General features: G+C 44.7%; 1 protein-coding gene across 1 annotated transcript; it reads right to left on the bottom strand.

Annotated features, from left to right (window-relative positions):
- Positions 1–15,182: 15,182 nt before the first annotated feature.
- On the bottom strand, positions 15,183–70,979 carry LOC141163746 (nicotinamide N-methyltransferase-like). The gene is made up of 4 exons (XM_073649175.1): positions 70,830–70,979; positions 44,425–44,600; positions 18,872–19,082; positions 15,183–16,420 (listed from the first exon to the last, which is right to left on the bottom strand). Exons 2-4 carry the CDS (start codon positions 44,582–44,584, stop codon positions 15,997–15,999), a joined length of 795 nt encoding a protein of 264 aa, XP_073505276.1. The 5' UTR covers positions 44,585–44,600; positions 70,830–70,979; the 3' UTR covers positions 15,183–15,996.
- Between the last annotated feature and the right edge of the window lie 1,110 nt (positions 70,980–72,089).

Below are 72,089 nucleotides of genomic sequence, written 5' to 3'. Positions count from 1 at the left end.
TTCAGAAGTAGATGCAGAAAAAAATGATATTCAATTTGCAACCTGATGGAGGTCAGTATAGATGGACTAATAGAACAAGTCCCACACACTGCTAGAAGGCCAAATATTTTTTCAGAGGTAGATGCAGATAAAAATTATTTTTAATTTGCAGCCTGATGGAGGTCAGTATAGATTGACTAATAGAGAAAGTCCCACACACTGCTAGAAGGCCAAATATTTTTTCAGAGCTAGATGCAGACAAAAAAATATTTTTAATTTGCAACCTGATGGAGGTCAGTATAGATGGACTAATAGAGAAAGTCCCACACACTGCTAGAAGGCCAAATATTTTTTCAGAGCTAGATGCAGATATAAATTATTTTTAATTTGCAACCTGATGGAGGTCAGTATAGATGGACTAATAGAGAAAGTCCCACACACTGCTAGAAGGCCAAATATTTTTTCAGAGCTAGATGCAGAAAAAAATTATATTCAATTTGCAACCTGATGGAGGTCAGTATAGATGGACTAATAGACCAAGTCCCACACAATGCTAGAAGCCCAAATACTTTTTCAGAGCTAGATGCAGATAAAAATTATTTTTAATTTGCAACCTGATGGAGATCAGTATAGATGGACTAATAGACCAAGTCCCACACACTGCTAGAAGCCCAAATATTTTTTCAGAGCTAGATGCAGATAAAAATTATTTTTAATTTGCAACCTGATGGAGGTCAGTGTAGATGGACTAATAGACCAAGTCCCACACACTGCTAGATGCCCAAATATTTTTTCAGAAGTAGATGCAGAAAAAAATTATATTCAATTTGCAACCTGATGGAGGTCAGTATAGATGGACTAATAGAACAAGTCCCACACACAGCTAGAAACCCCAATATTTTTTCAGAGCTAGATGCAGATAAAAATTATTTTTAATTTGCAACCTGATGGAGATCAGTATAGATGGACTAATAGACCAAGTTCCACACACTGCTAGACGCCCAAATATTTTTTCAGAAGTAGATGCAGAAAAAAATGATATTCAGTTTGCAACCTGATGGAGGTCAGTATAGATGGACTAATAGAACAAGTCCCACACACTGCTAGAAGCCCAAATATTTTTTCAGAGCTAGATGCAGAATAAAATTATATTGAATTTGCAACCTGGTGTAGGTTAGTATAGATGGACTAATAGAACAAGTACCACACACTGCTAGAAGCCCAAATATTTTTTCAGAGCTAGATGCAGAAAAAAATTATATTCAATTTGCAACCTGATGGAGGTCAGTATAGATGGACTAATAGACCAAGTCCCACATACTGCTAGAAGCCCAAATACTTTTTCAGAGCTAGATGCAGATAAAAATTATTTTTAATTTGCAACCTGATGGAGATCAGTATAGATGGACTAATAGACCAAGTCCCACACACAGCTAGAAGCCCAATATTTTTTTAGAGCTAGATGCAGATAAAAATTATTTTTAATTTGCAACCTGATGGAGGTCAGTGTGGATGGACTAATAGACCAAGTCCCACACACTTCTAGAAGCCCAAATATTTTTTTCAGAAGTAGATGCAGAAAAAAATTATATTCAATTTGCAACCTGATGGAGGTCAGTATAGATGGACTAATAGAACAAGTCCCACACACTGCTAGAAGCCCAAATTTTTTTTCTGAGGTAGATGCAGAAAAAAATGATATTCAGTTTGCAACCTGATGGAGGTCAGTATAGATGGTCTAATAGAACAAGTCCCACACACAGCTAGAAGCCCAAATACTTTTTCAGAGCTAGATGCAGATAAAAATTATTTTTAATTTGCAACCTGATGGAGATCAGTATAGATGGACTAATAGACCAAGTCCCACACACTGCTAGAAGCCCAAACATTTTTTCAGAAGTAGATGCAGAAAAAAATGATATTCAATTTGCAACCTGATGGAGGTCAGTATAGATGGACTAATAGACCAAGTCCCACACACAGCTAGAAGCCCAATATTTTTTCAGAGCTAGATGCAGATAAAAATTATTTTTAATTTGCAACCTGATGGAGGTCAGTGTGGATGGACTAATAGACCAAGTCCCACACACTTCTAGAAGCCCAAATATTTTTTTCAGAAGTAGATGCAGAAAAAAATTATATTCAATTTGCAACCTGATGGAGGTCAGTATAGATGGACTAATAGAACAAGTCCCACACACTGCTAGAAGCCCAAATTTTTTTTCTGAGGTAGATGCAGAAAAAAATGATATTCAGTTTGCAACCTGATGGAGGTCAGTATAGATGGACTAATAGAACAAGTCCCACACACAGCTAGAAGCCCAAATACTTTTTCAGAGCTAGATGCAGATAAAAATTATTTTTAATTTGCAACCTGATGGAGATCAGTATAGATGGACTAATAGACCAAGTCCCACACACTGCTAGAAGCCCAAACATTTTTTCAGAAGTAGATGCAGAAAAAAATGATATTCAATTTGCAACCTGATGGAGGTCAGTATAGATGGACTAATAGAACAAGTCCCACACACTGCTAGAAGGCCAAATATTTTTTCAGAGCTAGATGCAGATAAAAATAATTTTTAATTTGCAACCTGATGGAGATCAGTATAGATGGACTAATAGACCAAGTCCCACACAATGCTAGAAGCCCAAACATTTTTTCAGAAGTAGATGCAGAAAAAAATGATATTCAATTTGCAACCTGATGGAGGTCAGTATAGATGGACTAATAGAACAAGTCCCACACACTGCTAGAAGGCCAAATATTTTTTCAGAGGTAGATGCAGATAAAAATTATTTTTAATTTGCAGCCTGATGGATGTCAGTATAGATGGACTAATAGAGAAAGTCCCACACACTGCTAGAAGGCCAAATATTTTTTCAGAGCTAGATGCAGACAAAAAATTATTTTTAATTTGCAACCTGATGGAGGTCAGTATAGATGGACTAATAGAGAAAGTCCCACACACTGCTAGAAGGCCAAATATTTTTTCAGAGATAGATGCAGATATAAATTATTTTTAATTTGCAACCTGATGGAGGTCAGTATAGATGGACTAATAGAGAAAGTCCCACACACTGCTAGAAGCCCAAATATTTTTTCAGAGCTAGATGCAGAAAAAAATTATATTCAGTTTGCAACCTGATGGAGGTCAGTGTAGATGGACTAATAGAACAAGTCCCACACACAGCTAGAAGCCCAAATATTTTTTCAGAGCTAGATGCAGATAAAAATTATTTTTAATTTGCAACCTGGTGGAGATCAGTATAGATGGACTAATAGACCAAGTCCCACACACTGCTAGAAGCCCAAACATTTTTTCAGAAGTAGATGCAGAAAAAAATGATATTCAATTTGCAACCTGATGGAGGTCAGTATAGATGGACTAATAGAACAAGTCCCACACACTGCTAGAAGGCCAAATATTTTTTCAGAGGTAGATGCAGATAAAAATTATTTTTAATTTGCAGCCTGATGGAGGTCAGTATAGATTGACTAATAGAGAAAGTCCCACACACTGCTAGAAGGCCAAATATTTTTTCAGAGCTAGATGCAGACAAAAAAATATTTTTAATTTGCAACCTGATGGAGGTCAGTATAGATGGACTAATAGAGAAAGTCCCACACACTGCTAGAAGGCCAAATATTTTTTCAGAGCTAGATGCAGATATAAATTATTTTTAATTTGCAACCTGATGGAGGTCAGTATAGATGGACTAATAGAGAAAGTCCCACACACTGCTAGAAGGCCAAATATTTTTTCAGAGCTAGATGCAGAAAAAAATTATATTCAGTTTGTAACCTGATGGAGGTCAGTATAGATGGACTAATAGAACAAGTCCCACACACAGCTAGAAGCCCAAATATTTTTTCAGAGGTAGATGCAGATAAAAATTATTTTTAATTTGCAACCTGATGGAGATCAGTATAGATGGACTAATAGACCAAGTCCCACACACTGCTAGAAGCCCAAACATTTTTTCAGAAGTAGATGCAGAAAAAAATGATATTCAATTTGCAACCTGATGGAGGTCAGTATAGATGGACTAATAGAACAAGTCCCACACACTGCTAGAAGGCCAAATATTTTTTCAGAGGTAGATGCAGATAAAAATTATTTTTAATTTGCAGCCTAATGGAGGTCAGTATAGATGGACTAATAGAGAAAGTCCCACACACTGCTAGAAGGCCAAATATTTTTTCAGAGCTAGATGCAGACAAAAAATTATTTTTAATTTGCAACCTGATGGAGGTCAGTATAGATGGACTAATAGAGAAAGTCCCACACACTGCTAGAAGGCCAAATATTTTTTCAGAGCTAGATGCAGATATCAATTATTTTTAATTTGCAACCTGATGGAGGTCAGTATAGATGGACTAATAGAGAAAGTCCCACACACTGCTAGAAGGCCAAATATTTTTTCAGAGCTAGATGCAGAAAAAAATTATATTCAGTTTGCAACCTGATGGAGGTCAGTATAGATGGACTAATAGAACAAGTCCCACACACAGCTAGAAGCCCAAATATTTTTTCAGAGGTAGATGCAGATAAAAATTATTTTTAATTTGCAGCCTGATGGAGGTCAGTATAGATGGACTAATAGAGAAAATCCCACACACTGCTAGAAGGCCAAATATTTTTTCAGAGCTAGATGTAGACAAAAAATTATTTTGAATTTGCAACGTGATGGAGGTCAGTATATATGGACTTATAGAACAAGTCCCACACACTGCTAGAAGCCCAAATATTTTTTCAGAGCTAGATGCAGAAAAAAATTATATTCAGTTTGCAACCTGATGGAGGTCAGTATAGATGGACTAATAGAATGATGCTATGCCCAAAAGATTTTACTTCACTAGGTGCAGTAAAAAAATTGGTATTCTATACACAGGTGGTATATCTTGCAACACAGATAGGCTACTCCACTGACTAACACACTCTGCAATAGGCCAAAAAGGATTAGCTTTGCTAGATTCAGCCAAATGCTGTGAAAAAAACTTGCACAGCACTGGCACAGACCTGCCTGGCAAAAACTGATAGGAACTGATGTAACCTAGTCCTGAAAAGGACTACAATAACAATTAGTCTTTACTCCCACAATCTATCTATTTAAGAGCACAGACCTGCCTGATAAAAGTCGTAGGAAATGCTGTAACCTAGTCCTTAAACGGACTGCAATCACAACTATTCCCTACTCCCAAGCTATCTGTAGATTTGTGCGAAAATTGGCTTGAAATTAACAAGGTATAGCGCACACAGCAACAGCGGTGCCGTCTAACACGCAGCTGCAGCAGTGAGAAAACGGTGGCGACAGGGAAAATGGCTGGGTCTTATAGGGCAAGGACATGTGACATACACTGCCAATCACACATGCCCTTGCTTGTGTGAAAAAAAGCACTTCGCTCTGTGTGTGCGCTGCTGATAGGCTGACAGATTGCACCTCCCCACTGTAAATGCGGGAAAGAGAAAAAAAAATGGAGATCTTCATTATTCCTGCAGAGATCCATCCCCTGCCCCTCCCCCCGCCCCACTGTACACTCAAACTGCGTATTAACATTAATTTTCATCATTACTGAGAAAAAATCCAGTTATGATTTTGGTGCACGAACAGTTATCGAACATAACCTCGAACAGCCGAATTTTTCTCAAATCGTTCGTGTTCGCCGAACTGCTCGAACACCGCCCAAAACAGCTCGAATTTGAGATTGGCGAACAGTTCGAGTAGAACAACGCTCATCTCTAGTCCTGAGGACTGTATCATCTGTGTATTAATCTGCTGTTTTGTATCAATAGCCAGAAGTGGAGAGATTGTGATGACCCAGACTCCGGGTTATATCTCCGCATCCCCAGGAGATACAGTCACCATCTCATGTACATCCAGTTCCAGCCCTTATTATAGTGCCATTTCTCAATACGAAGTGAACTGGTACCAGATAAAAGAAGGACAGCCAAAGCTTCTCCTGTATTACGCCACCACTCGCCCGTCCGGGATCCCAGAGAGGTTCAGTGGGACGGGGTCAGGAAATGATTTCACTCTTAAAATCAAGGGAGTAATGGAGGACAATGCAGCAGAATATTACTGTCAGAACGATTATGGGCATCCCCTCACACAGTGATACAGAGCCGCACAAAAACCTGCTTCCTCTTGTATTTACACCTTGTCATTGATTTTCACATAAACGAAAACTCTTAAAGGTGTTGTCTATTTTTTGTAAAGGGAGGCAATGCTTTCAAATAACAGAATCAGCTCCTCGCCGGACCTTGCTTGCAGAACTGCAGTGGTAACGTCACACGACCTCTGTCACCGAGCATTGGGCTTAGGGAGGAACAGAACTCAAACGCAAACCTAAACCTTACAGACTCATTACAAATAATTAGGTCAATCCACTAAGGAGATTATATCAGATCTAGTCACTGGTGGTCTTGTGTTACAGAGTGAAGGTGTTGTTCCCTGAATTACTCCTGTGACTTGTTAATAAGCCATGTCTTATCGGTCAGGCCCAGCAGCTGGGATGTCACTAATAGTTCAGAATCGCAATTCTGCACTTGTTTCAGTATCTCTGATTCACTGTAATTGAGATTTGAATAAGAACTTGTAGAAGCCTTCTTTACATGGACAAGATTTCTCCTTTTTTTCAGTTGTTATCTTTGCACCAACATAAACATGAAGATTTAGCACAGAAGATGGAGTCACCACTTCTTTATCCAGATGAAGTTTTAGAATTGTTAAATATCCAAGTATAAAGTGAATTTTTCTCATTTTACAGTAGAGCAAAACTAATGCCACTCTTCATTAAAGCCCCACTCCAGTTTTTTATTTATTTTTCCACTGACTGGAGTGGTGCTTCAAATCTAAAGTCCCCATCACACTAAGCGAGATCGCTAGCGAGATCGCTGCTGAGTCACAAGTTTTGAGACACAACAGCGACCTCAGTAGCGATCTCGTTACGTTTGACACTTAGCACCGACCAGGCCCCTGCTGTGAGATCGCTGGTCGCGTCGAAATGGTCTGGACATTTCTTTGATCGTTGTGGTCACGCTGGGCAGCATGCTTCAGTGTGTTTGACACCTTACCAACGACCTTGTTGACGACTCAGACACAGAAACACATAGGAATGCATAGTTATACAGATCGTTAGGGGTCGCCGCATCATTGCTGCGTCGTTAGGAAGATCTGACTGTTTGACATCTCACCAGCGACCACATAGCGACGCAGCAACGATCCCTGACAGATCGTATCGTTGTCGGGATCGCTGTAGTGTCGCTCAGTTTGACGGGGACTTAAGTCCCCTGCCTTATACTCACCTTCCGGTATCTTCATCTGTTATCACCACCCCTCCCTTCGGTCTCCTGCAGATTGTGACCTGCTGGCTGTTCCAATGTTTCATGGAGCGAGATGGAGATCACAGCTCAATACAAGTCTATGAGTGCCTCATTCTGGCTCTCATTGACTTACATTGAGGGCTCATAACGTAGCTTCTGCCTTCCGGACAGTCAGAACCTGTGGTCACAAGTTATGTGCAATAATGAGAAATGACACAGGGAAAAGATATTGAACACATGAATTAAGAAAGGTGCAAAAATCCATAGGAAGTCATGACACCAGCTGAAATCTATCAGGAATTAGAAAGCAATCCTGCCACTTAGTGAAAAATAATATAAGCTGGTTCAACTGATTGCCTATAAAAATGTGTCTCGTTACCAAGGTACCATACAAGGAACATCTCATGATGGGTAAAACCAATGAGCTGTCTCAAGACCATAACAACTTTATTTTTGCAAAACATTCCAATGGAAATAGGTCACAGAAGAATTTCTAAACTACTGAAGGTTCCAGTGAGCACTGGTGGGGCCATAATCTGGAAGTGGAAAGAACATAATTTCACCATAAAACGACCACGACCAGGTGCTGCCCGCAAGATTTCAGACAGAGGATTGAAAAGAATTATCAGAATAGATTTCCAAGAGCCAAGGACTACCTGTTGAGAGAGACAGAAAGATCTGGAATCAGCAGGTACAATTGTTTCGAATAAAACAACAAGTAATGGACTCAATCTCCGTGGCCTGTATGCATGCTCACCATGCAAGACTCCATGACAAAAAGCATGTTTAAGTGTCTTTAAAGTTTGCTCAACAACACTTACAAGTCTGTGAAATACTGGGAGAATATACTCTGGTCAAAGGAGACCAATCTTGAACTCTTTGGATGCCATAACACAAACCTTGTTTGGAGGCCAAAAGACACTTCAAATCACCCCAAACTTCATGTAATTGATGGAAGGATAAATGGAAAAATGTACTGAGACTTTCTTGATAAAATATCTGCTGTTATCTATCAGGATAATGAAAATGAAACACTTGTGGACGTTTCAGAAAGACATTGATCCTAAACACAAAGGCAAGGAAACTCTCAATTGGTTTCAGAGAAAGAAAAAAAAGCTGCTAGAATGGCCCAGCCAATTACCTGACCTGAATCCAATAGAAAATTTATGGAAGGAATTAAAGCTCAGTGTTCATAAAAGGAGCCCACAGAACCTTCAGGATTTGAAGAGTGTTCGTGTGGAAAAATGGGCCAAAATCCCACCTGAGCAATACATGCGACTAATTTCTTAATACAGGAGGCATTTGAAGCTGTCATCACCAACAAAGGCTTTTTGTACAAAGTATTAATTCACTTCTAGTAAGTGTGTTCAATATTTTTTTCCTGTGTCATTTCTCATTATTACACATAACTTCATTTATGAACATATACAGTATGGTTTGATTTATTTGGCTGTGTGGATATACAGTGGGGAAAATAAGTATTTGATACTTTGCCGATTTTGCAAGTTTTCCCACCTACAAAGAATGGCGAGGTCTGTAATTGTTATCGTAGGTACACTTCAACTGTGAGAGACAGAATCTAAAAATAAAAACCAGAAATACACATTGTATGATTTTTAAATAATTAAAATGCATTTTATTGCATAAAATAAGTATTTGATTACCTACCAACCATTAAGACCTTTTAGCTCTCATGCCAGTACATGTCCAGCTCTGTTTGAAGTTTTGACCATCTGGATGATCCAGAGGAGGCATGGAAGAAGGTCATATGGTCATATGAGACCAAAATAGAACTTCTTGGTATCAATTCCACTCGTCGTGTTTGAAAGAAGAAAAGGATGAGTACAACCCCAAGAACACTGTCCCAACTGTGAAGCATGGTGGGGGAAACAACATACTTTGGGGGGTCTTTTCTGTGAATGGGACAGGAGAACTGCACCATATTGAAGGGAGGATAGACTGGGTCATGTATCGTAAGATTTTGGATAGCAACCTCCTTTCCGCAGAAAGAACATTGAAGATGGGTCGTGGCTGGGACTTGCAGCATGACAATGACCCGAAACACACAACCAGGGAAACTAAGGAGTGGCTCTGTATGAAGCATTTCAAGGTCCTGGAGTGGCCTAGCCAGTCTCCAGACCTGAACCCAAAAGAAAATCTATAGAGTGAGCTGAAACTGAATGTTGCTCACCGACAGCCCCAAAACCTGAAAGATCTGGAGAAGATCTGTATGGAGGAGTGCGCCAAAATCCCTGCTGCAGTGTGTGCAAACTTGGTCAAAAACTACAGGAAACGTCTGACCTCTGTAATTACAAACAAAGGTTTCTATAGCAAATATTAAGTTCTGTCTTTCTATTGTATCAAATACTTATTTCATGCAATATAATACAAATTAATTATGTAAAAATCATACAATGTGATTTTCTGGATTTTATTCTTAGATTATGCCTCTCTCAGTTGAAGTACACCTACGATAAACATTACAGACCTCTCCATTCTTTGTAGGTGGGAAAACTTGCAAAATCGGCAGAGTATCAAATACTTATTTTCCCACTGTGTATATATATATATATATATATATATATATATACTGTATATATATATACAGTACAGATCAAAAGTTTGGACACACCTTCCCATTTAAAGATTTTTCTGTATTTTTGAAAATTGTACATTCACACTGAAGGCATCAAAACTATGAATTAACACATGTGGAATTATATAGTTAACAAAAAAGTGTGAAACAACTGAAAATATGTCTTATATTCTAGGTTCTTCAAAGTAGCCACCTTTTGCTTTGATGACTGCTTTGCACACTCTTGGCATTCTCTTGATGAGCTTCAAGAGGTAGTCACCGGAAATGGTTTTCACTTCACTGGTGTGCCCTGTCAGGTTTAATAAGTGGGATTTCTTGCCTTATAAATGGGGTTGGGACCATCAGTTGTGTTGTGCAGAAGTCAAGTGGACACACAGCTGATAGTCCTACTGATGAGACTGTCAGAATTTGTATTATGGCAAGAAAAAAGCAGCTAAGTAAAGAAAAACGAGTGGCCATCATTACTTTAAGAGATGAAGGTCAGTCAGTCCGAAAAATTGGGCAAACTTTGAATGTGTCCCCAAGTGCAGTTGCAAAAACCATCAAGCGCTACAAAGAAACTGTCTCACATGAGAACCGCCCCAGGAAAGGAAGAGCAAGAGTCACCTCTGCTTCTGAGGATAAGTTTATCCGAGTCACCAGCCTCAAAAATCGGAGGTTAACAGCAGCTCAGATTAGAGACCAGGTCAATGCTACACAGAGTTCTAGCAGCAGACACATCTCTACAACCACTGTTAAGAGGAGACTTTGTGCAGCAGGCCTTCATGGTAATATAGCTGCTAGGAAACCACTGCTAAGCACAGGCAACAAGCAGAAGAGACTTGTTTGGGCTAAAGAACACAATGAATGGACATTAGACCAGTGGACATCTGTGCTTTGGTCTGATAAGTCCAAATTTGAGATCTTTGGTTCCAACCACCGTGTCTTTGTGCGATGCAGAAAAGGTGAACGGATGGACTCTACATGCCTGGTTCCCACCGTGAAGCATGGAGGAGGAGGTGTGATGGTGTGGGGGTGCTTTGCTGGTGACACTGTTGGGGATTTATTCAAAATTGAAGGCATACTGAACCAGCATGGCTACCACAGCATTTTGCAGCGGCATGCTATTCCATCCGGTTTGCGTTTAGTTGGACCATCATTTATTTTTCAACAGGACAATGACCACAAACACACCTCCAGGCTGTGTAAGGGCTATTTGACCAAGAAGGAGAGTGATGGGGTGCTACGCCAGATAACCTGGCCTCCACAGTCACCAGACCTGAACCCAATCGAGATGGTTTGGGGTGAGCTGGACCGCAGAGTGAAGGCAAAAGAGCCAACAAGTGCTAAGCATCTCTGTGAACTCCTTCAAGATTGTTGAAATACCATTTCCGGTGACTACCTCTTGAAGCTCATCAAGAGAATGCCAAGAGTGTGCAAAGCAGTCATCAAAGCAAAAGGTGGCTACTTTGAAGAACCTAGAATATAAGACATATTTTCAGTTGTTTCACACTTTTTTGTTAAGTATATAATTCCACATGTGTTAATTCATAGTTTTGATGCCTTCAGTGTGAATGTACAATTTTCAAAGTCATGAAAATACAGAAAAATCTTTAAATGAGAAGGTGTCTCCAAACTTTTGGTCTGTACTGTATATATATTGTGACAGTGTGACTGGTTTTATATGTGAGGGGAGGTATGTGTCACTCAGGATGCTCTCCTCTGCGAACTAAGTCCTACTCTATTTTACTGCCAGCCTGTTATATGCTGATAGGTTTACTCTGTTAAAGGGTGTGCGGTTTTATGGGAATGGCAAAGAGGGCGGGACGCCATTCCCCCTACCTCCCCTCAGGGTGTGGCTGAGCAATGTGTAAAAGCTCAGTCCTCTTTTTTCTTTCCTGTGGAGTGTGGTCTGGAGAGGGCAGTCTCCAGACAGTATTGTGGAAGCTGCAGAGCTTGTTAGCTGTGCAGTTTATGCTACTGAGAGCAGGCGGAACCCGCTCACCTATGGACTGAGCTATATTTTGTTTTGTTTTCCCGTTTAACCCAGAGGGGTCTTGTTTATTTTCCTGCGGAACCCTGCATGAGTTTATGCCAGATAATAAACCAGCAGAAAGGTAACCTGAGAACGTGTGTCCTGAGTCTGCCTCCGGGAGAGCCGAGCGAGTCGTCCTGCCACAATATATATATATACAGTGCAGACCAAAAGTTTGGACACACCTTCTCGTTTAAAGATTTTTCTGTATTTTCATGACAATGAAAATTGTACATTCACACTGAAGACATCAAAACTATGAATTACCACATGTGGAATTATATACTTAACAAAAAAGTGTGAAACAACTGAAAATATGTCTTATATTCTAGGTTCTTCAAAGTAGCCACCTTTTGCTTTGATGACTGCTTTGCACACTCTTGGCATTCTCTTGATGAGCTTAAAGTGTTCTCTTTATTTTTTTGAGTAGTGAATAAGATAAATACATTACATGAGGTATTGGTCGATATTTTGGCCATAATACACAAGCTTTTTTACCCATTTACCCACGTTTTTTACCCATTGAAACAATCTGGCAAATTTACCTTAGGCTCAGAAGGGGGTTTTACGCATTGTAGAACCTGCGTAGTGGTGGTTAATACATGCGGATATTGCTGCTTTATATCTGCCACCTCCAACAACAATGACAATAATTACGCTGTCAAGGCTTCCACAGCATTCATGATGGCTACTGAGCACAAAAAATATGAAGTGGGCTGGTGATAATGTTATGACTGCACAAGCACACAGGTAATGTACACTGCTCAAAAAAATAAAGGGAACACTTAAGCAACAGAATATAACTCCAAGTAATCAAACTTCTGTGAAATCAAACTGTCCACTTAGGAAGCAACACTGATTGACAATCAATTTCACATGCTGTTGTGCAAATGGAATAGACAATAGATGGAAATTATTGGCAATTATCAAGACACCCTCAATAAAGGAGTGGTTCTGCAGGTGGGGACCACAGACCACATTTCATTACCAATGCTTTCTGGCTGATCTTTTGGTCACTTTTGAATGTTGGTTGTGCTTTCACACTCGTGGTAGCATGAGACGGACTCTACAACCCACAGAAGTTGCTTGGGTAGTGCAGCTCATCCAGGATGGCCACAAATGTGCATGTGTCTGCACAAACGGTTAGAAGCCGACTTCATGAGGGTGATATGAGGGCCTGACGTCCACAGATGGGGGTTGTGCTCACAGCCCAATATCGTGCAGGACACTTGGCATTTGCCACAGAACACCAGGATTGGCAAAGTCGCCACTGGCACCCTGTGCTCTTCACAGATGAAAGCAGGTTCACACTGAGCACATATGACAGACGTGACAGAGTCTGGAGACGCCATGGAGAGCAATCTGCTGCCTGCAACATCCTTCAGCATGACCGGTTTTAGCAGTGGGTCAGTAATGGTGTGGGGTGGCATTTCTTTGGAGGGCCGCACAGCCCTCCATGTGCTCGCCAGAGGTAGCCTGACTGCCATTAGGTACCAAGATGAGATCCTCAGACCCCTTGTGAGACCATATGCTGGTGCGATTGGCCCTGGGTTCCTCCTAATGCAGGACAATGCCAGAACTCATGTGGCTGGAGTGTGCCAGCAGTACCTGCAAGATGAAGGAATTGCTTTGGACTGGCCCGCCCATTTCCCAGACCAGAATCTGATTGAGCACATCAGGGACATCATGTCTTGCTCCATCCACCAATGTCACGTTGCACCACAGACTGTCCAGGAGTTGGCGGATGCTTTAGTCCAGGTCTGGAAGGAGATCCCACAGGAGACCATCCGCAACCTCATCCGGAGCATGTCCAGGCATTGTAGGGAGGTCATACAGGTACGTGGAGGCCACACACAATACTGAGTCTCATTTTGACTTGTTTTAAGGACATTACATAAAAGTTGAATCAGTCTGTAGTGTGTTTTTCCACTTTAATTTTGGGGGTGACTCCAAATCCAGGCCTCCATTGGTTAATAAATTTGATTTCCATTGATGATTTTTGTGTGATTTTGTTGAGAACACATTCAACTTTGTACTGAACAAAGTATTCAATGAGAATATTTCATTCATTCAGATCTAGGATGTGCTATTTGATTGTTCCCTTTATTTTTTTGAGCAATGTACAAACCAGGGGGACAAATACCTGAACCTGAGAGATCCCTGTTTAGACTAGTAAAAGCCCTACTCTGACCCTGGTCTATCCCTACCTGACTGCAGAGGTTGGCACCATAAGATAACGCAATTGCGCCCCCCACTCAGCTCACCCTGAATGCTCCTAACAGCTCCTAATACAGTTATGCCTGTGTAGCGACTCACTTGTGAAAATAGTTTATTCACTAAAAACTGCAACTGACCCTTCCGGTTATTGTACAGACTAGATATCCTGACTCCACAGTCCCTGAGGGTGCAGAGATAGACCTAACCACAGACTAGGAGATGGCGACTCTGGCCATAACTGTCTAAGAGGCTGATGAGTTGCTTCTCGTTCCTCCTAAAGAACTGGAGGGCAGATCAAAGTGTGAACTACCTTCCAGAAGAGAAGTGTGCTAAAGAAAGGAAAGATCCCAGAGTGAGTAAAGTAAATGATGAAATGCCAAACAAAGAATAAAGCAAGCACTGTTAACAAATATACTAACTACTTCCTAATGATAAAAAGAAGATAGGTGCAAAGTATAGCAAATAAATGGCAAAGCAAAAACCCTTAGCTGGAATCTCACAGACTGGCATCAAATATCAATAAAATGTCAGAACATCCAAATGAATCTACCACCAGCAGGAAATGCCAACAGGGGGACAAAATATAAATCTGCACCCCAAAGGTGATATGCACACACATGAAATCACCTGTATTAAGTTAAGCAGACTGCAGCCAGAAAAGCAGAATCCAAACACCAAGAGAAAAGGTATGTCTCCTGTAGCTCAGCAGAAAGAGAAGCCAATCACATAACGCAAACTCAAGGAATCAAATCCAGGAGCGGACTTGTGTATGAAGCCTAAAACTGGGGATTTACTTAGCTGATTGGTTGAATTAGTGCTGAGATTTCTTGTGTAGAGGACAGAGAGAACAACCCATTCAGTATTGAGACACTGGACTATTCACATGACTACCACTGAGAGCACACTGAATAAAATTCATGAATACATTTCATAAAATTCAGCATATTGCACATTACATGTGTCTGTATATATCCTTTATATGGGTCGAAGGCTTATGTAAGGAACGTCAACATAAAGTTTTCTGTTTAGTAGTAAATACCCACAATGCTTTGAATTCATACAATTTATTGTATTAGAATTAAACATGGAGAGAAATAAAAAGTATTTATATCACACTTTATGGTCCATTAATTCAGCAACATTATAAAAGCTTGTGGAAAATAGTAACTTATCAGAACTAGAAAATAAAATGTTAAACTCCAGAACTAAACTAGACATGATGTGTCTGCTTATCCTATAAATTAGCTTTAAAGAGATTGTCCGCTAATTTATAAGTTATACTTAAAAGAATTGTCCAAGCTTGAAATTCAAGTCTACAGTCACTCTCCATGACTCCTCACAGCGTGCAGTGTGCACGATGTCAAGATTCTCCAGTGTCGGGAGCAGACGATCGCTTGACTGCAATTATACGATTTGCATTTATGTGGACACATGCCAACTAGATGCACACGCCGCACTCAACACAAGTGGATTGAGCAAGGCTGAGTCATAAAGTTGCCGGAAGTATGCAAATCGCATACTTGCAGACACATGACTGCCCACTCCCGGCAGCGGAGAATCCTGACAGCACACACTGTGCACGCACTGTGCAACGAAGCCACTAAGGTGATTATTACAAATTGGCCATACATTTTTTGCTTTAGTATGAGAGTATCTTGGGTTCAAGTTCTTGGATTGAAGCACAAGTTCTTAATAGTGAGTAACTACATCTAGTGAAAGTGTTAATGCAAATAATCGATTGTGTAATTTTTCTTGGATGAAGCACATTTTTCATGATTATTGACATGGACTATTTCATAGCTTATAGCAGAAGCAGAAGATACCTCTACAGAAATACATTCATGGTGATGACGTCCCCAGTTCTAGGTCTCCCTGACTTTCTGGGCAACGATGAACACCACATTCTCATGGTCAACAGCGCCAGAGATCATTAATTTTTCCAGATTCTCATAATGCTTTATTTCAAACCCTTCCTCACTTATCACCTTCCTATAGAAACTTTCATCACAGGGTAACAAGTGAAACTTGTCTTTTCCAATTTTAAAATATGAGGAATTAATATTTGCATAACATAACAGATATCCTCCGATGTTGATTAAATTGTTGAGTTTCCTCAGGTTTCTTCTGTAATCCTTGTGGTCCTTGCTGATCGCTTCCAGACCCCAAACACTCGTGGCACAGTCAAATTTTGACAGTGAATTCAAAAGATCATCATTGCAAAGGTCCAATTTTAAAATCTCCTTTATTTTTCCTCTTAGAATTTCCTCTTCTTCTTCCCACCCATCGCTGTAAAATACAAACATTTCATGATATTAGTAATTAGCGCTTGATCAAAGACAATTCAACTACACCTGGAATCTTATGTTTAGAAACTCTCTTGTGAGATCAGTGATTTCTGCTTAAAAAGTAACGGTCATTTTAATTTTTATTTCATAAATCAGTAATACACGTGAAAATAAGCCATTTTGTCCATTTTAGGACAAGATCAGATATCAAAATCAAACATCAGAATGATGTCAGTTTGAGGCTATGTGCCCACGTTGCAGAAATGCTCCGGATTTTTCCTGAGCATTTCTGCATCTCCCTGGCAGAAAAAATGCATGCGGATTGTTCATGCGGATTGTACATGCGGATTGTACATGTGGATTGTACATGCGTTTTTCCTGCCAGAGACAAGCGGATGTGAAGCGTTCTTCACATGCATTTCCGCATGCGGGTTATCAATCGCTTTCCAAGCGATTTTAGCATCACTTGGAAAGTGCTTTACAACTTGTTCACACTATATAAATCCATGCAAACGGCATATATAGTGTGACCTCAAAGAATGGTTAAAAATAAAAAAAGAAATCTATACTTACCTTCCGATGGCCCCCGCAGTCTTGCTTCGCTCTGTCCTGGCTGCCGGCAGATCGCGGTACACTGAAGGACCTGCCGTCACATGACTATGACATCAGCGCAGGTCCTTCAGTCCACCGCGATCTGCCGGCATGGGAGGACGAGCGCAGCGGGGGCCATCAGAAGGTAAATATAACATTTATTTTTTATTTTATTCCTTTTTTCACAGGTTCTATGGTATCAGGGTCCGGAGGAGAGTCTCCTATCCTCCACACCCGGGTACCATCCGCACATTGAAATGCATGGAATGCGCATCAACATATGCAGTGATGCGTAATCCATGCGTTCCAATGCAAGTCAATGGCAGCAAAAACGCAGCGCTTCCACAAAATAATTGGTAGTGCTGTGTTTTTTTTTATATTTTATATTTTTTATATTTCATTCATTCAGATCTAGGATGTGTTATTTGAGTGTTCCCTTTATTTTTTTGAGCAGTGTATATGTATATATATATATATATATATATATATAGTAATGTTTAGTATGTTAGTATGTAGTATTGGACATCCATAACAGTCCAATTTTTCAAAATATAAAATTAATTCACCCATAAAGATAAAGCATTAAAGAAAACAAAAATTGTAACAGCAGAAATCAAATTTGTCGGTCAGCTCACTAAGTAAACAATATGCAATAAAAAGAAATCCCAAAGTAATATGTAGTCCAAAATGATGCTACTATATTCAGTTTCTCCGGCCTCAAAAAAAATCACAGATTCCTTAAGTTTTTTTTATGGACAAGGCAAAAAGGTTACCAATTTTTACAGACGGTCCTGAAATTTTTGGATGGTTGGCAACACTGATCAGAGGGCAGTGCTGCCGGTTCTTACTACAGTTTCTTGCATCACTGTCCTTTGACGATGTTCTGAATTGATATTCATGGCGTTAGAATCTGTGGGAGCTGTGAGTGCAGGGCCCGCTCTCTGCCTCTATCTCCACCACCGCATCTTCTAAATGTGTAAGATTGTCTTCTGGGGATGAAGATAGAAGTAGTGAGTGTTTCAGCACTGCCCCACAGCTTCTAGAAGTAGTGAGTGTTTCAGCACTGCCCCACAGCTTCTAGCACCGCCCTCAAATGAATTGCCATCGGGGGCATCATTGGTGTCACTCACTGCTTCTATCTACACCCCTGATGATAATTCATTTGAAGGCAGTGCTAGAATTTGTGGGGCAGCGCTGTTGTCACTTACTGCTTCTCTCACTGCCCCCTGATGATGATTCATTTGAGGTTGATGCTAGAAGCTATGGGGCAGTGCTAGTGTTACTCACTGCTTCTATCTCTGCCTTCGGACAATGTCTTCTTTCACAATTAGAAGCTGCAGCATCAGAGATAGAAGCTGAGTGCTGGCACTGCAATCACATCTCCCATGGATTCTATTGTCTTGGCGATGGCTCCAGGGCATCTTCAGAGGGTGGTAATGCAAGAAACTGTAGTAAGTAGCTTCAGCGCTGCCCCCTGATGAAGTCCTGTCCCAGGTGGGGCGATAGACACTGCAGGGAAGTGATTGCAGCCCCAGCCTCCTGTAATGTCCTGTTTGAGGCTCTGCTAAAATGAAACATCACAAGAAGTGAAGTGAAAAAAAAAACACATTTAGGGATTATCTAGAGAGGGAGAACTGTAAAGTATTTTATAATAAAGGTAATTACAAAAATTATTAGGATGTAAAGATAGTTAGAAAGGACATTTTATGTACTGGACCACCCCTTTATGATTCCTTTTTTCATCCTGCTGAATGCCTGTGACCCCCAGAACATCATCCGTAACACATCGATTGCCCATCCATATGTTGGGTCATAAAATTGTCAATAGCAATGGAGAAAGGAATTATATATCATACTAGACCTGCATAACTGTTTTAACTCCATGAAGATTTTTGAAGTTTGTGTCCAGTCAAAGGCCTCGGGATTTTTGTTTTTCCACAGTTCAATCTCTTTAATGGAGGCATCATTGAGTTTTAGAAGTGAAATTTCTTCGAAGAACTCACAGACAGAAATAAGGTGCATGATAATAGGACCAATACTTAAGTCTATCAGGGTTTTTCCACTAACCAAGCCTGTGAACAGAGAAAACTCCAGTTTAAAATGTTTACAATTTTCTATTTTATTTAACAAAACCTCATCTATCTTAGGTAGTATATGTTGGCTTAATTAATTATATTGGATTTTTATTGCTTCCTATTACCACTATGGAGACAAAAAATAACTTCACTTCATCTGAAAAGTTATAAGGGTGATCAAATTTACGTTTTTGACTTTGTAGTTGAACAAGATCAACAATTTGTGACTGTTTTCTCCACCAGCCCATGTAATATCTACATTTTACTCATGTTGACAAACCACTATCTAGCTGTGGCTGTCAGTTTATGTCAAGTGTCTTACAGAATAGTCATGGATCCACAGAATATAGACCATTTATTTATTGGGATCACCAACATGCAGGGTTGCCACAAAGAATTTCAGGGTCCCATACTGGCAACATTTTTGGGCCCCCTTGAGACTCTGCCCAGGCTCCACCACAGCTCCGTCTCCACCCCAGCTCTGCCTCCACCCCTCGAACCTTCCACAGTCCCACCCCACACTCTTGGAAAAACTCCACTTCTGCACCACGTCCTCACCAATCACACGTTAACAGTTCCCATTGAACCATATCACATACATAGCCAGCAGCTTTTGTTTTGGCCAAAAGAGATTTTAAGCCGCCACCACAACAAGGTAGACTCTTCTGGCCCTACTCTACTCTAGCCTATTAAATATTTCTTATAATACCCAATACTCTCTTTAGTTATATTTTTCTTTATGGGAATGGATCACATACATTTTTTAAAAATGACCATTAATATCACATACAAGGGACATATGTGGTCTGGTCATGGTTGGATGGTATATTACCACCACATTAATGACCCAATAATACCACATATAAGGAACAAATACGTCACACCATGACCAGACCACATATTACCAGCACATAGTGACCGAATAATACCACATACAAGGGACAAATACCGTCACACTATGACCAGACCACATGTTACCATCACATAGTGACAAAATAACACCAAATAGAAGGAGCAAATACCGCCACACCATGACCAGACTACATATTACCACCAGATAGTGACTGAATAATACCACATACAAGGGACAAATACCATCACACCATGACCAGACCACATATTACCATCACATAGTGACCAAATAATACTACATACAAGGAACAAATTCCACCTATTTTTCTCCATTTTCTCCTGCCCCATGTCATTTCCCATGCTGCCTCCCATGTCATTTCCCATTCTCCCCCCATGTCATCTCCCTTTTCTGCACCCATGTCATCTTCCATTCTGACCCATGTCATCTCCCATTCTGCCCCCATGTCATCTCCCATTCTGCCTCCACCCCATGTCATCTGCCATTCTGCCCAATGTCTATCCATTCCACTCTATGTCTATCCATTCCACCCTATGTCTATCCATTCCACCCCTATTTGTCTCCATTCAGTCCCCATGTCGTCTCTCCATTTGGTCCCCATGTCATCTCCCATTCTGCCCCCATGTCATCTCCCATTCTGCACCCATGTCATCTTCCATTCTGCACCCATGTCATCTCCCATTCTGCCCCCATGTCATCTCCCATGCTGCCTCCACCCCATGTCATCTCCCATTCTGCTCCATGTCTATCCATTCCACCCTATGTCTATCCATTCCACCCTATGTCTATCCATTCCACCCCTATTTGTCACCATTCAGTCCCCATGTCATCTCTCCATTCGGTCCCCATGAAATCTCCCATTCTTCCCCCATGTCATCTCCATTCTGCCCCCCATGTCATCTCCCATTCTGCCCCCATGTCTCAATTCTGCCCCATGTCATCTCCCATTGTGCTCCTATGTCATCTCACGTTGTGCCCCCATGTCATCTCCCATTCTGCCCACATGTCATCTCCCATTCTGCCCCCATGTCTCCATTCTGCCTCCATGTCTATCCATTCTGCCCTTATATAATCTCCATTCTGCCCCCATGTCACTCCATTCTGGCTCTATTTGTCTCCATTCTGCCCCATGTCATCTCCATTCTGCCACATGTCATCTCCCATTCTGCCCCCATGTCATCTCCCATTCAGCCCCCATGTCATCTCCCATTCAGCCCCCATGTCATCTCCCATTCTGCCCCATGTCATCTCCCATTCTGCCCCCATGTCATCTTCCTTTCTGCCCCTATGTCATCTCCCATTCTGCCTCCACCCCATGTCATCTCCCATTCTGCTCCCACCCCATGTCATCTCCCATTCAAGCCACATGTCATCTCCCTTTATCGACCAAAATAAAGTGCGTTTATGTTGGTCGATTAAATCCCTGAAGGGTTATGTGTATTGTGGCCGGGTTCCACGTGGCTTGCGTGTGTATAAAGAAATGTCACATTTCAAAGGTGAGCAAGACTTTGCCAAAACATGGGAACAGATCCAACTGGACTGCTCAAAAAATGTATTATTACTGGTTATAGGCCAGAATGAGAAAGAGTATGATACTATTCTGTCAGAGTTGAATAAAACTAAGACGGAACTGCGTTCCCGTTTAACAGGAGTGCAATGGCAAGTCGGTCTTAAAAACCTTGAAAGCAAACTGATACCTCTGCAGTCTGAAATTAAACAGCGCAAAAAGGATAAGTTTGTACGGAACAAAGCAGATTTTGAGACTGGGCAGATATTTAACTGGATGAAAAATTCCCGGGTACAGTCCCAAAAAACACATCCACATAAAAATCAAAGCCAGAAAAACAGAAATAAAAAAAGCATACCACGTAATTACTGGACATTTGATACTGACTCTAGTGCCTCGGATGATACTTTCCAGCAGGAAAGGATTGACAACTACAGGGAGGCCCCCTTTGGGAAACGAACAAGGAGGGGGGGAAGAAAACATAGGTCGAGGAGGAACAAAATGATAACAGGTGTCCTGGCGGAGATAACTGAAGGATCAGATCAATCTTTGAATATTATTAATTTAACACAGCATATGCTTGGTAAAGATATGGTATCTCTGTTGAAAAAAGGTCTCAAGTATTGTATATCCGATAAATTTGATATTGTGGACTTTAAGGTGGACTTATTTAAGGCTACACCTAAAATGCATCTATTTAAATCCTTTTTGAAAAACAAATCAGGAGTGCACCAAGAATTAGAGGGAGAGATCCCCTGTTCGACGGGTGCCGGAGGTTTCATGACGGATGAGACAACCAGACACCTGTTGGGCAGTGATGTATCCCTATTGCTGAGGTTGAATGACACAATTGGGGCGCACTCCACACAGACTAGTAGGGAGGCTTTTCAGGGGGGTGTTACATCAACCTTTATGCCCCCCATAATTCCTGGCAATAACATCGATTTATTTCAGGAAGCTGTGATCAGGGATGTAGAGGCTTTAATATATCCTGAATTACCCAAAAATTTAGAAAAAGGAGAGTGGGCGGCCTTAAAAGAGATTCAGAAATGGGAGGTCACTGTAATACGAGAGGCAGACAAGGACGGGAATATTGTGCTTATGACTAAGGAATATTATATACACGAAGCACACCGCCAGCTGTCAGTTAAAAATACATATAAACCCCTCAAATTCAATCCCTTAACAAAATTTCAATTGAGATTGAAGTCTCTTTTGGAGAAGTATGTTGCAAAAGGAATTCTTACGGATAAAAAAGCGAATAAATTGTATCCGGATTTTCCACAGACCGCTAATTGGTATTTTATACTGAAGGTCCACAAATCCACAACGCAGCCGCCGGGTCGCCCCATCATTGCGGGCATTGGCTCGCTTACTGAACCGTTGTCCAGATATATTGACTGGTTTCTCCAGCCTCTGCTGAGGGAGATTCCATCGTATATTAAGGACACGGGAGATTTTTTAAAGTCCTTAAAGGATTTTGAATGGCAGGAGGATTTTGCCTTGGCCTCAATAGATGTGGAGAGCCTCTATACGAGGATCCCACATCATCAAAATATTGGGGCTGTTAGCAACATCCTCTCCCACACAAACAGGAGTCAAAATTTTATATCGTTTGTGTGTGAATCCATAGGATTTATTTTGAGTCACAACTAGTGTTGAGCGATACCTTCCGATATTGGGAAATATCGGATCGGATTGGATCGGGCCGATACCCAAAAAGTATCGGATATCGCCGATTCCGATACCGGAAACCAATGCAAGTCAATGGGACAGAAATATTGGAATAAAAATAAACCCTTTCTTTCCTTGTAGGTTAATTCTACATGAAGGAAAACAACTAAGAATAATGTAGAATGTATTGGGGGAGACAATAAAGGCATAGAGGTTTAGCCCAATCAAATTGAATAGCAGGAATTAATATTTTTTTTAAGACGTTCGGAGTTACGGAAATATTGACTATGTTAAGCTTTTTTATATTTTGTCAGATATTTATGTTTCACTACTTCCATGCTCTTCACCTTCTTTTTTACTTCTCCCACACTTTCTCCTTCATCATCCTCAGCATCAGCATCTTTTTCATCAACTTCTTCTTCACCTTCTACATCTTCTTCTTCTTCTTCACCTTCTTCCTATTATTCTTTTTTTTTTTACATTCTTCATATTCTTCTTATTCAACTATTATTCTTCTTCATATTCTACTTCTTCATCTTCTTCATATTCTTCTTCTTCATCATATTCTTATTTGTGACAGGCATTCCTGTAGTTGTTATCTATAAAAGTTTGAACATTACACCTTTCGTTCTGCCCATCCTCGTGTTCAGGGTCGTCATCTTCGGGGTCCTCGTCTTCTTCGGGGTGGTCTTCAGGGTCCTTGTCTTCAGGGTCGTCGTCTTCAATGTCGTCATCTTCGGGGTCCTCGTCTTCTTCGGGGTGGTCTTCAGGGCCCTCGTGTTCAGGGTCGTTGTCTTCGGGGTCCTCGTCTTCTTCGGGGTGGTCTTCACGGTCATCGTCTTCAGGGTTGTCGTCTTCAGGGTCCTCGTCTTCAGGGTCGTCGTCTTCGGGGTCCTCGTCTTCTTCAGGTTGGTCTTCAGGGTTCTCGTCTTCAGAGTCTTCGTCAGGGAGATCCAGAGTGATTACCAAGAACCATTTCAAAAAGCTTGAACTTGGAAATGTAGCAGAAGGTACAAGAAGGCTAAGGAACTGCCGAGAACCAGCTGATGGTACTGGAACCCGGATGGGTAGTAGAAGGTACAAGAGCAAATGGAACTACCGAGGACCAGCTGATGGTACTGGAACCCGGATGGGTAGTAGAAGGTACAAGAGCAAATGGAACTACCGAGGACCAGCTGACGGTACTGGAACTCGGTTACTAAGCAGGAGGTACCTGTGCCAGAAAGCACTACCAAGGACCAGCAGACGTTGGTGGAACTTGGATACCGAGAAGGAGGCACCTAAGCCAAAGGCACTGCCGAGAACCAGCTAACGGTACTGGAACCCGGATGGGTAGCAGAAGGTACCCATGTAAAAAAAAGTTGCAAGGCCGCGAGCTGGCCGCAGTTACCAAAACCCACAGTCCTACAGGGGGTACTTGTCCAATTGGCACTATTGAACCAGCCTTCATTGCCAGATCCCGCAGCCCACATAGGAGTCACCTAAACTGCAGGCACCATAGAGTCGGCTAACCCGACCGCAACACGACAGGACAACGCATTGGAGGCAAAGTGACGTTGATACTACCCGGAAACAGCTGACATGCTGGAACCAGGCTGGGCAGGAGGGAGTACCCGTGCCAAAGACAATGCTGGGAAACAGCTGGCGGTGCTGGAACCCAGGGTAAATACTAAAAACAGAGTGGAGCCATAGGCGTAATTGAAGCAACTTTAAAATCTGTAGTAGTGTGAATGTGGACAGAGCAGGAGAATTTGCCGGACACACAGCAGGGGAACAGCTGACGTTACTGAACCCCAATAACACTGGAGCAAGCGTTGACTGTGCAGACGGCACTTCTGAGCAGCAACTAGCGGTATTGGAGCCCAGGGTAAATACTAAAAACAGAGTGGAGCCATAGGTGTAATTGAAGCAACTTTAAATTCTGTAGTAGTGTGAATGTGGACAGAGCAGGAGAATTTGCCGGACACACAGCATGGGAACAGCTGACGTTACTGAACCCCAATAACACTGGAGCAAGCGTTGACTGTGCAGACGGCACTTCTGAGCAGCAACTAGCGGTATTGGAGCCCAGGGTAAATACTAAAAACAGAGGAGCCAGAGGTGTAATTGGAGCAAGTTTTAAATCAGTAGTACAGTGGATGTGGACAAAGCAGGAGAATTTGCCGGACACACAGCTGGGGATCAGCTGACGTTACTGAACCCCAATAACACAGCAGCAAGTGTTGACTGTGCAGACAGCACTTCTGAGCGCCAACTGGCGGTGTTGGACCTCAGGGATAATACTGAAAACAGAGGAGCCAGAGGTGTAACTGGATCAACTTTAAAATCTGTAGTAGTGTGAATGTGGACAGAGCAGGAGAAATTGCCGTCCGCACAGCAGGGGAACAGCTGACGTTACTGAACCCCAATAACACGGCAGCAAGTGTTGACTGTGCAGACAGCACTTCTGAGCGCCAACTGGTGGTGTTGGAGCTCAGGGATAATACTGAAAACAGAGGAGCCAGAGGTGTAATTGGAGCAACTTTAAAATCTGTAGTAGTGAGAATGTGGACAGAGCAGGAGAATTTGCCGGACTCACAGCAGGGGAACAGCTGACATTACTGAACCCCAATAACATGGCAGCAAGTGCTGACTGTGCAGACGGCACTTCTGAGTGCCAACTGGCGGTGTTGGAGCTCAGGGATTACAGTTCAGGTGGTAGAAACATGAACACAACAGGAGACCTGGATACTGTTGCCAACCAATTATTTATTCTGGAAGAGGTTTAGCAAATTCATGAGAGATCCAGGCCTTGTTCATTTTGAGAAAAGTAGGCCGGTCAACGTTATCGGAGGATAGTCGCATGCGACGGTCTGTTAGTACACCACCTGCGACACTAAAGACGCGTTCCGATAATACGCTAGCAGCAGGGCAAGCTAGCACCTCCAATGCATACTGGCTAAGCTCTGGCCATGTATCCAGCTTACAGACCCAAAACTTGAAGGGAGAAGAGCCGTCTGGGAGTACACTGAGAGGGCAAGACATATAGTCTGTCACCATCTGACGGAAACGTTGCCTCCTGCTGACTGGAGCCGTCTGTGATGGTGTAGACATTTGTGGTGGCGGGGACACAAAACTTTGCCACATTTGGGCCATACTGGTCTTGCCTTGTGCTGAGGCCCTGCTTCTGCTCCCTCTTTGTGCAGATCTTCCTCCACTGCCTCGACGCACTGAGCTGCTTTGTAAAGCACTAGCAGCACTGCTCTCGGTTGGAATGGAGAAGATGATGGAATGCACCAGTGCGTCTTGGTACTCCTGCATTTTATGCTCCCGGTTCAGCGGTGTTATGAGGCTTTGTAAGTTGTCCCGGTAGCGAGGATCTAGAAGGGTGGACACCAAATAATCAGCCGTGTTGAGAATGTGGGCGATGCGGCGGTCGTTTCTCAGGCACTGCAGCATGAAATCAACCATGTGCTGCAGACTGCCAACTGGCCAAGAAACGCTGTCCACTGCTTGAGGCGTGATCTCTGCCTGCTCTGCATCACCCCACCCTCGCTCTAGATACTGACTACAAGAGCATTGTGTACTTCCCTCCTCTGGACAGATGTCTTCCTCCTCCATTGACTCCTCCTCATCCTCCTCACAAAGTGTCCCCTGCCTAGGCCTTTGTGAGGAACCACGTTGCGCAGACTGTACTGTAGAGAAGCAGATGGCATTTGTGACTCCTCATCCTCCACCTCTTCCAAAACCTCCTCCCAGATAAGGGGGATAGTCATGCTGACTAGTGCATCATCTGCACTCGCCATCCACGTGGAATAATCGAAGGCACGCAAAACGTGGCAAATGTCCTTCATAGAGGCTCACTCAGTGGTGGTGAAGTGTGAATGGCGCGCACTGCGACTTGTTTGCGCCTGCTGCAGCTGGTACTCCATTACTGCTGCCTGCTGCTCACACAACCTCTCCAACATATGTAACGTTGAATTCCACCTGGTGGGTAGGTCACATATGATGCGATGTTCCGGAAGACGTAATCGGCGCTGCAGAGCGGCAATGCGCGATCTTGCGTTGCTGGAACGCCGCAAGTGAGCGCACTCTATACGGACCTTGTGAAGCAGTGCATCAAGATCCGGATAGTCCCTCAAAAAACTCTGCACGACCAAGTTGAGCACATGTGCCAGACATGGGATGTGAGTGAGGTTGCCTAGGCCAAGAGCTGCCACCATATTTCGGCCATTGTCACACACTACCATGCCTGGCTGGAGATTCGCTGGCACAAACCACACGTCGCTCTGCTGCTTGATGGCATTCCAGAGCTCCTGCGCTGTGTGGCTTCGATTCCCCAAAGAAATTAATTTTAATACGGCCTGTTGACGTTTGGCCACGGCTGTGCTCATATTGGTCATCATAACAGGTAACCAACCGTTCACGGGTCGATGTGGAGGTAGACCGTGACGGCTCCTGCAGCGCTGATTCAGAGGAACTGGAGTATGAGGAGGAGTCAATGTGTACAGACTGGATTCCTGCAATCCTTGGAGTTGGCAGAACACGTACAGCGCCACTCTCAAGATCTGTACCCAGCTCCACAACATTTACCCAATGGGCAGTGAGGGAAAGGTATCGTCCCTGTCCATGCTTACTGGTCCACGTGTTGGTGGTCAGGTGGACCTTGCTACTGACGGCGTTTTGTAGCGCATGTTTAATTTTTCCCTCCACATGCTGTTGTATGGCAGGGACGGCTTGCCTGCTGAAATAAAAGCGGCTGGGCACGTTGTATTGTGGGACTGCCAATGCCATAAAGTTACGGAAGGTGTCAGTCTCCACCAGCCTGAATGATAGCATTTCAAGGGCCAGTATTTTAGCAGTGCCAGCATTCAGAGCCTGTGCTCAGGGGTGGTTTGCCGAGTATGGGCGCCTGTTCTCCCATGCCTGTGCTAACGATGGCTGTTGACTGGCCTGGGAGTGTGAGGATAACAGGGAAAGTGGTGCTGTGGGTGGAATTACACTGTGTCTCTGTACAACAGTGCCAGAGATTCTTCCATGGCGATCCTGTGAGGAAGCCGAACCAGCTGTGTGTGAGCTGGAGAAAGAGGCTACAACACGAGCTGAAGAGGTGGTAGGTGGCGCTGTAGGTTGGCCTAGGTCTTCAGTGTGTTTTTGTAACTCCACCACGTGCTTGGTCTGCACATGTTTCCACATATTTGTGGTATTGAGGTTGCTGACACTTTTCCCTCTTTTCACCTTCTGATTACACAGCTTGCATTTGACAAAGCAAATGTCATCTGCAACTGTGTCAAAAAAGGACCAGGCACTGCAAGTCTTGGGAGCGCCCGCTTTGGATTTTGGAAGAGCCATGCTCCTAATGGGTGCTGAAGTGGAGGCTACAGGCAACCAAGTCTGCCCCCTCCCTCTCCCTCCTTTTTGGGCCGTTCGGGGAATCTCTTCCTCAGAGCTGCTCCCACCACCTTCCAGTCCCTCACTCCATGATGGGTCAAGGACCTCATCATCTACACCAGCCTCTTCAAACAACTGCTTCTCCTGGGTAGTCTCGACAGCACAGTACGCACCAGAAAGTGGCACCTGAGTCTCATCATCATATGCGTACTGAGGTGTGCTGCTGACCATAGGCACTGGCCCACCAGCCTCTTCAGATTCAGAGAGACAAAACGGTTGCGCATCACTGCATACTACCTCTTCTTCAAATTCTCAAATTCTGCTTGGCTGGCCCCCTCTTTCCAAGCCAAGAGATTCAGAGAACAGAAGTAGAGATGGCTCCTGTCCAGGGCTCTCTGACTGCCTGGGCAATTTGACAGGTGGTGAAGAGACAGAGGGGTGCTCTTCAGTGCTCAGGACCTGAGAGGATCTGGAACTAATTGAAGTTGATGCGTTAGCTGCCATCCATCTGACAACGGCTTCAATTTGGTCCTCCCGCAGCAGTGGGGTACGGCTAGCTCCTACAAAGCTGCGCATAAAGGACTGTTCCCTGGTAAAACTGGGGGATGCTGAGTCACTGGTGCCCGCAGCAGGCACAGAGTCCCCATGTCCTCTCCCTGCAGGCACAGAATCCTCACGTCCTCTCCCTGCAGAAACTCCACGCCCACGACCACGACCACATGCCTTACTCCCTGCCTTCTTCATCTTGGTAGACTGATAAAGATAGGCAGAAAAGTACTAAGGGCTTAGTGTGCTTATTCCTGAACAGCTGCTAACAGGTATAAGAAACACTAATTTTATAAAGTGTGGACTAGACTTTAATATGAGCTAATGTGGCCTACACAACTGTAAAGTGGAGTGTTTGGTGAACTTTATTTAGGTTTTTTTGTCACAAAAAGACACTGGATGTGCCAAAAGATGTAATACCGATAGTATCACAAACTTTTTGTAGCTATTACAATGTAGGAAGGTAACCTACAATGCAATAGATGAGGCTACAAAAAATAGGCTAATACTAATCTGGCTGGGGCTGCAGGGCACAATGCTGCAGAAAGGCTCCTCTATCTACTCCTATATAGTGTGTTTGGAACCAATGTAGCTGAATACGGATGGAACCACCACACTAATAGGAGAAATCAGGAAAAATGTTCAATTAGCAAAAAAGGACAATGTATGAGGCAGTGACGCACACTGAGCGCACTACAACAAGACGTGGCTGAAGCACACACTACAGGGTGAGCTGCACTCACACACACAGACCTTGCAGACAGCGGTGAACAGTACAGATGCAGAGCACTGTGCACTAGCGCTGCAAGACAAAAAAAAATTCTCTATCTACTCCTATATAGTGTGTTTGGAACCAATTTAGCTGAATACGGATGGAACCACCACACTAATAGGAGATATCAGGAAAAATTATGAATTAGCAAAAAAGGACAATGTATGAGGCAGTGACACACACTGAGTGCACTATAACCAGACGTGGCTGAAGCACACACTACAGGGTGAGCTGCACTCACACACACAGACCTTGCAGACAGCGGTGAACAGCACAGAGAACTGTGCACTATCGCTGCAAGGCACAGCAATTTATAAAGTAGCTTGGGTAAAGCAGAATAGACCAAATAGGTAGCTAAAACTGTCCCTCAGAACAACAGCGTCCTATCCCTAACTGAATTCACAGCAGAGTGAGCTCAAAATGGCGGCGGCGGCTTTTATAGTGCATCATGACATCATTTCAGCAGCCAATCACATTCATGCCATTAGTTAAGATGCCTACATGCCTAACATGATGTGCCCACACTTCTTAGGATCCTCATTGGCTGAATAAAATGAAACTGGCTCATTGCATTATGGGAACTTCCGATTCCGGTATACGATATTATAAAAGTATCGGAATTAAGTATCGGAATGCCGATACCCAATATTTCAGTATCGGAATGCTCAACACTAGTCTCAACTCATTCAAATTTATGGACCAGTGGTATGTTCAGTGCACTGGGACAGCGATGGGGACCCCGGCAGCTTGCGCTCTGGCTAATTTGTTCCTGGCTTCCTTTGAAGAAAAATTCATCTTCTCCAGTAGTAACCGTTTCTCCCAATTCCTTAAATTCTAGGTCCGATTGTGGATGACATTTTCATTGTCTGGTCAGGCAATAGGAGTGATTTTGACTCCTTTGTCAAGTATTTGAATGATGACAATGACATGAACATGTCGTTCACCTCAGTGTTTGGAAACACGGAATTTAATTTTTTGGATGTAAAACTTAAAATTGTGGATGGCAATCTATCCACGGAATCTTTTTCAAAACCCACATCCTGTAAGCACTGCTTCACTATCAGAGTGCGCATCCTTTACACATGAAGCAATCTCTACCCTACAGTCAATTTTTACACTTGAGAAAAATTAATAACAATACTGCCTCCTTTGTAAAGGAAGCACGAAATCTGAAAATGAAGTTCAAACAAAGAGGATATCCAGACGATATCATAGATAATGCCTATCAAAGGGTATGCCAATTTCCTCAGACCTCGTTATTAAATCCCTCAAAAAATGAGGACAATACCGATAAGTCTAAGAGATTCAATTTCAATTTTAAGTTTGGTCCTATGGATAAAAAAATTAGATCAGCAATTCTTAAAAACTGGCATCTTGTCACTGCAGACAGGGATTTCCAGGTGGGAGTGGGAAACCCATTGATTACTTACCGCCGGGGACCAAATTTGAAAGACAGGCTGGTAAAGAATCGCATAGAGGGTAACTCGGCGAGGAATTGGTTAAATAAATCAGTAATCACGGGCAATCACAAATGTGGTACTTGTAATTTTTGTAGTTTTCATGAGAATGCCCGGCAAATAGAACTTGGAGGGGTACACCATGTGATCAGAGATCTGATTACATGTAGAACCAAATTCACGGTTTATGCAATTTTTTGCCCATGTAGAAGGTTCTATATAGGTAAAACAATTAGACCCCTGTTCACACGGTTCAGAGAGCATTTCAATTCAATCCTTTCAGGTAAGGGCTCTAAAAGGTTAATAGAGCATATTCGCACTGAGCATAGGGGTAATCCTGAAGTCATGCGCTTCATAGGATTAGAAAAAGTGGAACTGCCACGCAAGGGAGGAAACCACAATAGGATCCTCTTACAGAGGGAGGCGAAATGGATCCTCCGAACTAATGCCCAGGGACCTCTCGGCTTAAACGACAAGCTAGACATGGCAGTATTTTTATGATGTTTCCATGAATATTTTGTAAAAGAAAAAACATTTTTTTTAAAACCATTGTTTTTAATTGTGTATTTTTTGTTGAAACATTTTGTATGGCTGTTTGGTCTAAGGGGTGGGGTTGGGATTATTTTAACCCCTGCACACCTCCATGACCATATGCCTGGACCCGTGGAAGCATAATAGACAAGTGAAACGGCCGTCGTCCGCAAAAGGTGCCGCTTCCCTGCATTTTTAATGGAAATGGAATAAAAGAAGATTTTATTACATCGGTGAGCCACCTCGCTTTCTTCATGTATGAATTGTGACTTACTTTGTTTCTGGAGGAAGTTGCCCCCGATGGTAAAATTGATTGCACCAGCTGATAAGGTCGAGCTTCTGGAGTCTCTGCACAAGGACTGAGTCGCTGCAGTGCTGGCTGCCTGTGCATTTGTATTTTCATCTCCCTTTCTGCCCCATGTCTAACCATTCTGCTCCTATTTGTCTCCATTCTGTCCCCAAGTCATCTCCATTCAGCCCCCATGTTGTCTCTCCATTTTGCCCCCATGTCATCTCCCATTTTGCCCCCATGTCATCTCCCATTCTGCCCCCCCCCGTCATCTCCCATTCTACTCCCATGTCATCTTCCATTGCGCTCCATGTCATTTTCCATTGTGTCCCATATCATCTCCATTCTATTCCATGTCATCTCCCATTCTGCCCCCATGTCATCTCCCATTCTGCCCCCATGTCATCTCCCATTCTGCCCCCATGTCATCTCACATTTTGCCCCCATGTCATCTTCCATTCTGCCATGTCATCTTCCATTCTGCCCCATGTCATCTCCCATTCTACCCCCATGTCATCTTACATTGTGCCCCATGTCTACCCATTCCACCCCAATTTGTCTCCATTCTGTCCCCCAGTCATCTCCATTCTGCCCCCCATGTCATTTTTCATTCTGCCTCTATGTCATCTCCGATTCTGCCCCCAAGTCATCTCCCATTCTTCGCCCATGTCTCCACTCTGCCCAAATGTCATCTCCCATTGTGCTCCCATGTCATCTCCCGTTGTGCCCCCATATCTCCATTGTGCCCCCATGTCATCTTCCATTGTACTCCCATGTCTCCATTTTGCCTCATGTCTCCATTCTGCCCCCATGTCATCTCCCATTCTGCCCCCATGTCATCTCCCATTCTGCCCCCATGTCATCTCCCATTCTGCCCCCATGTTGTCTCCATTCTGCCCCCATGTCATCTGCCATTCTGCCCCATGTCTGTCCATTCTGCCCCATGTCTCCATTGTGCCCCCTTGTCATTTCCCATGTTGCCCCCATGTCATCTCCCATGCTGCCCCATGTTTCTATTGTGCCCCCTTGTCCACTCCCTTTGTGTCCCCATGTCATCTCTCATTGTGCTCCATATCATCTCCCATTCTGCCGCCATGTCATCTCCCATTGTGCCCCCATGTCATCTTCCATTGTGCCCCCATGTCATCTTCCATTGTGCCCCCATGTCATCTTCCATTGTGCCCCCATTTCATCTCCCATTCTTCCCCCATGTCATCTCTCATTCTGCCTCCATGTTATCTCCCATTCTGCCCCCATGTCATCTTCCATTCTGCCCCCATGTCATCTCCCATTCTACCCTCATGTCATCTCCCATTCTGCCCCCACTCCATGTCATCTCCCATTCTGCCCACATGTCATCTCCCATTCTGCCCCATGTCTATCCATTCCGCCCTATGTCTATCCATTCTGCCCCTATTTGTCTCCATTCTGTCCCCAGGTCATCTCCAATTGTGCTCCCTTGTCATCTTTCATTGTGCCCCCATATCTCAATTGTGACCCCATATAATTTTCCATTGTGCTCCAATGTCTCCATTCTGCCCCATGTCTTCATTTTGCCCCCATGTCATCTGCCATTCTGCCCCATGTCTCTCCATTCTGCCAAATGTCTCTATTCGGCCCCCAGGTCATCTCCCATGCTGCCCCATGTTTCCATTGCGCCCCCATGTCCTCTCCCATTGTGCCCCCAATTCATCTCCCATTCTGCCCTCATGTCATCTCCATTCGGCCCCCGTGTTATCTCTCATTGTGCCCCATATCATCTCCCATTCTGCCTCCATGTCCTCTCCCACGCTGCCCCCATGTCATCTCTATTCTGCCCCCATGTCATCTCCCATGCTGCCCCCATGTCTCCATTGTGCCCCCATGTCATCTCCATGCTGCGGCTTTACAAAAACAGTAAAAAAAAAAGTTCTCCTTACATTGCTTCCTTTCCAGCGACCACTCTCCTTCGTCGATCTGAGGAGTGGACGCCAGCCAGTCACAGGCCATCAGTGACGTCATATGCCATCGACATGCGCGCTAATGTCAGCCGCTGGCCTTAATTGGCTGGTGGCTGTTAACTATTGCCATGCGGGAGTCTACTAAAATAGATTTAATGTGAACCTGTGTCTGAGGACGCAAGTTCAGTTCGCTGGGGCATGGTGAGCAGAGGGAAGGCCCCGTCTGGGCCTCTCTGTTCACTGGGCCACATACGCCAGTAAGGGCAGTAATGCCCTGAAGGAGGCCATGTCCACATGGCAGTATTTTTTGGAAAGTATCAATTGACAGAGTACGTTGCATCAAAGTGAATCACTCTGATTGGAAGGATCAAAGACTTGTCTAATGATTCAAATTATATGACATATACCAACAAGCTACATAAGAAAATCAACTTGATTGAGGATACTATTGATGGTATGAAAAAAATGTAAATTTGAACAGAATTGTTGTGATTATGAATCAGATTCTGTTTATTCCTATTAAACAGTTGGAAAACCTCGTTTGAGTCTCAGAAAAACTCCTTCAAATTCTATGGGTAAATTTAATAGGAAAGTCAGCTTCACGTCTCCAGAAAATGATATTTCAGACAGCTTTTCAGATATCTCTGATTTCAGCTTTAACTTTGCTAGTACATAACGGAATGTCTCCTGTCACATCCAGAACATCACCAATACTTCATTTTCAAAAAACACTGGAGCCACTGAGTTGACCGCAAACACAAACGCAAAATGCAGATATTCAATGCGATGCCGCAAATAGATACCACTACTGAGGAGTCATCATCATTCACGGTCATCAATGTGTCTGCACATATTTTTTCTACAACCCAAATAGACTTATTGGAAAAAGGTTTGAATTTTACTTCTACAACCTGAGCCAATCTGTTTTATACTGTTAAGAACATAATTAAGTTTATATGGTTACTTACCGTGAAGAGGCATTTCTATACAACTGAATCAAAGAATAAGAATAATAATCTTTATTTTATATAGCGCTAACATATTCCGCAGTGCTTTACAGACATTATCATCACTGTCCCCATCGGGGCTCACAATCTAAATTCCCTATCAGTATGTCGTTGGAATGTGGGAGAAAACCGGAGATCCCGGAGGAAACCAGCACAAACACGGGGAGAACATACAAACTCCATGAAGATGTTGTCCTTGGTGGGATTTGAATCCAGGACTGACCCCAGCACTGCAAGGCTGCAGTGCTAACCACTGAGCCACTGCTGTTATGCTGCCCTGGTGGCTCAGAATAAGCTCGGAATTGGCTCGGAATTAGAACAATTCTAATTCCGATGCAATTGATAATGAATACTCTTGGAAAATTCCCTTACATATGGAACTTCCTGATCAAATTTCTACATTTACTTTAATTGACTTAGAACATGAATCTGTTGTCTCCACACAATTACAATCCACTATTAGTCGATACAGATTACCGAATCCTGACTTTTATCCTATAGCAGCATGAGTTCCTGCTATGGACGCTTAACAAAATATTCTTGAAAGAGAAATAAAAAATTTTCTTGAGTCAAAAAAACAGGTGGTGTGTAATATGCGCCATGATGATAGGCAGGCCTTTCATGCATTATCTCACAATGGGAACAACATAATACGCCCCTCTGATAAAGGGAGATCATTAGTCATTTTGGACTAAGACCTACATAAACGAGAAGTCATGTCTCTTATCGGATACCACTAGAAATGAGTGAACATGTTCGGAAAAAATTCACCAATTTCAAGTTTGCCATGAATATTGCACATTCGGATTCGTGATTAGACCCCCGAGTGATTTTACTCAAAATCTGCAAAAGTCGGCCAAAGTGTGGTAAATAATCGCGTTTCCACTAGTGTATATTTTAGGACTTTGGCTAGGATAGTGATGCTGTGTGATGAGCGGGGGTTTGTGTTTGAAGAGGGGAGTTGGTGGAGAGAGGTGAAAGGAGCAGCCGACTGTTATTCTTAATTTTTTTTTCTTAACTTAATGTGTGGAGATTCCAGCAAGCCAATCAGGGCCCAGGAACCATCCACAACATCCAGACACAAGGGCTCGTGTAACTGGCTGCCGAAGTCACATGTCCCTCTCCATATAAAGAGCTTTTAGCATCATTTTGACAGTGTAACAGTACAGAGAGGTTGATCCTGCTGCTGCTCCCGGATAGTGAGAGAGTTAGCTAGGCAGTTGCTTGTAAGTCAGATAGTTCAGATGGATATGATCCAGTGTGGCTATGAAATCAACCTTCCAGCAGATAAATAGTTTTTGCTAATAGTGTGGTCCAGACAGAGACACCAGGCCACATTTCACCATAGAATTCCGTTTTGCAGATATAGTGCTCCATGCAGGACTACACCTTTGAAGCTCTAATACATCTGAGCTTGTAATTGTTTTGCACTGACATTCTGCTCTATCCAGGGCTCCAAAGTACAAAATACATTTTTTTCTGTTACCACCGTGCTACATAAAACAGGCCACATCTGAGCCTGTAATTGTTTTATGCTGTGATTCTGCTCCCTCCAGGAGTTTACATTTAAGATCTAAACTTTTGTTGCTGATTGCATGCTCGAGCCGCACTGTCTGAGCAAATAAATATTGAGTGGTAATTTAGTGACAGGTGACTGACATGTGTGGGCCTGGAGTTCTGAAACAGCTGGTTACAAGAGAGGAAGGGTACATCCAACATGAGTGGGAAAAAGTGAGGTCATGGTGGAAGGGGAAATAGACTTGGTGTATGTGGGGTAGGTGGTAATGTTAGCGAAAGCACTTGTGAAAAAACACTGTCACGTCCTATCCAAAGACAACTGATAACTTCTGTTACTGAACAGGCTACTCCACTCCTTTTCCTTGGCAGCCACACAGCGGTACGCCTTGTAGATGAGGACCAGAAAGAACATGAGCTGCAGTGGATGGTAAGTGCTGCATCAAGTGGCCTCTCCTTCTCTTCCTCCACCTCAACATCACACACAGTACAGTCCTTAGAGGTGACACCACAATTACCCTTGTTTTCCACCATGTCACAACTCTCCAACCGACCAACTGACTGTGGGGAACCACAGATAGGCGAGTCTGCTCCAAAGATTTACAGACTCAAGAGGAGGAAAGCATCTGCACCGATGGCCAAAATTTTTTCAGTTTGATCCTTGGCCGGACAAACTAGTGTCAAGCAGAATCCAAACCCTTGTCACCAAACGTTAACCCCCGAAGAGGGGGATTGTACTGTGCTGCTATGCTTTCAGGGCAGGAAGAGGAAGAGGGTGATTCTCAGGGCGAGGAGTGGGACAACAGAGATGATGATGAAAAGGTTGGAGATCCCACTTGGTGTGAGCCCAGAGCCCCGCAGCTGAGTAGCTCAGCAGAGGAGGTGGAGGAGAAGGCAGATGAAGAGGTTACGCTGCTGCCTCCTGTTCAGACACGGAGTTATTCAACCACGACAAGCACTGCATCCTCAGTCATAACTGTGGCTGTGGCCAGCAGCAGTCGCAGATCTGCAGTTCGCAGGGGCGGCAAGAGTTGCCTAGCCTGGCCTTTTTTAACACCACAAAAAATGACCCAACTCATGTTATCTGCTAACTTTGCAAAAAGAGATTCAGTAGAGGGAAAAATTGCAATAATTTGGCTACTATAAGCATAAAACAGCACATGCGCAATCAACATGCGTTAGTCTGGGAATCTCACTGCATTAAAATGCAAACTAGAGGGCCTCACCAAACAACAGCTGCCCCATCAACCACATTTGCTGCTTCTTCCTCCTCCGTCACCATGCCAAGTGTTCTCACACAGGTCTCTGGATGTAGAACCTCCACTTGTTTACCCACTCCAGTCAGGGTGAGTGAAATCCTGTCAGCGGTTAGGGAAGTGGACATGCCTGCTGTTTTTGTACCACCGAGCACACCATATCATTCTCAATCCACTGTAACATCTCCACCTGCACCTCTCTCACAGTTCAGCAGTTTGCCGTACTACACATGCCAAAGCTAAGAGCTTGAACTCCTCCATCTCCAATCTGTTGGTCATGGAAATGCTGCCTTTCTGCCTGGTGAATACAGACAGTTTCCGAAAGCTGATGGTCACCGCAGTCCCCTAGTACCAGTTCCTCAGTCACCATTACTTCTCTAAGAAAGCTGTGCCTGCTCTATACCAGCATGTCACGAACAACATCACATCACCCGTTCCCGAAAAAAATCTATGTCTGCCAGGGTGAATTTCACTATTGATACCTGGACGAGCAAGTATAACCAGGGGTGTTGCATCTCACTGACAAGGCACTGGGTGACTCTGGTGGCTGTGGGGGAAGGGGGGGGGGCTGCTCCACAAGTCATGGAATCCCAAAGGCTTGAGGGACAAACCTCTCCTCCACTTCCTCCACTGCTCCTGCCTACTCCCCCTCCTCTAGTGCCTCCACCTGCGCACTCAATCTGTGCCTTAAGAGACACATGTTCCAACAGCGCAGAGAGAATCCCCCCACATCTGTACTGTGCAGCTAGGGCTCACCACAATCAAACAGTTTTAAAATGAATATGCCATGTAGATCTCAGTCACACAGCTCAAGAGTTGTTTACAGCTATCCAGGCCGAGTTTGAGCAATGGCTCAACTGAACCTGGAGCCAGGGAATGCCGTGTGTGATAACAGTGTGAACCTGGTGGCGACTGTACGTCAGGGGAACGTCTCACACATGCCTTCCGTGGCTCACGTCCTCAATCTTGTGGCCCAGAAATTACTCTGCCTCTATCCCAGCCTCGATACACTGCTGCAGAAAGCACGCTCACTTTCGCCAGTCGCACCCTGTGGGTCATCGACTTGTATTGCTACAGAGGTCTTTGGCCATACAGGTTAACTGGCTGATATGCGATGTGCTGCCATGGTGAAATTCCACTCTGCACATGTTGCAGTGACTGTGGCAGCAGCGATGAGCCATGATTCAGTTTATCATGTTGTACAGCCTGGGCCAACGCTGTACGGACATGGTGAAAATCACATTTGTGGAGTGGGCTCAGATAAAGGACCTCAGTAGCTAATTTGAAACTGTGCAGAAGGGTGCAAAGATGGTTACCGCTGACGATGCCATCATCAGCATCACTATTACGGTCATCTACATGCTGGAGCACAATTTTAATAGTCTGCAGGAGGAGATGGTGGTCCCAGAGGAAGAGGAGGATGCAGAAAGAATAACAATATCTTTGCGTTCCAGACTGCCATCGCACAAGCGGGTGCCAAGGGAGGGTGGATTACAGCAAATGAGGGGGGCTCGTGGTACCAGACAAACTCTTAGTGCAGGTGCAGGAGCCGAGGAACAAATGGAGGAGGATGAGGAGGAAAAGGTGATGGGCGCGCAACAGTCAGGAGATGAAGATGATAAAGATCCTCCCTCTGTTGTCCATGGGTTTTGGGAGGGGGCGGAGGAAGCAAGCTTTAGTGTTACCCCGCAACCAACACACCATGGGCTTGGACCTCATGGAGGAGCCCGACACATGAGTGCCTTCTTGCTGCTCTATCTGCAACATGATCCCCGTATAGTTAGGATTCAAAATAGTGCTGACTACTGAGTTGCCACTCTGTTAGATCCACGATACAAAAGTAAATTTTGCCAGATTTGCTGGAGTATCGAAACAAGCTTATAGACAACCTTAAAAATGGTTTTCCCCAAGTCAGCATTGAGGCACAGTGTGCATCACAGTTGTAGACTTCCAACCTCAGTAACATTAATTCATCAACGCAAATACATTAGCAGCAGCGAAAGTGGCAGAAGCAATTTCTCTGAGTCATTTCACACATTTTTTAGACCAGCTCGTTCACCAGCACAACAGTGTACAAGTATGACACGTAGTGAATGACTGCCATCGGAGGGTTTGGACCCATTTACATTTTGGCCTTTAAAAATAGAAGAGTGGTCTGAGCTCGCCTGTCACGCCTTGGAGGTTTTATCATGCCCGGCAGCCAGTGTTCTCTCAGAACGTGTCTTCAGCACTGCTGGTGGTGTCCTGATGGATAAGTGCATCCTGCTGTCCCCTGAAAGTGTAGACTTCCTAACTTTCATAAAGATGAACAAGTCATGGATCTTCAAGGACCTTTGTACTTCAATCGCAGACTGTGCAGAGGAGGCGATGGTGTAGTTTTTAGTGTGCTGCATTGATCTTGCGTTATTGCAGTCTGTGACATCTTTGTCATGGCTTCTGTGTCTGCCGTTGCTACTGCTGCTGATGTTACCAATAATTTTTTGAAATGTGGAGACTCATGGTTGGGTCTCTATCTGGTGTGTTTCCTGTAGTGGACGGGGTGTCGGTCCTCATTAAACTATTTCTATTCTGTTAAAATTGATGCCACTTTGGTGGTATCTGCCCCTAATTTTTTGAAATGTGGAGAATCCTAGTTGGGTCTCCATCTGGTGGGTTGGCTATATTGGAAGGTGTGTCAGTCCCCATTATACTATTTCTACTCTAGATAAATTAATGCCACTTTGGTGGTGCCTGCCCCTAATTTTTTAAAATGTGGAGACTCCTGGTCTGGTCTTCATCTGGTGGGTTGGCTGTAGTTGAAGCGGTGTCAGTCCCCATTATACTATTTCTACTCTAGTGAAATTGATGACACTTTGGTGTCTGCCCCTAATTTTTTTTAAATATGGAGACTCTTGGTTGGGTCTCAATCTGATGTGTTTCCTGTAGTGGAAGGGGTGTCAGTCCCCATTATACTATTTCTATTCTAGTGAAATTGATGCCACATTGGTGGTGTCTGCCCCTAATTTTTTGAAATGTAGAGACTCCTGGTTGGGTCTCCATCTGGTGGGTTGGCCGTAGTGAAAGATGTGTCAGTCCCCATAATACTGTTTCTATTTTGGTAAAATTAATGCCAGTTTGGTGGTGTCTTCCCCTAATTTTTTGAAATGTGGAGACTCCAAGTTGGGTCTTCTTCATGTGTGATGCCTGTAGCAGTAGGGCTCCCAGACTGGCAAGCCTGAACTTACTTTCAGTCAACTACCTGTGTTGCTACCTTTTAATTCTTTTCTATAAATAGTACTCAGAAACTAATGTTTGTGCCACCTGAGTGTGGCTGAGCAGAAGAGCAGTTTGAGCTGTTGCATGTTTTATCAAGGTTCCCAGGACAGCCGGTGTACACCAATCCCTCAACCACCTCGCTGGCCCAGACCCTGATACCTCATGCACGGCCCGTGGCTGACGGCTGCTGTGCCATTAAAAAAATTGTACTGTGAGTCAATTGATGCTACTTTTCCTGGTGTCTGCCTCTAATTTGAGCTTTTTTGTCTGCTTGTTGACCTGTTCGGCGAACTCTTCAGCGAACTTTAGAAAATTTGTAGATCAGAACAGAATCGAAATTAGAAAGGTTCGCTCATCTCTATACACCACTACATATTTACATGTTCCATATGATCTCACCAACATCGTTAAACAACATTTGGAAGCTATCCTATCTGAGGGTCTTGTAAGGCAGCGCTAGTCATCATGCTGGGGGACACTCGCTGCACCGGGTCAATTAAAGCACACCAGCCACGTTTTCCAGTATTTCACAATCCAGCAGTTTATTATACTTCATAAATGCTTATCACACAGTCCAACTCAGTGGCTCGCCGACATTTTACACATATAATGTCCATGAGCCTTTCCAGTGGCAACTATGCCCACTTGGCTCCAGTTACAGCCTTCAGCAAAGTAACTATAACAATGTCCATATAACACACCGCTTTAACCTTTTTGCCGGGTCCCTAACGGTTTTGTTCTGCCACAGCTGTGGCTTCAAGGCTTTCCCAGATGGGGGTCTCCAGCCCTCGTACCTTCAAAGACTACTGGTATGTATTCACACTTAACATCCAGCCTTTGCCTTTCAGGACTCTTGTCTTTCAAGCCTCTGCCCTCCAAGGCTACTTGCATCGCTTACACATAAGGATCCAGCCTCGGCCTTTCAGGCTTCACCAGGCTTCACTAGGCCTCACTAGGCCTCATACTAATGGTGTCCCACACGGGAACAGGCCTCACGCCTTTCACACCCTGTCTCAAAACTACCAGGGTTTATATATCTTCTAGTGTACACACAGGACCTGTGCTGATGACACAGTCATGTGATCAGACCTTCTGTGTGCACAGGACCTGTGCGATGTCACAGTCATGTGATCAGACGTTCTGTGTGCACAGGACCTGTGCGATGTCACAGTCATGTGATCAGACGTTCTGTGTGCACAGGACCTGTGTGATGTCACAGTCATGTGATCAGACCTTCTGTGTGCACAGGACCTGTGCAATGTCACAGTCATGTGACCAGTCACCTGGGGGAGGTACATGGTCGGCCAAAACACACCCCGGACCATTACAGTAATGCCACAAGCCGCTGCATTAAAGTCTGTATTTGGGACTTTTAGAAACACAAGGATTATTTCTTGATTGAAGATCCAATCAGCCCTATATTCCATGCATTACCAAAAACTCATAAAGCTCAATTTCCTTTTCCACTACACCCCATAGTAGCCGGAATAGGGTCCCTCACTAAACACTTATCATCATGGGTGGATGACCTGCTCCAACATATGGTGCAACGCAATGCTAGTCATATACGAGATATCAAACATCTCTTGGATACTGTTCAAAAAATTGCTTGGATTACCGTATTTTTCGGACTATAAGACGCACCGGACCATAAGATGCACCCCAAATTTTGGGTGGAATATAGAAAAAAATATTTTTATATGATGGGGGTCCATCTTATAGTCTTAATAGGTACAGTATCTTACCTGGGGGGTGGTGGAGCGAGGGTCACAGAAGGCAGAGTCCTTCAGGAATCCGGTGCTCCAGCCTTGGGGAGTTGCGGTGGATCAGGATTGCAGGGTCCTCCGTTCCCTCCCTCAGGAACCTGGTGGCTGCAGCAGAAGAGATGGCTGGGGCCCTGTGTCTGGCTGGAGGCCGGTGCCTGGCTGAGGGCCTTGCTGAGGACCTGACTGTGGCCCAGTGCCTGGCTGAGGGCTTGGGGCCCGGCTGAGGGACTGGCTGAGGGCTGGGGGCCTGGCTGAGGGCCTGGCTGAGGCCCGATGCCTGGCTGGTGGCCGTAGCTTGGTGATTGGGGCCAGCCTGGGGACCGGGGCCTGGCTGCGTGCCACCGAGGCCTGCCTGTGGACCGGGACCAGTGGTGGTGGCAGCAAAGTAGGTGAGATGCTGCGGGTGTCTGGCTGGGGGACAGCGCGGGTTGGACTGCATGCGGGCAGTGTCTGGCTGCGGGCTGGGGCCGGTGAGTGGCGCAGGTTTCCGGTGTGCGTGCCCATCATCCTGAAGCTGTGATCTACAGGAAATTTTCTTTTGGATCACAGCTTAAGGAAGATGGCCTCGCACACAGGAAACTTGCGCCGCTCACCGGCCGGCAGCCAGACACTGCCCGCATCCAGTCCAACCCGCGCCGGCCCCCAGAAAGACACCCGCAGCATCTCACCTCCTCCTCCTTTGCTGCTGCTGCCACCGCCACCATCACCGCCGCTTTGTTCTTGAAGGAGGCAGGCCCCGTGATCCCGCTCCACCACCACCGCAGGTACGCAATGTTCGGACCATAAGACGCACCCTCCATTTTCCTCCCAAATTTGGTGGAAAAAAAGTGCGTCTTATGGTCCGAAAAATACGGAAATAACTCTTTTAGGGCTACTTCTGATGTTTCCTTATTGTATTCTTCCATTCCTCATGATTTATCCCTCTGTACATTAACTTATCATTTTAAGAGGTTTAAAGAATATTATAATATTTTATGTCATAATATTCTTACTGTAATCAGGTTTCTATTGAAAAATAATTTTTTTCATTTCATGACTCCTTTTTCTTCCAGGTTTGCGGATGTGCTTTGGGGGGAAATTATTCACCATCACTTGCTAATCTATATATAGTATGTAATGGTGGGAATCTGATTTCATATATTCTTTACATAAGTCCTTTCTTACATCTATTAGGTGGTTTAGAAGATATATCGAATCGATGATTTGATCATGATTTGGCAGGTTGGTGACACTAAGCAAGCAAATGTTATCTCTTTGTTTAGGAATCATCTTAACAATTCCTTAAAGGGAATCTGTCACCACTTTGGAGTTATCAGACCTCTACTATGGCCATACAGGGTATAGAAAAGTAAATCTATACATACCTGTATGGCCCATGATATCGTGAAGTACAATTTGTCATGAAAATACAGACTCTGAAAGAGTGAAAAAGATAGAAAATGGTTGGGTACAGTCCTAGGAGACCTAGGAGTGTTGTATACATTTTTAGGAGTTGGAGTATCTATAACTCAAATTATATGGAAAAAAATTGCCAAACCTGACAAATTAAAATTTGTATGTGAGATACAATTTTCTTCACTTACCTGAGGTAAATGCTTTATAGAAACATCTCTGCATATTAATCGTAGACTCCTTATAAGTGGAGTATGGAACATGTTGAGAGAAGTATTCTTCCAGGTACATCTTGGTATTGATCTCATGTTTAGGATAATACAGTGTTAGGCAGGGATCCATTGTAGTCATCTTCTTTACAGATTTTCTAGAACAAAATGTGTATTATTATTATTACGTGATGGCTTTCCCATGATTAGTACTCAATTTGTGTATATATTTATGTAGGATTTATGAAGAATTGCAGATGAAGCATGTAGTATCGGCGTCTCTGCCCCCTGACAGGAAGAGACGCAGTCCCACTTACCCCCGCGCTCCTGGCCCGGTGTCTTCCGGCCCTCCTGCTTATGCTGCCGGCGCGTGCAGCTTCCCGAGCACTGTGCTTAGGGCGCGCGTACGCTCCCTCCTTCTTAAAGGGGCCGCGCGCGCCATCCTAAGGAGTCCCCGGCCAATGGCCGGAGGACCTCTCATATAAAAGGCACCTCCTCCAAAATGCAAGGTTGTAGCTCTGTGTTCTAAACTCTGCTTCAGCCCTCAGGTCCCGCTGCTAGTCTGACTACCTGTCCAGTCTGCCAGCCTGACTACCAGTCCAGTCCGCCAGCCCGACTACCAGTCCAGTCCGCCAGCCTGACTACCAGTCCAGTCCGCCAGCCTGACTACCAGTCAAGTCCGCCAGCCTGTCTACCTCTGTCCACCAGCCAAGTACACTCTCCAGCCCGACGGTCTGCCTTCGGTCCTAACCCGCCAGTCTGTCTATGGGCCAGGCTTGCCTGCCTACCCAGAGAACGTACCAGTTACCTGCCGTGCCTACCAGCCAGCCTACCTGGAGGCTCCTGCCAGTTACCCGTGGTGTCTGCCAGTCCATCTTCCCGGATCACCCATCAGCCTGCCTGCCATGCTCATCTGCTGTACCGGTCAGTCCCTGCCTTCTAACCCATGGGAGTCACCTGCTCTCATACAAGGACAGGTCCAGAGTAGCACCTGGTCCCTCTGCTCGGTCCTTCCCTGGTTCACGGAGTTGATTGAGCCACTGTGCGACCTTGGTCAGTGTGAGTTGATACCTAGTTATGCCGCTGTGGTCCCTCCTTGTACAGCAGCACAGAGGTTCCACCACCCGGATCCGTAACAGTTTGCATGGGCCATGGAACCCAGTGGCCCCCAGGCTCCTTCGCTTGCTGACCTGTACCAGGAGGTATCTCGTCAGAGATCCCAACAGAAAACCATCCTGACCTACCTGCGGTCTGTCAACTCGCGCCTGGACACGCTGTCTGTCCCACAAGTGTCCGCCTCGCGCCGAGCGATACCCGCTCCGGCGGCACCTCTGCCTACCAGTAACATAGTAACATAGTAACATAGTTTTAAGGTTGAAGGAAGACTAAGTCCATCTAGTTCAACCCATAGCCTAACATGTTGATCCAGAGGAAGGCAAAAAAAACCCATGTGGCAAACACTAAGCTCCACATTGGGGAAAAAAATTCCTTCCCGACTCCATAAGACAATCAGACTTGTTCGCTGGATCAACGCCCTATCAAGGAATCTAGTATATATAACCTGTAATATTATACTTTTCAAGAAAGGCATCCATGCCCTTCTTAAATTTTAATAGTGAATCACTCATTACAACATCATGCGGCAGAGAGTTCCATAGTCTCACTGCTCTTACAGTAAAGAATCCCCGTCTGTGATTATGATTAAACCTTCTTTCCTCCAGACGTAGAAGATGCCCCCTTGTCCCCGTCTCTGGCCTCAGAGTAAAAAGATCAGTAGAAAGGTTTTTGTACTGTCCCCTCATATACTTGTACATCGTAATAAGATCACCCCTAAGCCTTCTTTTTTCCACACTAAATAACCCCAAGTGTAATAACCTGTCTTGGTATTGCAGACCCCCCAGTCCTCTAATAACCTTGGTCGCTCTTCTCTGCACCCGCTCTAGTTCAGCTATGTCTTTCTTATACACCGGAGACCAGAACTGTACACAGTATTCTAAGTGTGGTCGCACTAGTGACTTGTATAGAGGTAAAATTATGTTCTCCTCATGAGTATATATGCCTCTTTTAATGCTTCCCATTATTTTATTTGCCTTTGCAGCAGCTGCCTGACACTGGCCACTAAACGTGAGCTTGTCGTCCACCAATACACTCAGGTCTTTTTCAGTTACAGTTTTGCCCAGTGTTTTACAATTAAGCATATAATTATACATTTTTTTTACTCTGCCCAAGTGCATTGCCTTACATTTATCCACATTAAAGCTCATTTGCCATTTATCAGCCCAAGCTTCTAGTTTACATAGATCCTCCTGTAATATAAAATTGTCCTCCTCTGTATTGATTACCCTGCAGAGTTTAGTGTCTTCTGCAAATATTGAAATATTACTCTGTATAGGTCATTAATAATAAGGTCATTAATAAATATGTTAAAAAGAAGGGGACCCAATACTGACCCCTGTGGTACCCCACTGTTAACTGAGACCCAGTCTGAGTGTTTTCCATTAATAACCACCCTTTGTTTCCTATCACTGAGCCAGTTTTTAACCCACATACATATATTTTCCCCTATCCCCATTGTTTTCATTTTATGTATCAACCTTTTGTGTGGAACCGTATCAAAAGCTTTTGAAAAGTCCATATACACAACATCCACTGCATTTCCTTGGTCCAGTTCAGAACTTGCCTCCTCTTAAAAACTGATCAGCTTAGTTTGACAGGAACGGTCCCTCGTAAACCCATGTTGATATTGGGTCATGAGGTTATTCTTCTTCAGATACTCTAGTATTGCATCTCTTAGGAAACCCTCCAGGATTATACCCACAGTAGAGGTTAAGCTTACTGGCCTATAATTTCCAAGTTCAGTTTTTGTCCCCTTTTTGAATATTGGCACCACATTTGCTATACGCCAATCCTGTGGTACAGACCCTGTTATTATGGAATCTTTAACGATTAAAAATAATGGTCTATCTATGATGTTACTTAATTCCTGCAGTACTCGCGGGTGTATCCCATCCGGGCCCGGGGATTTGTCAACTTTAGTGGTTTTTAGACGCCGCCGTACTTCCTGCTGGGTTAAGCAAGTGACATTTAATGGAGAATATTTGTCATCACTAATCATGTTTTCTGTCATACGATTTTCTTGTGTAAATACGGTTGAAAAAAAATCATTTAGCATATTGGCTTTTTCCTCATCCTCATCCACCATTTCACCCAGACTATTTTTAAGGGGGCCAACACTATCATTTTTTAGTTTTTTACTATTTATGTAGTTAAAGAATATTTTGGGATTATTTTTACTTTCTCTGGCAATGATTCTCTCTGCCTCAATCTTTGCTGCCTTGATTTGGTTTTTACAGAATTTATTTAATTTTCTATATTTACCAGTGCCACGGCATCCAGCTCAGGACCCCGGCTCTCTGCGCCTCCTCATTTTGGGAGTGACCCCGTCTTATGGCGGGGTTTTCTGAACAAGTGCACGCTGCACTTTGAACTACTGGCACATCAGCTTCCCTCCGACCGGGCCAAGGTGGAGTTCATCATGTCTCACCTTAGCGGGGAAGCATTGGCATGGCTAAACCCTCTATGGGAGAGAGGGGATCCCCTGGTGTCCGATTTTCCGGCTTTCCTCACTGCCTTCCGGAAGGTCTTCGATGAGCCCGGACGAAGGACTTCTACTGCCTCCTCATTGCTCCGACTCCACCAAGGGAGTCTCACAGTGGGCCAGTATGCCATACAGTTCCATACCCTCACTTCTGAGCTTTCCTGGAGCAAAGAGGCCCTGGTGTCCACCTTCTGGGAAGGTCTTTCCAGACGGATCAAGGATGAGCTAGCCGGCCGGGACATTCCTACCACCCTGGATGACCTGGTGTCACTAGCTACCTGGATTGACATCTGTTTCCTGGAATGAGCTAAGGAGACTTCCCGGGAGAGAAGATTTCCTCGTCTTGCTCCTGTTTTCCAGAAACCTGCCTCCCAACCTGCAACTCCCCGGGCACGCTCGCCCGAACCCATGGAGATCGACCAGACCAAGATGGTCAAGTCTCGCCAAGAAGCACGCCGTGCCGAGGGGAGCTGTTTCTACTGTGGTAGTAAGGAGCATCTGATCTGTTCCTGCCCGGAGAAGCCGGGAAACTCCAGTGTCTAGGACCACTCAGAGAGGTCGTCCTAGGCAAGAGTAAATCCTCTGCGTTCTTGACTCTATCCGTTTCTATTTCATGTGGAGAGACCCGCTTCTTTGAAACCGCCCACCTGGATTCCGGAGCCGCTGGGAATCTCATTTCTCAGACCCTTGTAGAGAAGTATCAGATTCCCACCAAACCTCTGGCTGAACCCTTGGCAGTCGCTTCCGTGGATGAAAGACTCCTTCCGGTGACCATCTTGCTCATCACAGAGCCTGTAACCCTTCAGGTGGGAATGTTGCAGTCGGAGAGGATTCCCTTCCATGTGCTATCCGGACTCTCTCACTCTCTTTTGCTAGGTCTACCCTGGCTACAGAGACATGAACCCGTTCTGAATTGGCGATCCGGTGAGTTGCTCCGTTGGGGGCAGGATTGCCATGAGACCTGCCTGGTTCCGGTTCACCCGGTTCGACATCCGTCTACCCCAGCTAATTTACCTGGTCTACCGGCACCTTACTTGTCCTATGAAGATGTCTTCGACAAGAAGGAGGCAGAGACCCTGCCACCTCATAGGCCATATGATTGCCCTATCGACCTGGTACCCAGTGCCACTCCACCCCGTGGGCGAATCTACCCCTTGTCGCTGGCCGAAACTCGGTCCATGTCGGAGTACATCGAAGAAAATCTGGCTAGGGGATTCATCCAGAAATCTACCTCCCCGGTTGGAGCTGGATTCTTCTTCGTAAAAAAGAAAGACGGTTTACTACGCCCCTGTATCAATTATAGGGGACTTAACCAGATTACTATAAATACCCCCTGCCACTCATCTCAGAGCTGCTCGACCGCCTTAAAGGCATGAAGATCTTCACCAAGCTCGATCTTCGTGGGGCGTATAACTTGGTCTGGATCCGCCAAGGAAACGAGTGGAAAATGGCATTCAATACCCGGGACGGCCACTATGAATACCGTGTGATGCCCTTTGGCCTCTGTAATGCTCCAGCCATCTTCCAAGAACTAGTTAACGACATCTTCTGTGACCTCTCATATTCATGCGTGTTGGTGTACCTGGATGACATCTTGGTCTTCTCTCCGGATCTACCCACACACCGGAGGGATGTTCATCAAGTCCTGCTTAGGCTCAGGCAGAATCACCTATATGTAAAATTTGAGAAATGCCTCTTCGAGCAGTCCTCTCTTCCGTTCCTGGGCTATATTATCTCTAAGACTGGTCTACGGATGAACCCCAAAGAGGTCTCTGCCATCTTAAAGTGGCCCCGACCAGAAGAGTTGAAGGCAATTCAGCGATTCTTGGGCTTCGCTAACTATTACCGCCTCTTCATCCTGCATTTCTCTTCCCGGACTGCACCCATCTCTCTACGGGTGCGCTCACCCGTAAGGGTGCTAATCCTAAGAAACGGACGTCCGAAGTGGAGGAGGCCTTCCTCTCCTTAAAACTAGCCTTCTCTTCTGCCCCGGTGCTGCACCGTCCGGATTGCAACAAACAGTTCTTTCGGGAGGTTGATGCTTCCTCTTCCGGAGCCAAAGCGGTGCTCATCCAGAAATCTCCGTCCAGGAGAATGGTAACCTGCGGCTTCTTCTCCAAGCTCTTCTCCTCGTCCGAGCGCAACTATTCCATAGGACACCGAGAACTGCTAGCCATCAAATTGGTGCTGAAGGAGTGGCGTTACCTGCTAGAGGGGGCTCTGCACCCGGTGGTCATCTATACTGACCACAAAAACCTGGCATATCTGCAAAATGCCCAAAGACTCAATCTGCGTCAGGCCCGGTGGTCTTTGTTCTTCGCCCGTTTCAACTTTACCCTACATTACCTCTCTGCGGACAGGAACGTTAAAGCCAACGCTTTGTCCCGATCCTTCCTGTCTTCTGAACAAGAGGAGGAGCCTATGCATGTCATCGATCCCTCCAAAGAGATGAATGTGGCTCCCTTGGACCTGTCTCGTCTCCCACCCGGTAAGACATTTGTAGCGGTTCCGGATCATGAGAAGGTTCTTCACTGGGGTCATTCATCTAAACTAGCTGGCCATGCTGGCCAGCGGAGGACCTTCCTGCTCATTACCCAGCATTATTTGTGGCCTTCTCTGTGCAAGAATGCTGTAGACTTTGTCACGGCCTGTTCCCAGACCTCTTCCAGCCGGCCGTCTCCTGCCTCTTCCCGTACCTGCTGCCTCGTGGCAACACATTGCTATGGACTTTATTACTGATCTCCCTGTTTCTGCCGGTTGTACTGTCATTTGGGTGGTCGCTGACTGCTTTTCTAAAATGGCCCACTTTATCCCTCTGCCTGGTCTCCCGTCTGCATCTGTGCTGGCTAAGGACTTCATCCATCACATCTTTCATCTCCACGGCCTACCCCTCCAAATTGTGTCTGATCGAGGGGTCCAGTACACTTCACGCTTCTGGAGAGCTACGTGTAAGCTGCTGGATGTCTCTCTGGATTTCTCCTCTGCTTATCATCCTCAGTCCAATGGCCAAGTGGAACGTATCTACCAGCTTCTTCCGGCACTTCGTCAACGCTCACCATACCGATTGGGTAGAGCTCCTACCATGGACCGAGTTCTCCTATAATAACCATGAGAGCGAATCTTCTTCCAAGTCCCCGTTCTTTGTGGTCTATGGTCAACACCCCCGGATTCCGTTTCCCGTCTACGCTTCAGTGGACAATCCTGCCGTGGAGTCTCTGGTCAGCGAATTTTCCACCATTTGGGAGGACACTAGATCCGCACTTCTTCAATCTTACGAGCAGATAGAGACATGCTGATACCAGTCAGTCCCTGCCTTCTGACCCATGGGAGTCACCTGCTCTCATACAAGGACTGGTCCAGAGTAGCACCTGTTCCCTCTTCTCGGTCCTTCCCTGGTTCACGGAGTCGATTGAGCTGCCTTGCGAGCTTGGTCAGTCCGAGTTGATACCTAGTTACGCCCCTCTGGTCCCTCCTTGCATCGCAGCACAGAGGTTCCACCACCCGGATCCGTAACCAAGCAGAAATGAGTTTGGCACTCACTATGATAGATCGCCATGTGTTATTTGTAGAGATGAGCAAATTTCCTGAAATTTGATTAGGGTAGATTCATTCAGTTAAGAGGTAGAACATTCTAAGCACATTATATAACTTATGCAAATTATAGTTGCTAATAAGGGGTAAAATAAAAATCTTATGCTCAATTCTCTTTGGTGCTCTCTGTACCTGTTCTGTTGCCGTTACTCCTTCAATGAGTTATTTTATTTTCTGTCATTCCTGACTTGGTCTTATGTTCACTAGGCTCCACATCATAATGTGGACCATGATTCTCATCATTGATGTACAGTGCGGTCCATATGGTCACATGGGGCTTTATGCATGTCATTGACATGCCTTTTACTCCACCCGACAGCATGGGGCACAGTTACTGGAAGACCGGCCAGAAGGAACATAGAAGGCAGGAGATAGAAGAGTCAATCTGAGTACCGGAAGTGAAGGGACGAGTATGGCGAGTGCAGAAAAGAGTTGACTGTAAGATTTTTTTCACCCCTTCCTGGCCCTCACCATTTTACTGGCATTGCCTGAAGCAATTTGCAATACAATTTAGATTCTGATGAATCTGAATTTTTATTTGTAAAATTTTAGGCAAATTCAATTCACTCATCTCTAGTTATCTGTGGAGTTTCTTAGAACTACCATCACTACGTACAAGTTCTTCTCACTAAATTAGAATATCATCAAAAAGTTAATTTATTTCAGTTCTTCAATACAAAAAGTGAAACTCCTATAATATATATAGTCATTGCAAACAGAGTAATCTATTTCAAGTGTTTATTTCTGTAAATGTTGATGATTATGGCTTAAAGTCAGTGAAAACACAAAAGTCATTATCTCAGTAAATTAGAATAGTTAACAAAAAACACCTGCAAAGCCTCCCTAAGCATTTAAAAAGGTCCCTTAGTCTGTTTCAGTAGGCTCCACAATTATGGGGAAGACTGCTGACTTGACAGATGTCCAGAACGCAGTCATTGACACACTCCACAAGGAGGGTAAGCCACAAAAGGTCATTGCTAAAGAAGCTGTCTGTTCACAGAGTGCTGTGTCCAAGCATATTAATGGAAAGTTGAGTGGAAGGAAAAAGTGTGGTAGAAAAAGGTGCACAAGCAACCGGGATAACTGCAGCCTTGAAAGGATTGTTAAGAAAAGGCCATTCAAAAATTTGGGGGAGATTCACAAGGAGTGGACTGCTGCTGGAGTCATTGCTTCAAGAGCCACCACACACACACGTATCCAGGACATGGGCTACAAGTGTCGCATTCCTTGTGTCAAGCCACTCATGACCAATAGACAATGCCAGAAGCGTCTTACCTGAACCAAGGAGAAAAAGACCTGGATTGTTGCTCATTGGTCCAATGTGTTGTTTTCAGATAAAAGTAAATGTTGCATTTCATTTGGAAATCAAGGTCCCAGAGTATGGAGGAAGAGTGGAGAGGACAACAATCCAAGCTGCTTGAGGTCTAGTGTGAAGTTTCCACAATCAGTGATGGTTTGGGGAGCCATGTCATCTGCTGGTGTAGGTCCACTGTGTTTTATCAAGACCAAAGTCAGCGCAGCCGTCTACCAGGAAATTTTAGAGCACTTCATGCTTCCCTCTGCCGACAAGTTTTTTGGAGATGGAAATTTCATTCTCCAAAGGTGTAAAAGGTGAAGTGCGCAGGCGCGGGATTTGGCCTCAGCGACTGGGGGGAAGCATTATAATTCACACTGGAGGTGGGATTTCTTGCGGCCCCAGGACAGGAACACATCAGAAACTTGTAGGAATAAAGACATTTCCCACCAACAAGACCTCTAATATGAGGCAGAAGGTAGGTATAGATTTACATTTTTATCACCTGTATGCCCATGTTAGAAGTCAGATAAGTGCCAGGGGGTGACAGATTCCCTTTAAGTGTGCATTATGTGATGTTTTGTAATGGAATACTGATATTCTAATCCAAAACTTGTCAGACGGCACAATTATTTAATAATGTAGCACATAATCTGATAATCTGAAAAATGACGGATTACTGCACATGTACATAATCAGAACCAGCAACAGTAAATGAATACAGCACCAGCTTACTATCAGTACATGATAACTGAACCACAACATTGATTTATCAACAGAACCATCATTAGTACATGAATATAGTATCTGAGCCATCATCAGTATAAGTCTACAGCTCCAAAATCACCAGTACATAAACAGACCAACAGAACTATCATGCCAGTAACCCACATGGTTAGTGGCAACATCCTGCTCACTGAGTTTGCTGCTCTGCTCCTGCCAGTGTCAGGCTTTCTCCATAAGCTGCCTCTTGCAGTATTCCCAGCACTGCTGCATCCTCCTGTTGCTGGAGAGTCTCAATCTGGCTTTAGGTAGGCACGGCCAGACTCTGCAGAAATTTAACCCACTGTGTAATGCAGAATTTTGCTTCCCTGGCCTCTCCTCTGCCAACAGGGAATATATTAAGTAGCTCCTCCCTCCATACCTTTCCTGAACTTAGGATCTCAGCTGCAGTTCCTCCCTTGTAACCTGTCTAGGTGCATTATTGTTTTGTCTCTCCTGATTCCGATCCAGCTTGTTAACTCATTTTACCTGATCTCTCCACTCCTAATCCTGGCTTCGTATGTTGATTGTGTGCTGTCCGCCCTGACCACGGACTGTCTGACCATGCCTCTGTCTGTTCCCTCTGTGCTTTGTGTTATGCTTTTTATCCTTCGGTCAGCTGTTGCAGGTTTGGGGACAACCCTGGTATGGCACCTGGTGACTAGAGGTGAGCCAACCTTTTGATGTTCGGGTACATTGACGTTATCGGAACAGCAAAAAAAGGTTCGTGTTTGGGCACCCAATCCTGAACACAAACCCGAATGGGGTCCTGTACAACCATTGTTTCCCATGCTGTCATCTGCGAGTATTTTTGTTGTTTATTATTTTGTGTTTTTTTTACAGGAGACGATGGCTTCAGTGGAATGGGCTTTAGGTAAGTGTAACTGTGTTTGTTATTTTTAAATAAAAAAGTAAAAAAGTGTGTTTTTTATTTCAAATAAAGGATTTTATCTGCCTGAGTCTTTATTTTACAAATTTTGCTACGGGGTTATATATATAGATATCTATTCATCTATCTATCTATTTATCTATCTTGATTAGTGTTGAGCCACCCCCGTAGTGTTCCAGTTCGGTTCGGTTCGTCGAACACCCGTATGTTCGCCGAACTGTTCATCGAACTGTTCGAACACCTTCGAACACCATTAAAACCAATGGCAGGCAAACAAAAACACATAGAAACACATAGAAAACACCTTCAAAGGTGTTCAAAAGCTGACAAACTGCTCAGAAGACACAACTAACACATGGAAAAGTGACAAGTACATATAGTCATGCGAAAAGAAAAGAGGTGGAGGAGTAAAAGGAGGGGGAAACACAGATATAGGCATGTCATGCCCTTCTAAAACCAAAGAAATGCGAAGCCGACACGGCCAGTCCGTTCCTGCCCGTGCGACCTCCGTGTCACCGGGTTTGTGCCAGAGCTGCAGTGGACCCTGACGGCCAGCCCCCGTCTCCCAATACTGGTGCCTGTCCGCTGGTGGGTCGAGCGAGCCCCCCTGCGGTGGAGGCAGGTCTAATCTTTTTAATTTAAATTGTCTCTCTAATTTGAATGAGTACACTTTAAATCCTTTTACAAGGATCTATTGGAGGGCTAGTCTCGTGCCAGCAGCCATGGTAATTCAAGGTCCAGTAGCGTCCACTAAAGCTGCTGCAGTTAAAAAGCTTTTATAAGGATCGAGCTGGGCGGTCCACCGCAAGGCGTCCTACCGCCAGTCCCAGCCCCTGTGCCTTGGGGTGCCTCCCCGATGCTCTTGACTGAGTGTCCCGGGGGCCCGAACCATTTGCTTTGAAAAAATTAAGTGTCCAAACTACAGATGGTGTAGCTTGCTTAACAGCTGGGATAATACGCTGACTAGCAGACACTGCTACTAGGCACAAAGTATTTCCTGGGTTGGATGCAGTTAAAAATTTGTAATTAGATACTCTCGTTGGATGCTGAGAAAGCATTCCATAGAGTCTCCTGGCACGCCATATATTATTCTCTTAAAAAGCTTGGGGTAGGGGTCTAGGGGACCCTTTTATAGGCAAAATCACGGCCCTGTATCGCAACACGTCACCTAGGCTGAAGATAAATGAAACATTTTCATCACCTTTCATAATCACCAATGGGACAAGGCAGGGATGTCCTCTTTCCCCTCTCTTATACATCCTAGTGATGGAGCACCTGCTCTCATCAACTCTCCATAACCCCAATATTAGGTGGATTGAGGTGGGAGGCACCGAGTACAAGTGCTCTGCATTTGCTGATGATGTCCTAGTATATATCACTCAATCACATATATCCATCCCTGCTGCTATGGCTGAAATAGATCACTTTGTTACATGGTCAAATTTTAAAATCAATGCAGTGAAGTCTGAGGCCCTCGGTGTCTCCCTCTCCAAATCCATACAGGATTCCATCCAGTCCAACCTTCCCTTTGCCTGGCCCTCACAGGGTATCAAATACTTAGGAATTCCTATTCATAGAGACCTCTCCCATCTATGTTATCTTAATTTTGGGCCCTTTATTGAACAACTCCATACAGACCACGGTTGGCAAGTTTGAACTTTAAGATTCACTACGTGAACCACTGGTGTTTTGTGGAAAAGCACATGTACACTGTGTTCCAAATTATTATGCAAAAAGTGTTTAGGAGTGATAAGTAGTGTTGAGCATTCCGATACTGTAATATCGGGTATCGGCCGATATTCGCGGTATCGGAGTTCCGATACTGAGTTCCGATATTTTTACAATATCGAATACCGGAATCGGAAGTTCCCATAATGCCTGCGCTCTGCAGTGTCTCTGAAGGATGACAAGCTGGATGGCAGCGCTCAGCTGCGATCCAGCCTGTCATCAGAATGCCATCCCAGCGTGTGAGAATTCTCCTGATTGTTTAAAAGCCGGCGGCTTTTTACCGCCCGCTGGCTTTTTACCACCCGCTGGCTTTTAAACAATCACTCAGCCCCATACTCACTTCCCCACAGCCTCCCACCCCGATCCTCCGCTCCCCTCGCCCCCTCCCATCCCGATTGTAAGTTAGGACCGGGCGGGGAGCGCAGCACCAAGGAGCGGGGAGCGAAGGACCCGGGTGGGGAAGCCGGCAATGAAAAGACTTCACCGCCGCTTTCCCGTTCTGTGCTGCGCTCTCCCGCCGGTTATTTCAAATGAACAGCTGAGGTATCAGCTGATGCTGATCAGCTGTTCATTTGAAGTCGCCGCGGTGCCCTCAGAGGGTTCATGTGAGTTCATGCTTGACTGCATTGCATGAACTCGCATGAACTTTCCCACGGCCGCACAGGTCAGCCACACCTCGCAGACCATCAGCCCGTCATGATTGGTGTGTGCGGGTGTCTGTGCGATGTCTGCGGGTGTGTGAGTGCAGGCAGACATAGGCCGATGTGACACTACTACTCCCATCGGCCTATGTCTGTACCCCATCCACTCGTGCCAGCAGGATCAGCTCGATGGGAGCAGTAGTTCCCATCAGCCTGATCCTGCTATTTAAATTGCCCTACTGTGTCCCCAATAAATTTTAAATACATTTCATTGGTGGCCAGTGGTTGCCTAAAATAAATTAGTTCATACATTACCTGTCCCAGCCGATCGCCACCTAAAATAAAGTAAAAAATAAAAAGCTACACCTATACTCGCCTAGACACCTAATTCCCCGAAGCCATCGATCTCCTGTAATAAAATATAAAATAATAAACCACAACCTTATCCTTACCCCTCCGTAGTAGTCCACGAGTGTCCCACGATGATCTCCAGTTTAGAGCAGCCACATAGAATGTGACCGCTCTGAACCGCTGCCGCCGCTAGAATGACGGGGCCGTAAAGCAGCCCCGTCATTGCATAAGCGGGTTCGCTGGGGTTCAGGCAGCGCTGCTCCGGTCAGCTCCTTTACGGCCCTGCTGTACCGTGAGAAATTCCCACGGTACAGCAGTGCCGTAAAGGAGGTCTCCGGAGCTGCGCTGACTGAATGCAGCCACCCCAGAAAATGTTGCGTTCATAGAAGCGCCATCTTCTGGCGCTGTATCCAGCTCATCCAGGGCCCTTGTGCGGTGGCTCCCTGGGTAATAAAGGGGTTAGGGCCAACTTTGTATTATCTGCTGGCCCTAAGCCCGAAATTCATGGGGTCATGCCAATATTAGACATGACTAGAGATGAGCGTTGTTCTACTCGAACTGTTCGCCAATCTCAAATTCGAGCTGTTTTGGGCGGTGTTCGAGCCGTTCGGCGAACACGAACAATTTGATAAAAATTCGGCTGTTCGAGGTTATGTTCGATAACTGTTCGTGCACCAAAATCATAACTGGATTTTTTCTCAGTAATGATGAAAATTAATGTTAATACGCAGTTTGAGTGTACAGCGGGGTGGGGGGAGGGGCAGGGGATGGATCTCTGCAGGAACAATGAAGATCTCTATTTTTTTTTCTCTTTCCCGCATTTGCAGTGGGGAGGTGCAATCTGTCAGCCTATCAGCAGCACACACACGGAGCGAAGTGCTTTTTTTCACACAAGCAAGGGCATGTGTCATTGGCAGTGTATGTCACATGTCCTTTCCCTATAAGACCAAGCCATTTTCCCCGTCGCCACCATTTTCTCACTGCTGCAGCTGCGTGTTAGACGGCACCGCTGTTGCTGTGTGCGCTATACCTTGTTAATTTCAAGCCAATTTTCGCACAAATATACAGATAGCTTGGGAGTAGGGAATAGTTGTGATTGCAGTCGTTTTAAGGACTAGGTTACAGCATTTCCTACGACTTTTATCAGGGAGGTCTGTGCTCTTAAATAGATAGGTTGTGGGAGTAAAGACTAATTGTAATTGGAGTCCTTTTCAGGACTAGGTTACATCAGTTCCTATCAGTTTTTGCCAGGCAGGTCTGTGCCAGTGCTGTGCAAGGTTTTTTCACAGCATTTGGCTGAATCTAGCAAAGCTAATCCTTTTTGGCCTATTGCAGAGTGTGTTAGTCAGTGGAGTAGCCTATCTGTGTTGCAAGATATACCACCTGTGTATAGAATACCAATTTTTTTACTGCACCTAGTGAAGTAAAATCTTTTGGGCATAGCATCATTCTATTAGTCCATCTATACTGACCTCCATCAGGTTGCAAACTGAATATATTTTTTTCTGCATCTACCTCTGAAAAAATATTGGGCTTCTAGCTGTGTGTGGGTCTTGTTCTATTAATCCATCTATACTGACCTCCATCAGGTTGCAAACTGAATATATTTTTTTCTGCATCTACCTCTGAAAAAATATTGGGCTTCTAGCTGTGTGTGGGTCTTGTTCTATTAATCCATCTATACTGACCTCCATCAGGTTGCAAACTGAATATAATTTTTTCTGCATCTACCTCTGAAAAAATATTGGGCTTCTAGCTGTGTGTGGGACTTGTTGTATTAATCCATCTATACTGACCTCCATCAGGTTGCAAACTGAATATAATTTTTTTCTGCATCTAGCTCTGAAAAAATATTTGGCCTTCTAGTAGTGTGTCGGACTTTCTCTATTAGTCCATCTATACTGACCTCCATCAGGTTGCAAATTAAAACTAATTTTTATCTGCATCTACAGTACCTCTGAAAAAATATTTGGGCTTCTAGCTGTGTGTGGGTCTTGTTCTATTAAACCATCTATACTGACCTTCATCAGGTTGCAAACTGAATATATTTTTTTCTGCATCTACCTCTGAAAAAATATTGGGCTTCTAGCTGTGTGTGGGACTTGTTGTATTAGTCCATCTATACTGACCTCCATCCGGTTGCAAACTGAATATATTTTTTTCTGCATCTACCTCTGAAAAAATATTGGGCTTCTAGCTGTGTGTGGGTCTTGTTCTATTAATCCATCTATACTGACCTCCATCAGGTTGCAAACTGAATATAATTTTTTCTGCATCTACCTCTGAAAAAATATTGGGCTTCTAGCTGTGTGTGGGACTTGTTGTATTAATCCATCTATACTGACCTCCATCAGGTTGCAAACTGAATATAATTTTTTTCTGCATCTAGCTCTGAAAAAATATTTGGCCTTCTAGTAGTGTGTCGGACTTTCTCTATTAGTCCATCTATACTGACCTCCATCAGGTTGCAAATTAAAACTAATTTTTATCTGCATCTACAGTACCTCTGAAAAAATATTTGGGCTTCTAGCTGTGTGTGGGTCTTGTTCTATTAATCCATCTATACTGACCTCCATCAGGTTGCAAACTGAATATATTTTTTCTGCATCTACCTCTGAAAAAATATTGGGCTTCTAGCTGTGTGTGGGACTTGTTGTATTAGTCCATCTATACTGACCTCCATCCGGTTGCAAACTGAATATATTTTTTTCTGCATCTACCTCTGAAAAAATATTGGGCTTCTAGCTGTGTGTGGGTCTTGTTCTATTAATCCATCTATACTGACCTCCATCAGGTTGCAAACTGAATATAATTTTTTTCTGCATCTAGCTCTGAAAAAATATTTGGCCTTCTAGTAGTGTGTCGGACTTTCTCTATTAGTCCATCTATACTGACCTCCATCAGGTTGCAAATTAAAACTAATTTTTATCTGCATCTACAGTACCTCTGAAAAAATATTTGGGCTTCTAGCTGTGTGTGGGACTTGTTGTATTAGTCCATCTATACTGACATTCATCCGGTTGCAAACTGAATATATTTTTTTCTGCATCTACCTCTGAAAAAATATTGGGCTTCTAGCTGTGTGTGGGTCTTGTTCTATTAATCCATCTATACTGACCTCCATCAGGTTGCAAATTAAAACTAATTTTTATCTGCATCTACAGTACCTCTGAAAAAATATTTGGGCTTCTAGCTGTGTGTGGGACTTGTTGTATTAGTCCATCTATACTGACCTCCATCAGGTTGCAAATTCAAAATAATTTTTTTCTGCATCTAACCCAGCCAATAGTTTTGGCCTAATACCACAGTTTGGCCACTCAGCTCTGCTCGGTTACCATCCATTGTTTTTTTGTGCAAACAACTCCAGAGTTGTGAATTAGTTAACCACCAAAATGAGTGGAAAAAGGCCTGCTGCTGGTGGAAAGGGGAATAGGCGTGTTGGGAAGGGGAAAAAAGGTTGTGTCCGTGGGGTAGGTGTTAAAGCAACAGTAACATCTGCAGAAGAAAGACCATCTTCCAGCCAAACTAAAATGTCTACTTCTTTTAGCGGACAATGTGATAAGATCCCTTTCTTACGGCCACGCCAATCGCTACAAATTCCACAAAAACAGCAGGTGCTTCAATGGATATCAAGTGCTCCTTTAAGTGGGCTCTCCTCCACATCAACTTCAACATCACAAATACTCCAGTCCTCAAAGGTGTCACCCAAATCGCACTTGCTTCCTCACAGCTCCCAAATCTCCAGCTGCCCGTCTGAGTATGAGGTAGAACAGATGGTTGAGTCTGCAGAGCTGTTTACTCATACTATAGCCTGGGAATCAGAGGTCGACTCCAGCGCTTCTGTGAATCCAGACGAGGAAATGATCTGCACTGATGCCCAGAATCTTTATGAGTCGGATCCAGGACCAGACGCAGAAGGTTCTGACCATAATGTAGACCCTCATTCCCAAACTGTAACTCCTGTTGGTGGAGACAATGAGGAAGACGATGATAAGACTCAAATACCTGATTGGAGCGACAACTTTAGTTTTTTGTCAGGGCAGGAACAGTTTGGCTCTGAGGACGACGGGTGTGATAACGCACAGGGTGATGATGATGAGGTCGGAGATCCCACTTACTGTCAACCCACAGTCAGCCAAGAGATGAGGTCAGCAGAGGAGGTGGAGGAAGATGCTAGTGACGACGAGGTCAGGTTGCGCCTTCTTGGACAGAGACGTAGTACTGGAAGCACGTCAACAACTGCATCCTCAAACACAACTCTGCCTCTCACCACAAGTCGTGGTGGCTCTTCAGGTCGCATGGGTGCTAAGCCTTGCATAGCTTGGGCATTTTTTCAGATCGATAAAGATGACCCAACTCGTGTTATCTGTAACATTTGTCAGCAAAAGCTAAGTAGAGGCCAAAAAATACATAGTTTGAGTACTTCATGCATGAACCGGCACATGGACATGAAGCATAAGTTGCAGTGGGAAGCTCAGTGTGCTACAATGCGGCCTAGCCGGCCGGGCCAACCACAGTCTGCCATATCTTGTGCATCCGCGTCCTCTTCATCCTCTGTGACTGGGGGGACAGCAGTCACACCTGTTTTGGGGCGCAGACCTGCCACCTCTTTACCCGCAACAGCCAGCGTGATTGGCAGGTCATCATTTTCTTTGGAGGTGGTAACACCAGCTGGTGTTGAGCGCTGTCCGACATCGATAGCACCACCTTTGGATCAAGGCAACCTAACATGTCCGCCTGCATCTTCCTCACAGACCGGCAGTTTGCCGGGGACACCCTTATCAACCCCGTCTAAGCACAATAGCCAGCCCTCGGTCCCTCAGATGTGGACAAGTAAAAGACCATTTCCTCCTAGCCATGAGAAAGCTAAGAGGTTGAATTTCACCATCTGCAAGCTCTTGGCTACAGAAATGCTGCCTTTCCGCCTGGTGGACACAGAGAATTTTCGAGACCTTATGTCCGTCGCAGTGCCCCAGTACCAGATGCCCAGTCGGCACTACTTCTCAAAGAAAGGTGTGCCTGCGCTCCACCAGCATGTCGCACACAACATCACCGCTTCTTTGAGAAACTCTGTGTGTGACAGGGTGCATTTCACCACAGACACTTGGACGAGTAGGCATGGACAGGGGCGTTACATGTCGCTGACTGGGCACTGGGTAACTATGGTGACAGCAGGACAAGGGGCTGCTGTCCAAGTCTTGCCGTCCCCACGAGTTGTGCGTCAATCCTCTTTATGTCAAAGGTCCTCCACTGCTTCTGCCTCCTCAACCTCCTCTCGGTCTTCCACCTGCACCCAAAGCCTGTCTGGTCATGCCACAAGCTTTCTAACTGCGCAGAAGGGATCCTGCACACCTCCTTACTATGCTGGCAGTAGGGCTCAACGTCATCAGGCGGTTTTTACATTGAAATGTCTGGGAAATGTGAGTCACACAGCTGAGGAGTTGTGGTCAGCTCTGGAGAACCAATTTCATGAATGGTTGTCTCCACTGGACCTGAAACCAGGGAAGGCCGTGTGCGACAATGCTGCAAACCTGGGTGCGGCCCTTCGCCGGGGCAATGTCACACACGTGCCTTGTATGGCTCACGTGTTGAACCTGGTTGTCCAGCAATTTTTAGCCCACTATCCCAGACTAGATGGCCTTCTGCAGAGGGCACGGTCGCTGTGTGCTCACTTCCGCCGTTCGCATCCCGCAGCTCAGCGACTTACATCTCTACAGAAGTCGTTGGGCCTGCCACTTCACCGGCTAAAATGCGATGTGCCTACCCGGTGGAATTCAACTCTGCACATGTTGCAGCGACTGTGGCAGCACCGACAAGCCCTGGTGCAATACGTTCTGACGTATAGCCTGGGCCAACGAGATTCAGAGGTGGGGCAAATCACGCTGGAGGAGTGGTCTCAGATCAGGGACCTATGCACCCTTCTGCACAGTTTTGAAATGGCGACGAAGATGTTTAGTGCTGACGATGCCATTATCAGCATGACTATTCCGGTGATTTACATGCTGGAGCACATGTTAAACAGAATTCAGAGTCAGGTGGTGGCACAAGAGGAGGTGGAGGAAGTAGAGGAGAAGGAGTTGTATGCGGAAGGGCTAACATCTGCAAGGTCCAGAAGGTCGGCAGCACCAAGGCGGCAGGCATGTGAGGGTGGGGGAGATGGTTTTACCAGGGCGCATCGTAGCAGCCAAACTAGTGAGGAAGGTGCAGGAGCCCAGGAAGAAGTGGAGGACGAACTGATGGAAGACTCATCAGATGAGGGAGACCTTGATCACATTTCTGTTGTGCGAGGTTGGGGGGAGAGGACAGAGGATGGAAGCATGATTGTTAACTCGCCACCAACACAACAGGGACTTGGTGCTCCTGGATGCGCAACACACATGAGTGCCTTCTTGCTGCACTACCTGCAACATGACCCTCGAATTGTGAGAATTAGAAATAATCCTGACTACTGGGTTGCCACACTGTTAGATCCCCGGTACAAAAGTAAATTTGCAGAAATTATTCCTGCCATAGAAAGGGATGCACGCATGCAGGAGTATCAGCAGAGACTGTTGCAGAATCTTACATGTGCTTTTCCACAAAACACCAGTGGTGCACGTAGTGAATCTCACAGTTCCAACTTGCCAACCGTGGGACCGTCAAGTGTTCAGCACTCAAACCGTAACAGAACCACAGTATCTGGTGGTAACATCAATTTTGCGGAATCATTTCACCACTTTTTTAGCCCATCCTTTGCAAGGCCACAGGAGACAAGAAGTCTGACACATAGTCAACGCCTAGAGACGATGGTACAGGAGTATCTCCAAGTAAACATTGAAGCCACGACTGTGTCACTGGACCCTTGCTCTTTTTGGGCTTCCAATCTGGATAAATGGCCGGAGCTAGCCACTTACGCCTTGGAGATCTTGTCATGCCCCGCAGCCAGCGTTCTGTCTGAACGTGTGTTCAGCGCTGCTGGTGGTGTGCTGACAGATAAGCGCACGCGGCTCTCCACTGATAATGTAGACAGACTCACGTTCATAAAGATGAACAAATCATGGATCCGAAACGACTTTTCTACCCCTGTGTCATCCTGGGGAGAGTAAAAGCTTGATGATTGGTTAAAATCACCCTACCAAACGTTTTAAGCTTTCAAATTACTAATCATGTTTATCTGTATCTTGACTGGAAAATAATTTGGGCTTTGTAGCAGTGTGCAGCACTGATCCTATTAGGCCATCTATAATAAGCTCCACCAGATTTAAAATTAATAATAATTTTTAGCTGCATCTAGCCTGGAAAATAATTTTGGGGCTCCGAGATGCGCAAGACACATAAGTGCCTTCTTGCTGCACTACCTGCAGCATGACCCTCATATTGTCAGAATTCGAAGTAATCATGACTACTGGGTTGCCACACTCTTAGATCCCCCAAACTTTTCGATCAACCTTTTCATTTTAATAAAGACCAAAAAAATGGTCATTTTTGAAATTATAAGCATTAGCAGGTTGTTAGAAACTGAAATCAAACAGTTTTCAACTCAAAACTTTATTCTAGGTGATGTTACATTTTCACATAGGACCCCATGTTTGAAAGGAGCTTCTGAACTCTCTCGTCCATTGAATTTGTCAGGTTTTGGATGGTTTCTGCTTCAATTGTTTTGCATGAGGACAGAATACCCTCCCAGAGCTGTTGCTTAGATGTGAACTGCCTCCCGCCATCATAGACACTCCTTTTAATGATGCTCCAAAGGTTCTGAATGGGGTAGAGGTCAGGGGAGCATGGGGGTCACACCATAAGTTTGTCCCCTTTTATGCCCATATCAGCCAGAGATGCAGATGTTTTATGTGCAGCATGAGATGGTGCATTATCATGCAGAAAAATGATCTTGCTGTGAAATACACGGTTCTTCTTCTTGAACCATGGCAGGAAGTGCTGTTTGAGAAAATCCACATACATTATGGAGTTCATCTTTAGCGCCTTCAGGGATCCTAAAGGGGCCGACAATCTCTCTCCCCATGATTCCAGCCCAAAACATTACTCCACCTCCTCCTTGTTGGCGCTGTAGCCATGTTTGCGTGGGGTGTCCATCAACCAGCCATCCTCCACTCCATCCATCTGGACCATCGAGCGCTGCACGGCACTCATCCGTGAACAAAACAGTTTTGAAATCAGTCTTCATGTAATGTTTGGCCCACTGGAGCCGTTTCTGCTTGTGTGAAGTGGATAGAGGAGGTCGACAGGATGGCGTATGCACAGCTGCAAACCTCTGAAGGACCCTGCATCTTGTTGTTCGGGGGACGTTGGAGGCACAAGCAGCTTCAAAAACTTGTCTGCTGCTATGACAAGGCTTTTTGGCCGCTGCTCTTTCAACCTGACGTAATTGCCTGTAGGAAAGAGTCCTCAATTTGCCCTTATCAGCACGCACACGTGTGTACTGTGAATCAGCTACATACTTCTTGATTGCCAAGACACTTCATCCTGATCATCGCACAATGTTGATTGTAGTCATGCCTTGACCTAAACACTCCACAATTTGTTGCTTCTCAGCAGCCGACACATCCTTTTTCTTTCCCATTTTGGCAGAAAATGTAGGCTGCTTAATAATGTGAGAGAGCCTTCTTAAGTAGTCTTGCCTTTCATTGGACACACCTGCCAAACTAATTAGCACAGGTGTCTGCAATTGCTTACAGTGATATAAAGAGCCCTGACACACATCACCATCAATGAGTTTAACTGACAAACAAACAAATTCTTCCCTTATCACTCCTAAACACTTTTTGCATAATAATTTGGAACGCGGTGTACATGTGCTTTTCCACAAAACACCAGCGGTTCACGTAGTGAATCTTACAGTTCTAACTTGCCAACCGTGGTCTGTATGGAATTGTTCAATAAAGGGCCCAAAATTAAGATAACATAGATGGGAGAGGTCTCTATGAATAGGAATTCCTAAGTATTTGATACCCTGTGAGGGCCAGGCAAAGGGAAAGTTGGACTGGATGGAATCCTATATGGATTTGGGGAGGGAGACATCGAGGGCCTCAGACTTCGCTGCATTGATTTTAAAATTTTACCATGTAACAAAGTGATCTATTTCAGCCATAACAGCAGGGATGGATATATGTGATTGAGTGATAAATACTAGGACATCATCAGCAAATAGAGAGCACTTGTACTCGGTGCCTCCCACCTCAATCCACCTAATATTGGGGTTATGGCGAATTGATGAGAGCAGGTGCTCCGTCACTAGGATGTATAAGAGAGGGGACAGAGGACATCCCTGCCTTGTCCCATTGGTGATTGTGAAAGGTGATGAAAATGTTCTGACGCACCCCCTGGGCCTTGGGACACCCGGAGCCGGACCCTTTTTGGTGGATGCTGGTGGTTGTAGTCTTCGTGGCGGCGACCCGGTTCCGTGGCTCAGGGCGATCAAACCAGTGGCGGAACTATTTATGTGGTTTTGATGTTTAAATGTCCGACTACGCCACCCGTGGATTGCGGTCAGAGTGAACCGTCGCTACAGGGCAGACCGCTGAGGCTGGTGTTGTGGGTGCAGCAGAGCGTAGCATAACTCCCCACGGGAGGAGTATAGCCTCAGGGCAGTGTATGCGGAGGATGGGGGTGATGGTGCAGGGCAGCAGCAGTAACGATACGGAGTCAGTGATGCAGTCCAGGGCCTTTACTCACAGTTCTTATTATCCAGACCACGTCTGCAGGTAACGGCTGCCCACGTCGTACTGTGCTCACCAGGTGAGGGGCTCAGACAACTCCCAGATAACTTTGGAGCACTTCACAGGACCCCCTTTGTGTGTCCTTTGTCTGGCCTTTCTTACCAACACTTCTGTCCGGCTGCCTCGGGCCTCCTCTTGGTAAACTTGGCGCCAGTTTCCCTGACCCGATGTTGTGCCTTCCTAGCGGGTGTAGCGAGGGGCTGCGCCACATAAAATGTCAGAGCCTCCGGTTTCTAGCTGAGGGTCGTTTCCTGCCTCCACTAGTTCGGGGACCGGTCTCCCCCTTTGGCCTGACCCCTCCACGCAGGTGGATTCGGGCGTGCGGTGGCGACTCGCCTGTCCGCACCCCTGGGATCCCTTCATTCCTCGTTCCTGGAGCCTTCTCCGCTCCTCTTCCTTCCTTCTCCCTCTTCCAGGCCTGGGCCTCTGTTACTAGGCCCGCCTCCGGAGCAGAGCTCATGCAGAGCCCCTGCTCCCTGCCACTTCTGCTCAGACTTCTCTGCACTGAACTAAGATGGTGCCCACCTTTTATACTCCCTTCTCAATGCACCCAGGAACTGCTTCCTCCCTGCTCCTGCACTACAGGGTTCCCCTTCCTCAGTGTTCCCTCCCCCCACTCCAGCCAGGGACAGGGACTGTCGTGCCCATCTCAGGGGCATATTGGTCGCCCTGCCCCACGGCAATGTGGTGTAATGCATGCAGGTGTCGGGTCCTGATCCACACTCCATCCTTACCTGAGAGTGAGATATCACACCTCTGGGTGAGGTGCAATACGTCTGTAGCAACCGAGCCCTCAGGGTGCTACAGTTCCATTTATCTTCAGCCTAGGTGACGTATTGCGATACAGGGCCGTGATTTTGGCTATAAAAGGGTCCCCTAGACCCCTACCCCAAGCTTTTTAAGAGAATCATATATGGCGTGCCAGGAGACTCTATGGAATGCTTTCTCAGCATCCAACGAGAGTATCTAATTACAAATTTTTAACTGCATCTAGCCCAGGAAATACTTTGTGCCTAGTAGCAGTGTCTGCTAGTCAGCGGATTATCCCGGCTGTTAAGCAAGCTACACCACCTGTAGTTTAGACACTTAATTTTTTCAAAGGAAATGCTTCGGGACCATGGGATACTTAGTGAAGAGCATCAGGAGGCACCCCAAGGCATAGGGGCTGGGACTGGCAGTAGGATGCCTTGCGGTGGACAGCCGAGCTCGATCCTTATAAAAGCTTTTTAACTGCAGCAGCTTTAGTGGACGCTACTGGAGCTGGAATTACGCGGCTGCTGGCATGAGACTTGCCCTCCAATAGATCCTTGTAAATGGATTTAAAGCGTATTCATTCAAATTAGAGAGACAATTTAAATTAAAAAGCTTAGAGCTGCCTCCACCACAGGGGGGCTCGCTCGACCCACCAGCGGACAGGCACCAGTATTGGGAGAGGGGGGCTGGCCGTCAGGGTTCACCGCGGCTCTGGCACAAACCCGGCGACACGGAGGTGGCACGGGCAGGAGCGGACTGGCCGTGTCGGCTTCTCACTTTTTGGATTTTAGAAGGGCATGACATGCCTATATCTGTGTCTGCCCCTCCTTTTACTCCTCCACCTCTTTTATTTTCGCATGACTATATGTACTTGTCACTTTTCCATGTGTTAGTTATGTCTTCTGAGCAGTTTGTCAGCTTTTGGACACCTTTGAAGGTGTTTTCTATGTGTTTCTATGTGTTTTTGTTTGCCTGCCATTGGTTTTAACGGTGTTCGAAGGTGTTCGACGAACAGTTCGACGAACAGTTCGGCGAACACACGGGTGTTCGACGAACCGAACCGAACTCGAACACTATGGGGGTGGCTCAACACTACTGGTGACTACCTTAATGGCCCAAGCCGATCCTCACAATCAGAGGCTATAGTGAAGACCAGTTAGTCACTTAGTTATGTCCTTCCAGGATAAGCCTGGCTAGTGGCACAGTTGTTCCACACCCACTGCTATCACAACAACCATTATAAATTCATGCATACATTACTAGAACCATCATCAGTACAAGAATACAGCACCAGAATCATCACCAGTAAATGAATACATTACCAGAATCATCATTAGTACATGAATACAGAACTATTATCAGTATTAGAATACAGAACCACCATAAGTACATGAATATATTATTAGAACCATCAGCAGTACATGAATCCTGAACCATTATTAGTACATGACTACAGCACCAGAACCATCATCAGTACATGAATACATCAACAGAACCACCATTAGTACTTGAAAAGAGAACCAGAACTAACATCTGTACAGAAATACATAATCAGATTTATCATTAGCGCTTGAATACATCACCAGAACCTTCATCAGTACATGACTACAGCACCAGGACCATCATGTTGTGATGGGGCTGATGGGTGCGCGGAACGGCATGCCTCCTGGTTCACATATTTTTAATGCAATTCAAGAGTCAAGCTCTGCTTGCTGCTATTAAAGCCAGGTGCTTACTATGTATTACAGACAGCATCTGCTGTTAATAATGCAGGCTCAGCACCTGAGCCTGTATCAAAGATGGGGACCTGACGTTAGACAAACCAATACGTCAAATGTACTGGGTTTAAAGCAGAGGTTTAAAGCCACTGTCCTGCACCTGTCAACATTGTATTTCATCTTGAGTCCTTAAAGAAATTGTTTCATGCTGTTTCTTCAGGAAAGGCCCCATTCAGAAGTCACAGTTTATGGCAGCATAATAAACTAAAAAGGTGGATGGTAACTTGACAATAAATAGTATACTTTAAATTTAATAATCTCTCCATTCTTAGGAATAGAGAAGATTTTTAATAAAGGATAAATTGCAGAATTGTTTGTTTTAACAACTGTACCCATTGTACTAGATGAGACAGTCTCTTTAAGGGTTTGAACGTGATAGAGTTTTAAGAATTTTTATACATTGTTTAAAGCTTATTACTCATGTGATTTTTTTGCCAATTATTTCCATTGCATGCTCAATTTTGTCCACAAGAGGTTAACAAAACTTTGAAAAAACCAAAGCAAGACTGCGACTAGACAGAGATTCAAAAATCCACCTGTTACCTGTTCTGTATGGAAAGTAAAACATACATGATGAGTACATGGCTGTTATTCTTCTGATTTAGATCATACACAAACCCTTAGAGCATGTCTGTCAACACAGAATGACTGCTCAAGTCAAGCACAGGTGCTCAGTGGTCCCTTGATATGGCTAAACATTTAGGTGCAAAAATTCACTTGTTTTGTCTCTATCTCAGCCCTTAATTGGCTCTATAAAGTCACAGTAATCAGTCAAAATAAGGGCATGTGAGGGTGCATTTATTGCCTGTGCATATTCATTACTACATGAATACAGCACCAGAACCATTATCAGTACATGACTACAGAACCAGAATCATTATCAGTTCGGGAATACATCAGTAGAACCACCATCAGTACATGAAAAGAGCACCAGAATATATAAAAAAAGGAGTGAAAAAAGACATCAGATTATGCAAAGTCTGAACCCAAAAATACCCTCTAAGATGGAGAATGCTATGAGAGTGAGGCAGCAAAATCAGAATTCAGCACATTTTAAAAAATAATACACGTAAAATTATTAAAGGGAAACTGTCAGTAGGGTTTCACACCACAATCTATTTATATGTGCATGTAGCTCTTTCAAAGACAAGTCCAATACCTTTATATATATATAGTCCGTTCATCTGTTACAGAGAAATCAGCGCTTGAATGAAGGATTTGAAATAATTAAATTGATTGATGTGTGAAATCCTGCTGACAAATTCCTTAAAATACATATATGCTATTACCGGTGTGGATGTCCGATCTCAGAAAAAGGTTGCCGATAAATCTTGCAGGATAAACAAACAGAAGGGCAACTGAACTTCTCCAGGAAATGAACAGATTATATATAGGGAGAAGCTGAAGTCAGGGATGTATCATTTGGCGAGCAATTATACTAGGGATGTTAATGGTGCAAGTCAGAGCAAGCGGAGCTGAATGGTATGCAGAAGACAGGATGCTGCCTGCCTGACAACCTATCATCTACTTATTGTAATGCTAGGACCATGCCAAGTGATATTGCAAGAAAGTGATGTCTCAGCAGCATTTCCTTTATTGATACAAATAATCTTAATTTTAGGTGAAACATTTCAGACCATTTTAAACTGTATTTTAGGGCCTGTAATATGATTTGAGATTACTAAATATTGTATGGAGGTACAAACCTCAATAATAAGTGCTACAGGGTAGAAATTGACCCCTCTAGAGAATGACCCCTCAGTTCTTTGACTTCAGAGGTTGAACAATAATGTTCCCAATTAACTGAAACAAAACTGCACCAGTAATTCCCCTTTTTGTAAAAGTGCTTTTCCCTTTCAGAAAATCACTGGTTATTATAAAAAAACAAATGGGCTTTAATCACCCTTCCGGGATTCACCGGTGAGTCTGCTGCTTCCACTGTCTGCTACTGGCTAAGGCGCTAACATTATTCTATAAGCATAGACCAATCAGTGAGCTCTGATACTTTGCAAGTGTAGACTGAATACCCCACTCAAAGCCGCTGAGCTCACTGATGGGCTGCTGCACTGTCAATGTGACATCAGCTCCGCAGCCAATACCAGATACCGATAGAAGTTGCAAAGACTCACCGGTAGATCTTAAGATTGTAAGTAAAGCGTGGTTTCTATTTTGTAATAAACTGTTACCAGGGACTAGGATTTTCAGAAAGGGGGCAACCCTTTTAAGGCTAGCTCAATTCGTTGAGAGAATTGGTGATTTTTAGAAGAAGGCAACACAATCAAGATTGAATTTAATCTGTCTTGCAGCGATGATTGCTTCCCTCAAAACAATGTGGCCATCTTTAAATTCAATGCGAAATTCCTTTGCATACCTGCAGACTTTGAGAGATCAACTCTCCTAGGACATCCAGAAAGTTGATAGAAAAAGGAGAAACCATGTAGCCTACCTGAAGAGTTGGCAAATGTCATTGACACTATCAAGAGGTCCTGACTCCTCTAAGAAAGCTTGGTGGCAGGTCCACTGCCATCTGTACCCTACCCCGTGCGACT

The sequence above is a fragment of the Phyllobates terribilis genome, unplaced genomic scaffold, assembly GCF_046119375.1.
Source record: "Phyllobates terribilis strain yellow unplaced genomic scaffold, ASM4611937v1 Scaffold_1__5_contigs__length_1240528914, whole genome shotgun sequence".
Classification (NCBI taxonomy): Eukaryota; Metazoa; Chordata; class Amphibia; order Anura; family Dendrobatidae; genus Phyllobates; species Phyllobates terribilis.
This window is presented reverse-complemented; position numbering and strand designations above follow the sequence as displayed.

What these genes read in the sequence shown, in the direction of transcription:
- LOC141163746 (XM_073649175.1), bottom strand. Translation starts at nt 44,584, where the DNA reads ATGACTACAATGGATCCCTGCCTAACACTGTATTATCCTAAACATGAG. An exon ending in CTATAAAGCATTTACCTCAG is followed by an intron (nt 19,083 to 44,424) that starts GTAAGTGAAGAA and finishes CTCTGTTCACAG; the next exon opens with GCTTGGTTAGTGGAAAAACC. An exon ending in GAGTTAAAACAGTTATGCAG is followed by an intron (nt 16,421 to 18,871) that starts GTCTAGTATGAT and finishes TGTATTTTACAG; the next exon opens with CGATGGGTGGGAAGAAGAAG.